This window comes from Petromyzon marinus, chromosome 2 (genome assembly GCF_048934315.1).
Source record: "Petromyzon marinus isolate PM22_M1 ecotype Great Lakes invasive population chromosome 2, UKy_Petmar_22M1.pri1.0, whole genome shotgun sequence".
NCBI lineage: Eukaryota > Metazoa > Chordata > Hyperoartia > Petromyzontiformes > Petromyzontidae > Petromyzon > Petromyzon marinus.
In genome coordinates, this window is record NC_133668.1 from 16258729 (window position 1) to 16317387 (window position 58659).

The 58659-nt window shown below is 41.9% G+C and overlaps 3 protein-coding genes across 9 annotated transcripts in view; 2 read left to right on the forward strand and 1 right to left on the reverse strand.

Annotated features, from left to right (window-relative positions):
• Positions 1-1617, reverse strand: part of LOC116946105 (NXPE family member 2-like) — a 15142-nt gene extending 13525 nt beyond the window's left edge. The window contains exon 1 of the mRNA XM_032960970.2: positions 1513-1617. Within this exon, the coding sequence (XP_032816861.1) occupies positions 1513-1561 (49 nt within the window). The 5' untranslated portion in view covers positions 1562-1617. The remainder of the gene's footprint in view (positions 1-1512) is intronic.
• Positions 1618-3618: 2001 nt separating this feature from the next.
• On the forward strand, positions 3619-37322 carry LOC116946120 (NXPE family member 4-like). 3 transcript variants are annotated; one of them, XM_032961019.2, is made up of 8 exons: positions 3619-3708; positions 7851-7968; positions 28441-28640; positions 29922-30036; positions 31244-31947; positions 32810-32868; positions 35087-35305; positions 35773-37322. In XM_032961019.2, exons 4-8 carry the CDS (start codon positions 29959-29961, stop codon positions 36303-36305), a joined length of 1593 nt encoding a protein of 530 aa, XP_032816910.1. In that variant the 5' UTR covers positions 3619-3708; positions 7851-7968; positions 28441-28640; positions 29922-29958; the 3' UTR covers positions 36306-37322. The 3 variants fall into 3 exon arrangements, with proteins under 3 accessions (XP_032816910.1, XP_032816893.1, XP_032816902.1); XM_032961002.2 differs by lacking the exon at positions 28441-28640; XM_032961011.2 differs by lacking the exons at positions 3619-3708; positions 7851-7968 and having other exon boundaries at positions 27153-28640.
• Positions 37323-40688: 3366 nt separating this feature from the next.
• On the forward strand, positions 40689-53479 carry LOC116946042 (NXPE family member 2-like). 5 transcript variants are annotated; one of them, XM_032960868.2, is made up of 7 exons: positions 40689-40977; positions 41563-41637; positions 42448-42560; positions 44370-45055; positions 45474-45532; positions 51497-51715; positions 52150-53479. In XM_032960868.2, the coding sequence occupies exons 2-7, from the start codon at positions 41625-41627 to the stop codon at positions 52680-52682; spliced, it is 1623 nt and encodes a 540-aa protein (XP_032816759.1). In that variant the 5' UTR covers positions 40689-40977; positions 41563-41624; the 3' UTR covers positions 52683-53479. The 5 variants fall into 5 exon arrangements, with proteins under 5 accessions (XP_032816759.1, XP_032816768.1, XP_032816785.1 ...); XM_032960877.2 differs by having other exon boundaries at positions 40689-40961; XM_032960886.2 differs by having other exon boundaries at positions 40690-40869.
• The last annotated feature ends 5180 nt before the right edge of the window (positions 53480-58659 follow it).

Genomic DNA, 58659 nt, shown 5'->3' on the forward strand with positions numbered 1-58659 from the left:
CTGTGGGTGATCACGATATAGTTTTCTCCGATACCAAGGTTCTCTGCAAACCCACGGGTTTTTATCAGAGATTTGTCCACGAGGCAATTCAGATTTACAAACACAGACACAATTTCAACCGAGAGGATGGTTTCAAATTAAGCAATCATTGGAAAGATGTTTTAAATCAAACCAAACATTAAACTAATTTTCAATGGTACAGTATATTTTTTCAAGTAGTGGTATCCCAAACTTTCACAGCAGCTTAGTTCCCTTCACACCAACATTATGTAAACTCCCCCCCCCCCCCCCCCACCGTGCCAGTCCAGTACATCATTTTATGCCAATTCCTTTGTCAAGGCGTTTTTTGATTCCTCCCACACAGCTTAAAGGACGCGACCTGGGCTTGGCTGTCTTCACTCCAACGCTGTCCTCTGGACAGTCCGGTCCCTTCACCTGATGAAGGCCACTTGTGTTGTGGCCGAAACGTCGTGATTTTTGTTATTTTACTTTTATCTACGTGACTTTACCGAATAGAACCAAAGAGAATGCATATATTATCATAGTATGTTTTTTGTTTGCATTTTGACTGCAGGTTATGTGGTTAATGCAGACATGAATCCTTGTAAAAAGGTTTCAGTTTTGTTGCCAGAAAAAAGGGGAAAAACCCTATTATTACATTTTGGTACTGGCAAAGGAGGTCTAATGATATAATTGAGTGTTTTTTTTTTATATAATGTAGTTAACGTCACCTTGTTTCGCAGCAGCCAGAGGATGACACTTGTGAAATGTTGTTCGGAATGTTAGCAATGTTTGGTTCAACGTGTTATAATGTTTTCAAGCGCAACCGAATAATAGCGTCTATTTAGTTTAACACGTATAGGATTTCGTTTTTTTGTTGGTGTTAGATCACGTAAATATAGATGTGTCGTGAAACCCGCCACCACCCGACACAGCCAATTAGTAAGGTTAGTCAAGTAAACAAAACATGCCAAATAGTTGCTAGTTCAGCACACCGGTGTGTTGAAGAGTAACCCCACAACATTTACAATTCGAGAACGACCTTTCGCCGGTAATTAGAAGCAGCCTCATCAGACAACAGACAGAAATCGAGCATGTTTTGTTTACGTGACAAACCTTACTTATTGGCTGTGTCGGATGGTGGCGGGATTAACCACACATTTATATTTACGCGATCTAACCCAACGATACCTATATTACTCTTTGTTTTTTTCGGTAAAGTCACGTAGAAATAATAAAAAAATAAAACTATATAATAGCATACGACGTTTCGATGCTATTATATAATTTTATTTTTTTATTATTTCTACGTGACTTTACCGAAAAAAACAAAGATTAATTCCTGCAGTCACGAAGGAGCCTAATCAAATACCTATATTATGGAGCATGTATTAATCTTACGACTGAGATTACTCAACATATCCGCAACCGCATATGCACCTCCGATAAGCACGGTTGGTAACGTACTGTGCGAAAGACGTTCAACATACATATAAAACATGCCACACCAACCTTGGTGAAGCGAGAACAATAATGCCCCACACAGCATCCACGCTCTCATCCAAGCTGCGCAAAGCCTCCGGTCCTTCACAGGCTTTTGTGGCGTTCCCTGTCTCTCTTACCTTGGTGTGCAGTCGAAAAGAAACCGGTTTGACTACTTTCAAAGATAACGCAGCCCACACATGTGCGCGAAAACAATCTCAAAACTGCACAGAGAGTAAAGAAAAATATGTACCCTGAAAATTAAGGAATTTTAAGTTTGTGACCTTTGCCTTGCCCGAGACGTAACCAAGACTGTCACCGAATTCTAATTGTAAAACTTGTGTGGTGTTTGACATCAACTACACGTTATTTAAACCGTTAAACAACAAAAAATAGCGAGTTCCGAGTCTTTTATTCAGAAAACTAAGAGCCAACGCAAACAACTCAACAGCAGGTGAAACCAGGAAATTTATCACTGCGGTCTCACTCGACAAGGTCAGTAGGCGCGTGGTTCAATTGTAAAATATTTAAAATCACGTATTTTTTATCATTAAAAAATTTAACAAAAGTGATCAATGTCTAAAATATACCAAAGTTTTGTAATACGACAGAACATTTTCAAACTGAAATCTTAACCCAAAGGTTTCCCACTTCATAACTAAGACGATCAATTGCTGCTCGAGATCAATGTTTTAAACCCTGGTGAAGTTGATTTGAAGTTCGATATTCACAACCATAACCACGTGACAACCACAGGGTTTGAGTCGCTCTACTACGGTGGACCAGGGATAATGTGACCACTAAAAGGGGTGCGTGTAAGAATTATAGCCGCAGCATTCTGAACATGTATGTTGAACGTCTTTCTCACCGAACGTAGCCAACCATACTAATCGGAGGTGCAGCCTGCAAAGCAACTTAGCTGGAACTCCTGATAGCAAGGGATTGCAATAATCAATCCGCGAGGAAACAAAAGCATGTATACGTTTCTGAGCATTAGACATTTAAATAATTCGACTTAGGCGAGAAATGGTTTAAGGTGAAATCATTAAATCTGAACAATGTTGTTGATATGTATGCATGTTGAACTTCTTTCGCACTGTACGTAGCCAACTGCGTTTATCGGAGGTGCGGGGGAGGAACAACAAACTAAACACGAAAAGCAGTTTTAAAGAAATGAATTTAAAATCTAGATGTAAAAGTGCATAGCTCCGGTGGCTTCGTAATATCGGAAGGAAGAGCTGTCCAGACGGCCGCAGGAGTGGACCTGAAAGCGCGCGATGCAGTGACCCAGCACCAAACGGAGAGGCGCGGTTACTCAAGGTATCGGCGGAAATCGCAAGGTAAGGGCACAGTAAATTCCTGGGAAGTGGACAAACGAGTGTCTGCAGCCGAACCCCACTGTCCTCCAGTGCACAGAATGAAGCCTAAAAAAACACACGAAGTTGATAAAAAAACAAAAATATCCTTACGGGAAATCGCCCTAAGCCCTTCGTGACAATATTTTTTAACTTTTTAAGCTCTCGATTACACGCTCATTAATATTTTCAATATCGTTGAATTGTTCTATTTGCTATTATTGTACAAAATTCATCATCATCTTACATAACCTAATATACAGGACATGCTCTTCCTCACCCATCTCCAGGATCATGATCTGATTACCTATACTCTCGCAATTGCCGCACGTGCCCACCTGTCCAGATATCAATTATCTCTCTAATTGGCAATTGGGAACGTGAGATCAGAAACAAAATCGGCAGGGGAGGGAAGGGTTTATTTTCGCTATATTATTTTTTTTACAGGTGTGGGCTGCAAGTAAGGATGGCACCGCCCTCCTCACCACCGCGTCTCTACCTTTTTTTCCGAGAGGCTGCGGAATAAGTCGGCACCCCCGTGAAGGGAGCGCGTCCCCCCCCCCCACCTCACCTCGTCCGCCAGCTGGTGTTAATCCCAAAGACTTCGCCCCCTCGCTCCTGGGGACGAACAATGCCGCCCCTGATGATGACATCCTTGGGACTTGGATCGTTCGCCTCCTCGTCCGTGCGCGCGCGGGCATCGCGTGGTTCGTGGTCGAGATGGGATAACGAGACGCCGATCGGCTGGGTCGGCTGCAGGGAGGTTTTGAGGGGTTGCAAAGGGGATGAGGATGACTTCTTGGGGCTTTGGTAATTTTCTGACTCGGAGGAGACGGAGCTTCCCAATTCATGTACTCCCACTTGGTACCAGGTAACTCCGATCGACGAACGGGTGGGCACCTCGTCGCGGTGATCGGGCCCTCTGCCCGTGCGCTCCCGGCCTGGATGCCCTTTACATAACGGGGTTTTACTGGTAGGAACGAAGTTGTAAACTGAGTGTACCAGCCTGCAATAGATTAATGTGTCCGTCCGTCCCCTTTCAATACTTTAACGAAGTGAAATCTCGTGCTGTTGGGTGTAAAATCAGCGACAGTGCAGAGACTTGTCCTACCAGCCCACCCTGCAGGGACCTGTTAAAACTCCTGCCACCAGCGGTGGAGCCTCTATAGTGGAGGGTGACACCCTTCCAGTGACACGCAACTAAAAAAAAGCTCCTCTTGCAACTACAATTACTAAAATCCAGGGTTTCTTTTAAACTACGGTCCTGGCCGTTTTAATTCGTGACATGCAGAGCGCTCCATGTGCACAGGCAAAGTCTAAGACCTACCTGTGGGGATTAGAGAGCACATTATATTGAGCTAATATATATTTAAAGATGTCTTTCACAGCGGGTCTCTGATTACGTCAGTTCCAAACCCCGCTGAACTGTATTTGAGGAATTGCTAGCACGGCATTGTGTAGTGTGAAAATCTAAAATTAAAATGACTTTTTTTCGATTTAAAGCTTTCGTGACTGCAAGGATTCATCTTCTTTGGTTCTTTCGGTAAGGTCACGTAGAATGAGAATAAAATAAAAAAAAATAAAACACAAAATTCTCACAATTTTATTGTGTTTTATTATTTTATTCTCATTCTACGTGACCTTACCGAAAGAACCAAAGAAGTTAAAATGACTTGCTATGGTGGCGTTGTATGTTCATGCACTTTTCTTTTGACGTGGCCTCCAAGGCAATTTCAAAATATTTGCCTTTTGGATATAAGGTAATAATAAAATTATAACGTATTTTAGTCCTCGTTGTTACTGATGGATATTTACGCTAACCATGTTTGCTGGAGTCGTATACGTCCAAACCAATTAAATAAGTGGTCATTAAGGTGTTGTCGTGCTGCTATAGCGAAGGAGCACAAGGTTCATAGCGATCTTGCGCCGGAGAGGCCTTCAACGAGCGATGGATAAATCCTGACCGATGATGCACCATCGCACTGTCTTTTTAATAGGCGTTAACTTGACGTTTTCAGTACTTCTCCATATATATAAAAGGCAAAGTTGTGATGATGTGTGTCTGTTCAAAATGTTTAGTGTACTTCCCGAAATGCAACAAACTTGAAATTTGCCATGTGGGTATTTCCAGACTGTACACCATGCAAAAATTATAAAAATACACTTTTTTTGGGGGGGGGGGGGGGGCTCAATAATGCATTTATTTTTTACACGGCAAGTGAGCTGTGCCGTCAAATCTGTCACGTGACCCGCGCATGTGGAAGCGTAACGCATTGTAGTGTAGCGGTTAGCGCGCTGTGTGTGTCTGTCTGTGTGTGGGGAGCAATAGTGTAGCGGTTCGCGCGACCCGGGTTCGATTCCCGCTCATGGCCAACACCAGTGACGATTATCTGAACCGGTCCCGGGCCTCCCCTAGGTCGACTCAGCCTCAAATGAGTACCTGGTGCGGTGTGTAACAATTGCCACTAGGGAGACAAAGGCGGTCGAGCGTGGTGCTGGCCACCCACCCCCTCGTGTACCGATCCGGCCTTCATAGGTGCTCGCTAACAGCACTTGCCCCTACAGTCTGTTAAGGCTTTACGGGGGATCTTTGTGGAAGCGTAACGCTGTGCGTGTCTGTGTGTGTGTCTGTGTGTCTGTGTGTCTGTGTGTCTGTGTGTGTGTGTGTCTGTGTGTGTGTGTCTGTGTGTGTGTGTCTGTGTGTGTGTGTCTGTGTGTGTGTGTCTGTGTGTGTGTGTCTGTGTGTGTGTGTCTGTGTGTGTGTGTCTGTGTGTGTGTGTCTGTGTGTGTGTGTCTGTGTGTGTGTGTCTGTGTGTGTGTGTCTGTGTGTGTGTGTCTGTGTGTGTGTGTCTGTGTGTGTGTCTGTGTGTGTGTGTCTGTGTGTGTGTGTCTGTGTGTGTGTGTGTGTCTGTGTGTGTGTGTCTGTGTGTGTGTGTCCGTGTGTGTGTGTCCGTGTGTGTGTGTCCGTGTGTGTGTGTCTGTGTGTGTGTGTCTGTGTGTGTGTGTCTGTGTGTGTGTGTCTGTGTGTGTGTGTCTGTGTGTGTGTGTCTGTGTGTGTGTGTGTGTGTGTCTGTGTGTATGTGTGTCTGTGTGTGTCTGTGTGTGTCTGTGTGTGTCTGTGTGTGTCTGTGTGTGTCTGTGTGTCTGTGTGTGTCTGTGTGTGTCTGTGTGTGTCTGTGTGTCTGTGTGTGTCTGTGTGTGTCTGTGTGTCTGTGTGTGTCTGTGGAAGCGTAACGCATTGTAGTGTAGTGGTAAGCACACTGTGTGTATGGGTGTCTGTGTCTGTCTGTGTGTGTGACTGGCTCCAGTTTAACAGCAGACGTCTCACTCCGAATCAGTCGAGCGGCAATATATTTTCATCGGTTGCGTAACGCTGTGCGGAAGCTACCTGGTCTGTCGCTCCGCACGAAGCTTCAGGTCTTCTCAGCCACGGTCATTCCCTCCATTCTCTACGCTTGCGAAACGTGAACCCCCCTAATGGAACATCTTCGCCGGTTAGAAACATTTAGGCTGGCCTGCTTACGATCCATCCTGGGTTTGACCAGGCTGGATTGTGTGAGGAGCTCACAAATCCTTGAAAGATCTGGGCAAGGTCCCATCGGTGAGCTCCTCCGGCGGGCAAGGCTGCGATGGCTGGGTCATGTAGCCTGCATGCCCAGCCACCGCCTGCCGAAACAGCTTTTGTTCGGCCGGATCGAGGGGGCTAAACGGGCGCGGCACGGGCTAGAGAAGAGATGGAGTGATGTGGTACAGGAGGACGTGGAGCTGAGTGGACTTGCCCATGACTGGTACCAGCGGTGTCAAGATCGGCCTCTGTGGAGGAGGCTCGTGAAGGATGCTACTGGGCAGTTGGAGGCAGTCGCCCTCCAACAACAACGGAGGGCGGAGGAGCGACGCTCACAACAACGAGCGGAGCGCCGGGTGGCTAAAGCACAGCAGGTTGGCACAGTAGGGGGCACAGGTGGTGCATCAGCCAGTCATCTCAGTCAGTCGACCCGTGGCACCTGGGTCTGCCCCGTGACCTCCTGCCAGCGGGCGTTCGACACTTCACGTGGCCTCAGGGTGCACATAGCCTGGCACAAGCGTCGTGGTGACGTCACCGCCACTTAGTGGCGAATGGCGGTTGTTGTGGAAGTGTAACGCATTGTAGTGTAGTGGTTAGCGCGCCGCGCTACGAACCCGAGTTTCGATTCCCGCTCACCACCTGTGACAATTATTTGAACCGGTCCTGGGCCTCCCCTAGGTCGACTCAGCCTCTAAACGATTAACTGGTGTGCTGTGTGAACATCGCCACTGGGGAGACAAAGGCGGCCGGGCGTGGTGAATCCAAGTCCCGGGCGAAGCCGGGTAGTAAAGCTAGTCGCCCATAAACTGGACGGATACGTATATCGGAGGCTGGTTCATAGCGATCTTGCGTCGTGACTACGAAACGAGTTATAAGATCTCCAATTTTTAAAACCCTTGCGTTAAAATGTTGGGAATGATAAATGTGATTTTAAATAACTTTACATGTTGTCACCACCTCAGCCACTCGTAATTTATCAGCGCACGCTTACAGAAATTGTAATTTCGCATCTTGTTCACACCAGATGTGTTGCACTTGCAGAATGGATTTAAAAAAAACTGCAATTGGCTCTGCAGAAGCCTGCCAAATGAGTTTTCTGGTCCATGCTGACTTCACAACATTACACACGTGCTGTTAAACCATGCTTAATGAGCGACTACTATGACCCATTCCTCTTGGAGTGCTTTCTTTTTAAACGCCACCTTAGTCTTAACGTGACGGCTTAATGTTATGTTACGGAGACCTGGCGATGTCTCGGGTGAAAGGCAAAGCCCCAAACTGTTATTTTTAATTTTAGCTTTTCCCAAATAAATTTTTAAGCTCCCTTGAAGCGGTCCGATTGATTTCTGGTTACGTATACATGGGTGAAAAAACAATATATAACTGTTTGAAAATTGTACACACTTTTTGTCGTCAAACCAGTTTCTTTTGTGTTGTATTTCCAAAAGGGTAAGACGCCACGGACCTCCCCCAGAAGGGCGGAGGAGGTTGTGCGCAGCTTGGACGAGACGGTGCTTGAGACATTTTATTGATCTCGCGTCAACAAGGCAACGTTACAGCAAGCAGGTTGGTGTGGAAATGTATTTCGCGAATATGTTGAGTAGCTGGGGTTTTTTTTTTACAAACCCCCAGGGACCAAGCCTAAAGTTGTGGTCAATCAAACTTCCGTCATGTATAGGCAACGGTTGTTGCGTCGTGGGATCGTGGGTCTGGCCCAACCTAAAGGTTTATTTTTTTTATGAATTCGGCAAAGTGTAACCAAAGCAGTGGCAATCGGACGGATGATTCCCCGGTAGCAAGGTTTGGGAGCCGTGACGCACGCGTAACGATGGTTGCTGTCACACTGGAGCGGGCAAGACATCCTTCATAATGGTCTCGTGTGTGTGTGTAGAGTACTCGACACCATTTGTCAAATAACACTGCCTTTTTAAAGGAGATTGAGGTGATGTGTTTGAGGCATTGACCACTTCAAATAGCACTTGGACGGAGTGGACGGAATCTTTATTTAGGCTGGAGGAATCCGATGAGCCATGAAGGTCTTTCACAGATGTCCAGTAGGTTAAAGACTGCGTGTGTACGCCATTGTTTGGGTGTGATGCCAATTATTATTTCCACCGAATATAATCAAACTTTAATATCAATGGGGTGCTTGGATACGGGCTACGTGTTCTCGTGTAGCAAGTTTTCTCCCTGGTCGTCACCAATGGCTGCACAGCATCACGGTTATGTGGTTCTTTAAATTGGCCCATTGACCAATACATGAAAACATGTAGACCGTTGAAAGGGAATAGCGACATATCGAATTGTGGAAACCGAACCCGAGGCTATGACCGGCAGGATTGTAACATTGCCTAATGCTTTGCGAGCGAAGAAAATAAGCGGCATTAGTTGTCAGACGAATACAGTCATGTACCGTGCGATATTTTTCAAGTCTTTACACTGAATACCAATGCATACAGTATCTTACTAAGACATACTGTACTCAAATGTTAATATGCTATATACATTTTGATTCATAATAAAGGTTTTTGGGTTAGATCGCGTTTATTTATAAATGTGTCGTAACCCTCCACCACCCGACACGGCCAATCAGCAAAGAAAAGTGTCACGTTGACAAAAGACAAATAATTCACTACTTCAGCCCACCGGTGTGTTGAAGAGTTAATCCACATTTACAGTTTGAGTACGACGTTTCGCTGGTAAATACTTCCAGCATCATCGGGCAATTCGCCAGAATGGTAAAGCCCTCGCTTGCTCCCGGTTTTATATAGAGCAGAAGAGTGACGTCATCACTTAACTCATCAGGTGCAGTGATTAGAGGCGGAGGGGGGGGTAATGTAATTATATAATCGATTAGTAATCAGTCATTGGTTATGATTAGTAATGAGTTGTAGATTAGTAATTCTTTAAATCAAAATGTAATGTGTATTATTTAATAATACGCTTCCAGGCCGCACTGAGCCGGTAGCTGTCAGAGCGATTAAAGTTATTCTTGTTCCTCTCAATTTCAATGGATTCTCTAATTAGTCTTTGCCAGTAATAATTAGTTTTACACACCACTGCAACATTGTCAAAATCAATTGAGTGTCCTTGTTGACAAGCATGTTCTGCCACTGCCGACAGTTGTGTTTGAGATAATTTAATATTTCTCTGATGTTCTTTTAGTCTTACGCTGATGTTACGTCCCGTCTGCCCAATGTAGCAGCTGCCACATGAACAATTAATCCGATATACACCTTCTGTTGATAGTTTAGGTAATGCGTCTTTAGTGCAAGATACTAGTTTTTGAATTTTGTGTACTGTACCAAATCTTACTGTAATGTTTTGCTTTTGCAAAACGCGGGCTAATTTGTCAGTTACTCCTGAGATATATGGAATTTTTTATTGTTTTAACAATCTGGTCGCTTTCAGTAGTATTGCTTTGCGATCGTGATTTGGCATTCAGTGCTCTGTTAATTTGAGCATTATTGTAGCCATTCTGTCGTAGTGCGTCTTTAACGTGTTTAATCTCTCTCACTAGACTCTCACCATCTGACACTGTTTTTGCCCGATGCACGAGCGTCTTAATAAGAGAGGATTTTTGAGCTGGATGATGATGTGATTCTGCATTCAGATAGGCATCAGTGTGCGTTTGCTTTCTGTAAACGCTGTGTGTTATTTTACTGTTTAGGCCATGTCCAAGCAAAATATCTAGGAATGGGAGTGTATTATTCACCTCCATTTCCATGGTGAACTGGATGGCCGGGTTTTGTGCATTGAGATGATTTAGAAAATCATTAAGTGTATCTTTACCATGTGGCCAGACAACCAAAGTGTCATCCACATACCTAAACCAAAAGGATGGTTTTAATGTGCTCGAGGCAAGTGCTCTTATTTCAAAGTTTTCCATGTACAAATTTGCTATAGCAGGGGATAAAGGAGAACCCATTGCTGCTCCTTCCTTTTGTTTAAAGAAATCCCCTCTCCATAAGAAGTAAGTGTTATTTAAGCAATGGCCAGCAAGTTTCGGAATATCTTTTTGTAAACCGGTATTCTTTACTAGTGTATCAAGTAATTTAAGCGATTCGTCCACTGGAACCTTAGTGAATAGAGAAATCACATCAAAGCTTACCAGAATATCATCAGGAGTAAGTTTAATATCTTTAATCACATTCACAAGATGTTCTGAATTTTTTATGAATGAAGATGTCTTACCGATGTAGGGCTGTATTTGTTTGGTTATATATTTTGCCAATTGATATGTGGCAGAGCCAATTGTACTGACTATGGGTCGTAATGGGATGCCGATTTTATGAATCTTTGGTAGCCCATAGAGTCTAGGTGGTTTTGAGGCCCTTGGCTTAATTAGGTATTGCTCATTTTTAGGGATTAATGAATTTGCAATTATTGCAGTGGTCTTACGTTCTAAAGTATTAGTTGGATCTCGTTTAATTTTAATGTAGGTACTTTCCTCTAGTAAATTTCTAATTTTATTATCATAATCGGCTCGTGACATCAGTACAGTAGTGCGGCCTTTATCAGCTGCTAGGATTTGGATATCCTTATTTACACGCAGCTCTCTTAAGGCTTTTGCCTCGTTAGAGCTAATATTTACTTTTGGAACTTTGCTATTCTCAATTATTTTAGCAACCTCATGTCTAGTCATCTCTGCCTCATTATGTGGAAGGAGTCTAACTGCTGATTCTACCTCAGCAATTATCTCATCCACTGGAATTGTGCATGGGGTAACGGCAAAGTTAAGGCCTTTAGAAAGGATAGAGACCATGTCACCGGTTAATACAGTGTTGGTCAAGTTCAGTACAGTTTTGTTTTTACATTTTTGGTTTTCAGTAGGGATTTGTTTATTATGTAGTCTAGAAAATTTATTAATTTGGTTAGTTTTTGTTAGTTTAAACACATTATCAGCCGATTGTTGTGTTATGTTATCGATTATATTCCAATAATGCATAGATACACTATTGCTTATATCTAAGTGTAACTGCTTTAGCGATTCCGAAATGTAAGATAATTCACTCCTATTGTGCTGTATTCTCTCTATTAATAATAATTCGCTAGCTTTGTGTAGTATTTGGTTAGCTTTAGAAGACTTTATGTGATGTGTTATTTTAACTGCGTTTGGTATTACCTTTGAATCTCTGCACCTTTTGAGGAACGCCAGTGAAGATATCAATTTCATCCGCTTAATGCGAAGCTTCTCCAATTTTCTGGTTTTAAGAAAAGTATCCTCCCCATAGAGGTTAGTCAGTTTAACACGTAGGCTTTCGCGACCAATATTATTCATAATAAAGGTTTTTGGGTTAGATCGCGTTTATTTATAAATGTGTCGTAACCCTCCACCACCCGACACGGCCAATCAGCAAAGAAAAGTGTCACGTTGACAAAAGACAAATAATTCACTACTTCAGCCCACCGGTGTGTTGAAGAGTTAATCCACATTTACAGTTTGAGTACGACGTTTCGCTGGTAAATACTTCCAGCATCATCGGGCAATTCGCCAGAATGGTAAAGCCCTCGCTTGCTCCCGGTTTTATATAGAGCAGAAGAGTGACGTCATCACTTAACTCATCAGGTGCAGTGATTAGAGGCGGAGGGGGGGGTAATGTAATTATATAATCGATTAGTAATCAGTCATTGGTTATGATTAGTAATGAGTTGTAGATTAGTAATTCTTTAAATCAAAATGTAATGTGTATTATTTAATAATACGCTTCCAGGCCGCACTGAGCCGGTAGCTGTCAGAGCGATTAAAGTTATTCTTGTTCCTCTCAATTTCAATGGATTCTCTAATTAGTCTTTGCCAGTAATAATTAGTTTTACACACCACTGCAACATTGTCAAAATCAATTGAGTGTCCTTGTTGACAAGCATGTTCTGCCACTGCCGACAGTTGTGTTTGAGATAATTTAATATTTCTCTGATGTTCTTTTAGTCTTACGCTGATGTTACGTCCCGTCTGCCCAATGTAGCAGCTGCCACATGAACAATTAATCCGATATACACCTTCTGTTGATAGTTTAGGTAATGCGTCTTTAGTGCAAGATACTAGTTTTTGAATTTTGTGTACTGTACCAAATCTTACTGTAATGTTTTGCTTTTGCAAAACGCGGGCTAATTTGTCAGTTACTCCTGAGATATATGGAATTTTTATTGTTTTAACAATCTGGTCGCTTTCAGTAGTATTGCTTTGCGATCGTGATTTGGCATTCAGTGCTCTGTTAATTTGAGCATTATTGTAGCCATTCTGTCGTAGTGCGTCTTTAACGTGTTTAATCTCTCTCACTAGACTCTCACCATCTGACACTGTTTTCGCCCGATGCACGAGCGTCTTAATAAGAGAGGATTTTTGAGCTGGATGATGATGTGATTCTGCATTCAGATAGGCATCAGTGTGCGTTTGCTTTCTGTAAACGCTGTGTGTTATTTTACCGTTTAGGCCATGTCCAAGCAAAATATCTAGGAATGGGAGTGTATTATTCACCTCCATTTCCATGGTGAACTGGATGGCCGGGTTTTGTGCATTGAGATGATTTAGAAAATCATTAAGTGTATCTTTACCATGTGGCCAGACAACCAAAGTGTCATCACTGCACCTGATGAGTTAAGTGATGACGTCACTCTTCTGCTCTATATAAAACCGGGAGCAAGCGAGGGCTTTACCATTCTGGCGAATTGCCCGATGATGCTGGAAGTATTTTCCAGCGAAACGTCGTACTCAAACTGTAAATGTGGATTAACTCTTCAACACACCGGTGGGCTGAAGTAGTGAAGTATTTGTCTTTTGTCAACGTGACACTTTTCTTTGCTGATTGGCCGTGTCAGGTGGTGGAGGGTTACGACACATTTATAAATAAACGCGATCTAACCCAAAAACCTTTATTATGAATAATATTGGTCGCGAAAGCCTACGTGTTAAACTGACTAACCTCTATGGGGAGGATACTTTTCTTAAAACCAGAAAATTGGAGAAGCTTCGCATTAAGCGGATGAAATTGATATCTTCACTGGCGTTCCTCAAAAGGTGCAGAGATTCAAAGGTAATACCAAACGCAGTTAAAATAACACATCACATAAAGTCTTCTAAAGCTAACCAAATACTACACAAAGCTAGCGAATTATTATTAATAGAGAGAATACAGCACAATAGGAGTGAATTATCTTACATTTCGGAATCGCTAAAGCAGTTACACTTAGATATAAGCAATAGTGTATCTATGCATTATTGGAATATAATCGATAACATAACACAACAATCGGCTGATAATGTGTTTAAACTAACAAAAACTAACCAAATTAATAAATTTTCTAGACTACATAATAAACAAATCCCTACTGAAAACCAAAAATGTAAAAACAAAACTGTACTGAACTTGACCAACACTGTATTAACCGGTGACATGGTCTCTATCCTTTCTAAAGGCCTTAACTTTGCCGTTACCCCACGCACAATTCCAGTGGATGAGATAATTGCTGAGGTAGAATCAGCAGTTAGACTCCTTCCACATAATGAGGCAGAGATGACTAGACATGAGGTTGCTAAAATAATTGAGAATAGCAAAGTTCCAAAAGTAAATATTAGCTCTAACGAGGCAAAAGCCTTAAGAGAGCTGCGTGTAAATAAGGATATCCAAATCCTAGCAGCTGATAAAGGCCGCACTACTGTACTGATGTCACGAGCCGATTATGATAATAAAATTAGAAATTTACTAGAGGAAAGTACCTACATTAAAATTAAACGAGATCCAACTAATACTTTAGAACGTAAGACCACTGCAATAATTGCAAATTCATTAATCCCTAAAAATGAGCAATACCTAATTAAGCCAAGGGCCTCAAAACCACCTAGACTCTATGGGCTACCAAAGATTCATAAAATCGGCATCCCATTACGACCCATAGTCAGTACAATTGGCTCTGCCACATATCAATTGGCAAAATATATAACCAAACAAATACAGCCCTACATCGGTAAGACATCTTCATTCATAAAAAATTCAGAACATCTTGTGAATGTGATTAAAGATATTAAACTTACTCCTGATGATATTCTGGTAAGCTTTGATGTGATTTCTCTATTCACTAAGGTTCCAGTGGACGAATCGCTTAAATTACTTGATACACTAGTAAAGAATACCGGTTTACAAAAAGATATTCCGAAACTTGCTGGCCATTGCTTAAATAACACTTACTTCTTATGGAGAGGGGATTTCTTTAAACAAAAGGAAGGAGCAGCAATGGGTTCTCCTTTATCCCCTGCTATAGCAAATTTGTACATGGAAAACTTTGAAATAAGAGCACTTGCCTCGAGCACATTAAAACCATCCTTTTGGTTTAGGTATGTGGATGACACTTTGGTTGTCTGGCCACATGGTAAAGATACACTTAATGATTTTCTAAATCATCTCAATGCACAAAACCCGGCCATCCAGTTCACCATGGAAATGGAGGTGAATAATACACTCCCATTCCTAGATATTTTGCTTGGACATGGCCTAAACGGTAAAATAACACACAGCGTTTACAGAAAGCAAACGCACACTGATGCCTATCTGAATGCAGAATCACATCATCATCCAGCTCAAAAATCCTCTCTTATTAAGACGCTCGTGCATCGGGCGAAAACAGTGTCAGATGGTGAGAGTCTAGTGAGAGAGATTAAACACGTTAAAGACGCACTACGACAGAATGGCTACAATAATGCTCAAATTAACAGAGCACTGAATACCAAATCACGATCGCAAAGCAATACTACTGAAAGCGACCAGATTGTTAAAACAATAAAAATTCCATATATCTCAGGAGTAACTGACAAATTAGCCCGCGTTTTGCAAAAGCAAAACATTACAGTAAGATTTGGTACAGTACACAAAATTCAAAAACTAGTATCTTGCACTAAAGACGCATTACCTAAACTATCAACAGAAGGTGTATATCGGATTAATTGTTCATGTGGCAGCTGCTACATTGGGCAGACGGGACGTAACATCAGCGTAAGACTAAAAGAACATCAGAGAAATATTAAATTATCTCAAACACAACTGTCGGCAGTGGCAGAACATGCTTGTCAACAAGGACACTCAATTGATTTTGACAATGTTGCAGTGGTGTGTAAAACTAATTATTACTGGCAAAGACTAATTAGAGAATCCATTGAAATTGAGAGGAACAAGAATAACTTTAATCGCTCTGACAGCTACCGGCTCAGTGCGGCCTGGAAGCGTATTATTAAATAATACACATTACATTTTGATTTAAAGAATTACTAATCTACAACTCATTACTAATCATAACCAATGACTGATTACTAATCGATTATATAATTACATTACCCCCCCCTCCGCCTCTAATCACTGCACCTGATGAGTTAAGTGATGACGTCCCTCTTCTGCTCTATATAAAACCGGGAGCAAGCGAGGGCTTTACCATTCTGGCGAATTGCCCGATGATGCTGGAAGTATTTACCAGCGAAACGTCGTACTCAAACTGTAAATGTGGATTAACTCTTCAACACACCGGTGGGCTGAAGTAGTGAATTATTTGTCTTTTGTCAACGTGACACTTTTCTTTGCTGATTGGCCGTGTCGGGTGGTGGAGGGTTACGACACATTTATAAATAAACGCGATCTAACCCAAAAACCTTTATTATGAATAATATTGGTTGCGAAAGCCTACGTGATATACATTTTGATTTAAAGCTTTCGTGACTGCAGTGATTCATATTCTTGGTTCTTTCGGTAAAGTCACGTTGAAGGGAAACAATAAAATATATTTTATTATTTTATTGTTTCCCTTTAACGTGACTTTACCGTGACTTTACCGAAAGAACCAATAATAAAATATATTTTATTGTTTCCCTTCAACGTGACTTTACCGAAAGAACCAAGAATATGCTATATACAGTGAGGGAAAAAAGTATTTGATCCCCTGCTGATTTTGTACGTTTGCCCACTGACAAATAAATGATCAGTCTATAATTTTAATGGTAGGTTTATTTGAACAGTGAGAGACAGAATAACAACAAAAATCCAGAAAAACGCATGTCAAAAATGTCTGTGTGTGTGTGAGATGTGTGCAAACCTGGTGGCCAACTACAAGAAACGTCTGACCTCTGTGATTGCCAACAAGGGTTTTGCCACCAAGTTCTAAGTCATGTTTTGCAGAGGGGTCAAATACTTATTTCCCTCATTAAAATGCAAATAAATTTATAACATTTTTGACATGCGTTTTTCTGGATTTTGTTGTTGTTATTCTGTCTCTCACAAATAAACATACCATTAAAATTATAGACTAATCATTTCTTTGTCAGTGGGCAAACGTACAAAATCAGCAGGGGATCAAATATTTTTTTCCCTCGCTGTATCAGACCTGTCTTTTTAATATCACCGTAGAGTTAAACGGTGATAGAGGGGCTGTCCATAAATGACGTCACGCGATTTTGGACGATTTTTGACCCCCCCTCATCACACGGCGTCACAAAAAGTCAGACCCCCCCCCCTCAAATATGACATCACAAAGCTCTACCCCCCCCCCCCCCCCAAATAAAACATGCTTCAAATCGCTTTAAACTATTGTCATCAGGTGGGACTCGAAATTCAATAAATCTAGGAGCAATCCTGGAAAAGCAGTTGCGAGTAGCAATATCGTCAATACCAGCTAACATCATCAATACCAGCTAACATCATCAATACCAGCTAACATCGTCAATACCAGCTAACATCATCAATACCAGCTAACATCATCAATACCAGCTAACATCATCAATACCAGCTAACATCGTCAATACCAGCTAATATCGTCAATACCAGCTAACATCATCAATACCAGCTAACATCGTCAATACCAGCTAACATCATCAATACCAGCTAACATCGTCAATACCAGCTAACATCATCAATGCCAGCTAACATCACCACACGCCTCACCAAAGAGAAGCAGTTCCAGCCATCGCATTCGGGTTGAGTTAATTAAATGTTTGACCAAATATAACAGGCTAATTTTTTAAGTTGATAATTTTGTATAGCCCGCGAATTATGTTATGAATATACAAATGGCCCTTGGCAGAAAAAAAGGTTCCTTAGCCCTGTTGTCGGAGAAAACATTTATTAAAAAGTCTATTTAATTCAGTAGAACGTGTTGTCTATATTTATTTAAAGTTGCGCATTTTGATGTGACGTCACATTTCGCAATCGACCCCTCCCTCGTCACACATTGTCACAAATGTCTGACCCCCACCCCACCCTAGGTGCGTGACGTCAATTATGGACGGCCGCCATAGAGACCATTCATTGCAAACACAACCATCGCACCACATGGCTTGGGTTCCTCCTAAAGGAACTGGAACCTTAAATCCACATGAACACAAACGGGCTGCTGCACTCTTAATATATAAACAGACAATTCAAGACAAGGCGACTGGCCATGTAACACAAACTATGGCCCATGCAGTGAACCAGTGTAGTCTGCACTCCTTCGATGGAGGAACGGCAAAACTACACCCAAGTTTCCTGAAACCCTCGTGGCAATCAAGCCTCAACATTGCCATTTGTCCCCCTGAACATTGCCACACGTAAGAATGCAATAATTTACCAATTATAATTCAATACGGAAGACGCACTGCTGCGTTAGCTTTTTGCTCTTCATATTTTCTTGAAAGGAAGTCATTTGTATGTACAGTATGAAATGGAAGGTTGGAAAAGCAAGCTTTTCTATTTATGCATCGCACTACGTAATCTTCCGTGAATATTTCTCAAATTGCAACATCAAAATAACTGAGTTACAGTATGATTGGCAAATCAATGTTTCCACAATGGTATGCTGTGAATCCATACTAGGGCTGAACGATTGATCGATTTCAATGGAAATCACAATTTGAAACAATGCGATTAACAAATCGCAAAAGCTGAGATTTTTTGCGTTTTGAAAAGTCCTATTACTTACTGGAATTATTTTATTATTTTAACTTTAATTATTTAACTTAACAATTGTTCTATGTTTGATTGTTCTATTTCAATTAAAACGTTATAATGAATACATATTGGAAGCAATTCATATCTTTTAAGTTCTCATCCTTGCATTAGAATATATAGAGCAGTTCATATGTTGATGGTATCACGTGGTAATGCTCCATCACACGTTTTACAGCTATTACACAGTGAATATTGAACTGAAGCTTGACTTAAAAAAAATAATAACAAGTCAAATAGCAATTGCAATATCTGTCAGAAAAATCGCAATTCGATATTTTCCCCAAATCGTTCAGCCCTAATCCATACAGCCTTCTGACTTAAATGCAACTGTTTTCAGACCATTTAAGGTATTGTTGAAAATGTAACGGCAACAAATCATACCGAAGGAAAGTGTGGTTGGACGTTTATTCATTGGTCATTTGCAACGAAAGCCCCTTCGTCACACCGTGCCAATTGGAACTGGATAGAAAGCCGTACATCTCGTGCCAAACGATTGCACAACGACACGAGTGTGCCAGCTGGTCAATCTTTAACGTCTTCTCATCCTCCCTCTCAGCGGCTTTTGGCTGCCAACCAAAAAAAACCGGTAACTGCATCGCGCGCTTTTCCGATGCGCTTCTGCGGCCGTCTAAGAATACTTCCGATATCATGAAGCTGCTGGAGCTATATGCACTTTTAAATCTAGATTGAAAACTTTTATTTTAAAACTGCTTTGTGTTTAGTTTACGTGCGAACGTTCAACATGCATCGTTTACAGATCGCTTAGCGCCGCTTTTGTCTGCGTTCGCGCGAGTTCTCCCGGCGTTTCAAAGGCGAGCTGGAACATACAAGTTACAACACGTGTGTTGTAACGTGTGGGAATGTGCCTCGCATTGTTAAGGGGGCTGTAGCGTGCAGTAGTTACCGTGCTGCGCTACGAACCCGGGGTGATTGCAAGGGTCCTGCTGGTAAATATTGCTTACACAATGCATTTCCCGTGCAACATTCAGTGGAAGGGTGATCACAATGCCACTTAAACAGAAATGCACCGAATTTCAATTAAAAGAGGAATAATTGCCCTTCTGGAAGCTCCGAACGGCATCTCAGATGACATGTTGAACATATCCCAAGACAAAGTAACATCTGCACGTACTAAAGACAGTCTTGGTGTTTAAATCCATCTACCTCAATGCTAATGCAAATGTAAGATGTAATCAGATATTAAAGTTTTAAAATCCAAGAATAAACGCGGCCCATTCTTTATATCAAAACTTCGAATAGAAACAATTCTTTAGACCTTTGCCAGTACCAAAATGTAATAATAGGGTTTTTCCCCTTTTTTCTGGCAACAAAACTGAAACCTTTTTACAAGGATTCATGTTACTGCATTAACCACAACACAAGGCCGTTTGTGTTGTGGCCGAAACGTCGTGATTTTTTGTTAATTTTTTTGTTATTTTATTTTCACCTACGTGACTTTACCCAATAGAACCAAAGAATATGGATCTTAGCAGTCACGAAAGCTTTAAATCTAGAATTAACCACAATACCTGCAAAGGAAAGCCATCCCTTGGTGTGGACCAATAAGTTTCAAGGACAATGCATATATTATCATAGTATGTTTCTTGTTTGCATTTTGACTGCAGGTTTTGTGGTTAATGCAGACATGAATCCTTGTAAAAAGGTTTCAGTTTTGTTGCCAGAAAAAAGGGGAAAACCCCTATTATTAGAAACACAATTGTTACTTAAAGAATACATTTTAAAACAACCACGAAATGTTTAAAAGTATTTTAGATACCATTTTATTGTGCTGGTGAAGTGGTGCCAGAGTTCACACTGGTATGAACCAAGTGACCTAACCGGATTCCCCCTTGCGCCGACCTGGTGGTCTAGCTGCCCTGTGCTCTCTGCCTATTGTCACAAATGTGCCTATTGTCAGCATTGCTCCTTTTGCCCTCTGATTTGGAGGGCAGCTGCCTCTAACTGCCCAGAAGCGTCCATAACAAGCCTCTGCCACAGTGACCAATCTTGACACTCCCTGGTACCGGTTGTTAGCATGTCCAGTCCCGGCTCCTTTAATGCGGGTTTCCCAATGCATCCTCGAACAATTCAAGATAAATCCAGTATGGATGATTGGCTTGCCTGTTGGCATACAGTGAGGGAAAAAGTATTTGATCCCCTGCTGATTTTGTACGTTTGCTCACTGACAAAGAAATGATCAGTCTATAATTTTAATCGTAGGTTTATTTGAACAGTGAGAGAGAGAATAACAACAATAAAAATCCAGAAAAACGCATGTCAAAAATGTTATGAATTGATTTGCATTTTAATGAGGGAAATAAGTATTTGACCCCCCCTCAATCAGAAAGATTTCTGGCTCCCAGGTGTATTTTATACAGGTAACGAGCTGAGATTAAGAGCACACTCTTAAAGGGAGTGCTCCTAATCTCAGCTTGTTACCTGTATAAAAGGCACCTGTCCACAGAAGCAATCAACCAATCATATTCCAAACTCTCCACCATGGCCAAGACCAAAGAGCTCTCCAAGGATGTCTGGGACAAGATTGTAGACCTACACAAGGCTGGAATGGGCTACAAGACCATTGTCAAGTAGCTTGGTGAGAAGGTGACAACAGTTGGTGCGATTATTCGCAAATGGAAGAAACACAAAATAACTGTCAGTCTCCCTCGGCCTGGGGCTCCATGCAAGTTCTCACCTCGTGGAGGTGCAATGATCATGATAACGGTGAGGGATCATCCCAGAACTACACGGGATGATCTTGTCAATGATCTCAAGGCAGCTGGGACCATAGTCACCAAGAAAACAATTGATAACACTACACCGTGAAGGACTGAAATCCTGCAGCGCCCGCAAGGTCCCCCTGCTCAGGAAAGCACATATACATGCCCGTCTGAAGTTTGCCAATGAACATCTGAATGATTCAGAGGACAACTGGGTGAAAGTGTTGTGGTCAGATGAGACCAAAATGGAGCTCTTTGGCATCAACTCAACTCGCCGTGTTTGGAGGAGGAGGAATGCTGCCTATGACCCCAAGAACACCATCGCCACCGTCAAACATGGAGGTGGAAACATGCTTTGGGCGTGTTTTTCTGCTAAGGGGACAGGACAACTTCACCGCATCAAAGGGAATATGGACGGGGCATGTACCGTCAAATCTTGGGTGAGAACCTCCTTCCCTCAGCCAGGGCATTGAAAATGGGTCGTTGATGGGTATTCCAGCATGACAATGACCCAAAACACACGCCCAAGGCAACAAAGGAGTGACTCAAGAAGAAGCACATTAAGGTCCTGGAGTGGCCTAGCCAGTCTCCAGACCTTAATCCCATAGAAAAATCTGTGGAGGGAGCTGAAGGTGCGAGTTGCCAAACGTCAGCCTCGGAACCTTAATGACTTGGAGAAGATCTGCAAAGAGGAGTGGGACAAAATCCCTCCTGAGATGTGTGCAAACCTGGTGGCCAACTACAAGAAACGTCTGACCTCTGTGATTGCCAACAAGGGTTTTGTCACCAAGTACTAAGTCATGTTTTGCAGAGGGGTCAAATACTTATTGTCCTCATTAAAATGCAAATCAATTTATAACATTTTTGATATGCGTTTTTCTGGATTTTGTTGTTATTCTGTCTCTCACTGTTCAAATAAACCTACCATTAGGTAAAAGTATAGACTGATCATTTCTGTGTCAGTGGGCAAACGTACAAAATCAGCAGGGGATCGATTACTTTTTTTCCCTCACTGTAGGTGCATGTTTTAAAGCTGACGCAGAGGCATTGCTATCGGGTATAGAAACAAATGAAGGCTAAATTATGTGCGGGTGCAGTCAACAGGTGTGTCCCGACAGGTTAACCATGTGTAGTGGCCCTATTGACGTCGGAGACTGTTCACTTGAGGCAACACGTATTTATTACAGACGCTTCAATTACAGTGGCGAATCTGATACTTGAAGAGGTAACGGCCTCTTCACCCGTACTTCTATAGAGGGAACGGTTCCCCGAGCTTTAGCCCACGCTAGCTCCCTGGTTCCCTCTATCCTGGTCCTCTCTCAGGAGGCTATCTGACCTGGCCCAGCTTCGGCGCAGGTCCCGATCACCAGCCACACGAGTCGGGCCCTCAGAAGGACATCGGGCCTCGCGGCTCTGGTGTCGCACCCTGGCTTGCTTTGCCCGGCCCTCAAAAGGGCAGCGAGTTGAAGGAGTTCCATGGTCTGGCGAGTCGATCTTCATTCTTCACTGACTCTTCATCTTGACTGAGTCGAACTAGCTCTCAGCTCCCCGGGTCCCACCTTTTATACTGTCCCTCACTGAGGGGTGGGGCTGGGAGGGATCACAGCGTCCCCCACAGCCCCCCAGGGTGGTGGCCGTAGCGGACGTGTAATGTGGCCACCGTTATACAACCGCGTGTCACCCTCCCGTAACACCTCTATACATGTACAGCGATGGAAAAAAGTATTTGATCCCCTGCTGATTTTGTACGTTTGCCCACTGACAAAAAAAATGATCAGTCTATAATTTTAATGGTAGGTTTATTTGAACAGTGAGAGACAGAATAACAACAAAAAAATCCAGAAAAACGCATGTCAAAAATGTTATAAATTGATTTGCATTTTAATGAGGGAAATAAGTATTTGACCCCTCTGCAAAAAACATGACTTGGTACTTGGTGGCAAACCCCTTGTTGGCAATCACAGAGGTCAGACGTTTCTTGTAGTTGGCCACCAGGTTTGCACATATCTCAGGAGGGATTTTGTCCCACTCCTCTTTGCAGATCTTCTCCAAGTCATTAAGATTTCGAGGCTGACGTTTGGCAACTCGAACCTTCAGCTCCGTCCACAGATTTTCTATGCGATTAAGGTCTGGAGACTGGCTAGGCCACTCCAGGACCTTAATGTGCTTCTTCTTGAGCCACTCCTTTGTTGCCTTGGCCGTGTGTTTTGGGTCATTGTCATGCTGGAATACCCATCCACGACCCATTTTCAATGCCCTGGCTGAGGGAAGGAGGTTCTCACCCAAGATTTGACGGTACATTGCCCTGTCCATCGTCCCTTTGATGCGGTGAAGTTGTCCTGTTCCCTTAGCAGAAAAACACCCCCAAAGCATAATGTTTCCCCCTCCCAGACTAAATATTTTCCGAAGTTCAGCCCCGGGCAGCTCCGATTGAACTTAAGCTTTGCCCCCCAGGCATTAGGGGGCAGTGTAGGCCTGGATCACATTGATTATATTGGTAAAAAGACAAAAATAAAAATTGGTTTTCTGTATCGACACAAGCACTGCTTCCCCCCAATGTTCCGTTTGGTATTGATAAAAGCTACCATACTGCCTCTACTCGACTACTGTGACATCGTGTATAAATCAGCCCCAAGTACTGTACTGAAGAAGCTTGATTCCATCTATCACTCGGCCTTAAGATTTACATTGAACTGCCCATATAGGACTCACCACTGTGATCTCTTCAAACTTAACATCTCTTAATGTTCGACGGCTTGTGCACCAGATCGTATTTATTCACGATGTACTTACAAAAAAATCCGCAGACTACCTGCTGGATCTCCTCTCTGTTTCAAAGAACAAATTTGACCTCAGGTTTTCGCTCATTTACCAGCTTCACATTCCCTATTGCCGTACAAAAACTGGAGGAAGGTCCTTTGCTATTGATGCCCCCAGGGTCTGGAAAGCTATTGCCAATAAACTGCAACTTGAATCGCTACCAATGAGATCTTCTCTCAAAACTGCTCTAGAGGAGTTGTACACCTCTAGCTGCCACTGCTATTCATTGGCGTAAAATAAAATGAAATGTTTCGCTCCGGATGACGCTGCAAAGTATTATCTGTATTTTGATTTAGCGTACTGTACTTAAAGGTGCATTGAAAATTTTGATACTCCGACTGATGCTTCTGTTGTTGTGGAGTAACTCATCCAGCCAGCTATGGCCCTAGGATTTGGTGTTACATGTTTTTTATGTAGTTTATTGTAAAAATTCGGTCACAGTCCCTATGGTCACTGTTACGTTGCAATTATGGCTTTATTTTTTGGTGATTTCGAAAAGTTTTTTGGTTTGGACATGTTTGTTTTGTTGTAGTACGGAGTTAGACTGATGGCCTTATTCTAAGTTTTCTTGTGGTTGTTGTTGTTTGACTTGCATCCCACTGGGATTTTTTTGCACACAGCGTTGGTGTACGGTGCTTTTTTCAGGAATATTTTCCTGTTTTTTTTTAAAATGGATTTTCTGTTTGCACAGTCACATAGTCACTTTAAGATGTTTTCTTGTTCGTGGTTTTGTTTTTTTATTGTTGTTGTTGCACCCGATTCAAGAGCCGAATGGCTCACAGGGCTATACCAAAATAAATAAATAAACTGAAACTGAATAAACTGGGTCATAGGCAGCATTCCTCCTCCTCCAAACACGGCGAGTTGAGTTGATGCCAAAGAACTCCATTTTGGTCTCATCTGACCACAACACTTTCACCCAGTTGTCCTCTGAATCATGCAGATGTTCATTGGCAAACTTCAGACGGGCATGTATATGTGCTTTCTTGAGCAGTGGGACCTTGCGGGCACTGCAGGATTTCAGTCCTTCACGGCGTAGTGTGTTACCAATTGTTTTCTTGGTGACTATGGTCCCAGCTGCCTTGAGATCATTGACAAGATCCTCCCGTGTAGTTCTAGGCTGATTCCTCACCGTTCTCATGATCATTGCAACTCCACGAGGTGAGATCTTGCATGGAGCCCCAGGTCGAGGGAGATTGACAGTCTTTTGTGTTTCTTCCATTTGTGAATAATCGTACCAACTGTTGTCACCTTCTCACCAAGCTGCTTGGGAATGGTCTTGTAGCCCATTCCAGCCTTGTGTAGGTCTACAATCTTGTCCCTGACATCCTTGGAGAGCTATTTGGTCTTGGCCATGGTGGAGAGTTTGGAATCTGATTGATTGATTGCTTCTGTGGACAGGTGTCTTTTACTGGTAGGAACGAAGTTGTAAACTGAGTGTACCAGCCTGCAATAGATTAATGTGTCCGTCCGTCCGTCCCCTTTCAATACTTTAACGAAGTGAAATCTCGTGCTGTTGGGTGTAAAATCAGCAATAGACAGCGCAGAGACTTGTCCTACCAGCCCACCCTGCAGGGACCTGTTATACAGGTAACAAGCGGAGATTAGGAGCACTCCCTTTAAGAGTGTGCTCCTAATCTCAGCTCGTTACCTGCATAAAAGACACCTGGGAGCCAGAAATCTTTCTGATTGAGAGGGGTAAAATACTTATTTCCCTCATTAAAATGCAAATCAATTTATAACATTTTTGACATGCGTTTTTCTGGATTTTGTTGTTATTCTGTCTCTCACTGTTCATGATCATTTCTTTGTCAGTGGGCAAACGTACAAAATCAGGAGGGGATCAAATACTTTTTTCCCTGACTGTATGCTAATGGCCTTTATAATTCACTGTAACATTTTTTTGGTTCCAGGGTAGTAAGTGTTATTTTCCAATTTCTTATTCCTCAAAAGTACAGAAAATGGCTATTATTCCCCACAAACTTTGCTTTTGTGACTAGAACACAAAAGCAAAGTTAATGATCTCCATTAATAACACTGTGTAACAAATTTATTATTTTGTGTTCCTGGGTAGTAAGTGTTATTTCCTAATTGCTTATGCCTCAAAAGTACAGAAAATGGCTATTATTCCCCAAAAACTTAGCTTTTGTGACCAGGACAGTGATATTTTGAAATGTACCTATTTTCAATTCGAAACGTGTGCATTTGTATCATTCCTTCACATAAGGTCCTGGTCATAAAAGCAAAGTTTGTGTGGAATAATAGCCATTTTATATACTTTTCAGGCATAAGCAATTAGAAAATAACACTACGCAGAACAAAAATCGTGTTGCATCATGTGCTCACTCTCGAGGGCGTTTGAAAAACTTTCTTAACCTGAAGCGTGGGGCCTTATGCTATTAGTCACTCACTATATTATACCTGAGTAGTATGTGTATAGAGGGGAGGAATTTTCTTAGCTGAACGATGTGCTCGCGGTCAATCTCTGATGTGGCAGCGAAAGTTCTTGGAAACCGCCTGACCTCTACTCTTTGGTTCTTTCAGTAAAGTCACGTAGGTACCTTGTCTTCAGTGACTTTACCGAAAGAACCAGAGTATAGATCCCTGCAGTCACGAAAACTTCAAATCTAGATTACGTGACCTCTGGCACAAACAAATACTCTCGATATTTCTGGCCATTGTCAAGCCATGCACATGTGCAGTACACACATACGGCAAAGGTCCACTCCTGATAACCTTGACAGACTTTTGGGGCAAGTGCTGTTAGCGAGCACCTAATGAAGGCTGGCACGGCACACGAGGTGGTGGGTGGCCAGCATATACTATACTGTTACAGTATATGGCACAAAGACCAAGATCACCCGGTTTAGCTTTAACAGAGGCAGGCGGCATATCATGCTGCCCACACAGTCTCCCCAGTGGTGATGTTCACACCGCACCAAGTACTTTAATTGAGGTGGAGTCGACCTAGGGGAGGCCCAGCACCGGTTCCAATAATCGTCACTGCTATTGGCCATGAGCGTGACTCGAACTCAGGTCGCCTGGTTCATAGCGTAGCAACCACTTGGCGAGCATCGACGTCCGATGCTCGCCACGAAGTGACGGTGACGTCACCACGGTGCAAGGCCAGGTGCACTTTGAGGCCACGCTGGCAGGAGATCTCGGGACAAACAGCAGGTGCCATGGGTTGGCTGAGCTGACTAGTAGATGCACACCAGTTGTACTCCCTTTTGTGCCAAATTGCTGCATTTTATCCGCCTGGCGGCTCGGCTCGTCGTTGTGAGCGTCGCTACTCTGCCCTCCGTTGTTGGTGGGCGACTGGCTCCAGCTGTCCAATAGTAGTAGCGTCCTTCACGAGCCTCCTCCAGAGAGGCCGATCTTGACACCGCTGGTAGCAGTCATTGGTAAGTCAACTCAGCTCCACATCCTCCCGTACCACATCAGTCCATCTCTTCAGCCCATGTGCCCGTTTAGCCCCCTCTGTGACTAATCAGAAGCTGCTTGGACATGCAGTAGCTGGGCATGCGGACGACATAACCCAGCCAACGCAGTCTTGCCTGCCGGTGGAGCTCACTCATGGGAATGTGTCCAGATCTTTCAAGGATTTGTGAGCTCCTCACACAATCCAGCCTGGTTAAACCCAGGATGGATTGGAGGCAGGCCAGCCTGAATGTTTCTAACTGGCGCAGATCGTCCATTTAGAGGGGTCCACTTTCACAAGTATAAAGGGAGGGCATGCTTGTGGTCGAGAAGACCTGAAGCTTGGTGCGGGGCGACAGACCAGATAGGAAGTGATTTTTATATTTGCATTTAATGCACTTATAGTCGAATAAAATAGTTTTTTTACATAGATAAATGAACGTTTGACACTTAAGCCCTTCCTCTCTATTGGCCTTTGGCCCCTCATAACCTTAATCCGCCCTTGTATATAGTTGAATACGCTTACTGTCAAATTTTGTACTATTACAGTACTTTTAACAATGTTACTGACATTACAACTCACAATGGGAATGATGATAATGCCGAGAAACCAGGTTATGATGCAGGGCACTATAGGCATATCCATCACAACAAGCACTTCAGCATCAGAAGTTTATTTCCCAAGTAAAGTCCATAGAGCTAAGAAGCTCGTCAATGGTGACTCAGCCGTCAGACATCAAAGCATTCTACAATTAAAAAAAGCAAACAAACGTAATAATAGAAAGTATGTTGTTTTAATAGTCTGTTTTAAATCATGACAGACTGGAGATGGCAAGAAATTAGGTGGTTCTAAAATTTTGTGGCAGCTACATTAAACGCGTTTGATCCTAATGTTGGCGTGCAAATTTAATAGACAATCAGACGCGTGTCGCAGATTTTTTTGTTGGGCTTGTCCAATGGTAATCACAGGTCGAGTCGACAACAGTATACGTCACAACAGGAGTCATAATGAAAGACGTTTAAATAATAGTTCGCCTCAATGTCCTTTATTGGTATGTTTGGCCAACTCTTATGCCAACGAATAATTAAGTGACCATGTGCTCTCTTGGTGCCAGGGGGAGAGCACTCGGGAAATCGAGTGTCGTCAGGGGGTGCTTCACAGCCGGAATTAACTTCAGTGAACCGCACAGGCTATAGACACTCAAACCCGTCTTACCATGCAGTGGATTTACCTCTGCTAAAATCTCTACAATACAGTGAACTCGGGGTAGGGAAAAGCCGCTGAACTTCCATTGATGTTCCTAACGCCGCCAAGGTCAGTAAATCCGTCTAGGATCATATAAGTTGCCACCACACAAAGACAAGACCGTGTTAATCAGATAGGGTTTCTATATTCCGTCCGTGCACATATGCCAGCATCATTTAATTATTTTGAACTGATCGCTTCACTTCAGGAACGACTTCATTCAGCTCTCATGAAAAATATCATTGATCAGCTATGAACTAGACATACATCATCAATAGATGCATTATCAAGGTGAAGTTAGCGTTTAGAATCGTATCCGATTTTTTGCAGCGAAATCCGTAAGCTGGTTGGGCAAATTGGACTGACAGAGATTGGATCCGAACGTCGGATGTCAGATATCTTGACAAAGCACGATTCGTCAGATTTCTACAAAATATTGTCCATGCTCGTCTGTGATTAAATTGTGGCTCTTGTTTTACAAAAAAACGTCTTAACTTAATATAAGGCTATGGGCATAGCAGCAAAAATATAGCCCTTGTCAAATTCAAATCCTGACCTCGGAGGAAATTGATGGGCTAAACATTAATGTAGCCTGGAGTAGTCATATTGTGCTCCTGCACTACAACACTCACGCTAGTAACTCCTTATATACTACATTAGTGCTACATGAGTGGTCCTCGGATTGAGGAGGTTTGGGAATGACTGCTACATGATACTAAGCATCGAATAAAGACGGTCACTGCATCGTGCACTTTCAGATTTGCTTCTGCAGCCGTCTGAAACGCTGTTCTTATATCAGGAAGCAACTGGAGCCATGCACTTTTAAAGCCAGATTGAAAACTAATTTCTTTAACTACGTTTAGCGTTTAGTTTGTATTTCCCCTGCACCTTCGATTATCACGGTTGGCTATGTACAGTGCGAAAGAAGTCCTATGGAGAGGTAGATTGTGTTAATCAGTAGAGCAAGTAAGTGATGATCACGACTGTGTGTGTACAGCTTTGAGTGCTCTTTACAGAAGCTCTTAATTTTTATGCAACATAACAATTGATTAAACATAGGCTTAACCCTTGCCTGCAATAATACAGGCGTTAAGATATTCAAACATTAAATAGACACCACTCGTAAGGCATCAAGTCTGCATTAAATTACGATCTGATTGGTTTGGCCGAATCTCACCCCTTTGGACCATTGCACAATGCCAAACTTTTCGATGAACTTTGTGAAAATACGAAAATTGTCACGTGTAAACAAGTACCCTCCAGTTCAGTAAGATTGTTTTCAATGCCTTTTTACATTCACAATCTGCAATTATCTTTTTAACATGCACTTGTATTTTATTTGTTTTACAGAAACGATTTAAAACCACATACATTTTGGAAGTAAAAAATGCCTTCTTTAAAAGCAAATCTTATAATAAGTTTTGTCATCTTTGTAATATTAACCAGTTGTTTTAAACTCTTTAAGGTAAGTTCTCACATGCACCATCATCAATATCAAGGGGTGGTTGTAATTATGGTTAATTTATCCCTACGTTGAAATAATATATGTTTTTTGTATGAAGTTTTATATTTAACGTATTACACCATCACAAGCATGACTTGGCCCAGTTGTAGCATGTTTGCGGATTGTTGCAAGAGTTTCATTGTTCGAACCTAGCAGGCAGCCCTGGTTATATACCTGGGGTATATTAACCATAAAATGCTACGTGCCGTCTGCTTTACAGTGTGTTACATATAGCTAACAATTCGAAACGAGAAGGCCACTGTGCCAACATCATGGTCTCATTTTTCCTAATTCAATAATTTACTTGCAAAATAGGTGCCACGAGGGGAGTCTTGTAAAATATGGTGAGATGCTTATCGTCTAAGTGCAAATTGTCTTGAGATGCCCCGGTGTAACTTTCTTTTTAAGCTCAATTTGCCTTTCAAATAAAAATAACAGCTAGTTATTTAATTATTTAAAGTGGTGATATCCATTTAATAATTTTGCTTCTTTAGGCATTTGAATGTTTTGCTGAGAGATACACTTTTTGAGCAATAGATATTTGATGTTAACGGTCTTATTTTTACCTGTAACCACCCACATGAGCAAGCTTGGATTAGGATTCATTTTTCTATCATCGACCTCGTACATGCTATCAAGCAGATATTTGGAAAATACTAATGAATACCAATTACTATGATGCTTATCTTTTGTAGACAATAAAAGGTAATTGACTGCTCTCACCAATCAATCCCCTAAATATAACGAGGAAGAACAATCAGGTGTATGCGTGGATTCTGCAATACTTTACAACACTCGTTTAATTAGCATTCGCAGCTGGCGTGCAGCAAGCGGTACATCCTTGGAGAAAAAAAATTAAGTGATTCCAATATATAATGAAAATAACTGGGATCGGTACTACTTATTTCATTACAAATACTGTAGAAACAAATCTAGTTTCCGTCATTCCAGAATGATAACATGGAATGTTGTGTGAATGCAATGTAATAATTTATGTTTAACCTCGACTCCCCTGCTTTGTTGGCTATGCAGTGAGATTGTTACATTAAACTACATCACATAATAATGCAGTTAAATGGATAAAGTATGATTTCAGAGTGTGCTTGATTAATGGCTTACTTTGTATTTTGGCGTTTTAGTAAATGTGAAATGAACCACTTCTTTTCAGACATCGAGCTTTAAAAATGTACCACCAAAACTTCACTACCAAAATAAGAAATTACCATTTCTCCCCAATAAAGATAAAATTAACAGCAGCACAACGACGTATATCCCTATAACAACAAAGCGCCCAATTCTCATTTCAACCAACATCACGTGTTCTACGTCTTTCGAGAACAGTCGAATCACAATACTAAACGGAGGAGAACCTCACACCGTTGGAGACACACTCCATGCTCAAGTGGAAATGTATGACTTTACGAACAGAAGGAAGCTCTACGGTGGGGATTTCCTCCTCGCTCGGATTTTCAGTCCACGCCTTGGGGCTGCGTCTTCTGGCGTGGTGACTGACCTTGGCAATGGTGTGTACGATGTGAGGTTCACGCTCTTCTGGCCAGGAGACAGCAGTCTGGCCTTCACGCTCGTGCACGCCAGTGAGGCCGTGAGCGTGCTGGACAGAGTCCGAGAAACCATTCCAGATAAAGTCACTTTCCTGGGGACATTTGTCAGTGGGAAGTCAAGCGAAGTAACCCAATGCCACACCTTTCTCAAAACAACGAAGCAGGTCTGTGATTATACGGACACGCATTTAAATGAATCATGGAAGTGTGAAAAGCCAAGTGAACTTCCTTGTTCAGCTCTTCTCACTATTAAGTCGTATAACAAGTACCAGAACGTATTTAATGAAGAGGAATCTAAGTTCTTTACAAGGTAAGCACGTGGCACGCACAACACTGAGTGGATCAATTTGCCTTGATTATCGTCAGTTTGTGTTTTAATAGGCACTTTTGCATTAAACATTTATCATGTAAAATGTAGTATTATGCTTACAATAACCGGGGCAGACGGTGGGTATAAGACGATGAAAACTTGCACTTTAATGATTAAATAAGCAGACAATACATCTTCATATTAGTGCCTCCACATAGAAACAAATGGAGCCCCCCCCCCTCCCCCAACCAGAGTTTGAACTCGCAAAGCCACTCGCTGCACCACTGAGCCACCTGGCTTAGATAACGCGATCACATCTTCCCACGTTGATAACGTTTCTTTTGGTGAGATCGCGTAAATGGAAATTTGTCGTAAACCCACGTCCACCCGACACAGCCGATTTAGTAAGGTTCATTACGTGAACAAAACGTGCCAATTGGTTACTATTTCAGTACTACCAGTATTTTGGTAGAGTAAACCCACAACTCATTTACAATTTACTAAGACACATCCTTAGTTAGAATATACGGCATATATCTATGAATGTAATGTGGAAATTGTGAAAATAGCACATTAGTTATTTACAGTTAACATGACAGTAGATATTGGATAATAGACTGTCCGTGCGTGTGTGACGTGGAATCCGTGTGTGACATGGAACGCTCCACGGTGTTGTGGCAGCGATTAAGCCTTTAATTATTTCCGTGCTGTGTAATGTTTTTGAGTCTATCAACATTCAGTGTAAACGTGGAATTACATCAATTAATACACGATAACAATTTACAGTAATAACAGATGCAAGGCTTGCTTAATAAATCATAAAATCAATGTTTAATTTCAAGTGATTTTTTTTCCATCACAGTGATCGCATATGGGTATCGAAACAACTTACGTACACTGTACGAGTTGCTCCAGCAAATGGTAAGTATATATTTTAGATGCAGCAATAATCTGTCATTATGAATGAATAAATACCATTATTTTCGTCAACTGGAGGTCTACCTCAATTACGTATTCCCATCCTAGAGCTTTCATCCAACGCCCCCTCCCCCACCCACCCCCCCCCCCCCCCCCCCCCCCCGTTTAAATACATTATGTCCGATACATTGAAATCATTACCATGGGTGATTAATGCACAGCCCGTGATCACTCCACATGGGAGTTGTTTGACCGTACAGGTTTGTGCAGGTTGATGAAGACAGGGAGCATATAAAGTCACACCAGGATCGGTCACGGTATTACTCACGAATTATATTAGCCGTGGCCCTGGAATAATAATAATAAAAAAACACAAAGTGCGCCACTGCTCCGCTCCACTCCGCTCTACTATGAATGTGAATTTAATGTAATGTATTGTTCATATTACTAACGTCATAACTGATAATGCTTGTAAAAAAAAATAACAATAACAATTACAGCAAAACTGTTATAAATTAACCATCTAAAATATCTACTTATAAATTAGCTGCAAAAACAATAGCAACAAAATAATAACAGAGATTATAATAAAAACAGCAAAAAAACAAGAGGCCTATATATTGTTTTTCCTGAATATCCTTTACATGATAAAGTTTGGTCGATTATGCGCGAGGAATATTAAAGGTTGTAAATGAGGAGCACTCGTGATCCACCAACCTCTGTAGGGGTCCTTCAGTGTTTCCCTCCACATTTAGAAATGTGCTTTTAAAGTATTTGGCTACTATAAATTTACACGTGAAAAGCCACTTCGTTGAGCTATCAGTTGTGGCCAGGTCGTTTCTGAAAAATAGCTATATAGCTAGGTGGCACTTACCGGGTAAAATCAAACATTTTAGTAATTAGTTTCGTATGAGAGTGCATGTCCGCACTCACAATCATGCCGCGTGTCAACAATAGCAACAACACAGTGCGTTACTATTCTATTCGTGCGAATGGCAACGTGTTCAGGAGCTCAGTTTCAATGTCTGCTGCCACGAAAGGACGTTAGAAAGTGTGTGTAGCTTTGCTGTGCCTCCATTAAAGGAGCGCAGGCTACAATGGTTTACTGCATGTGGTATTTACGTGTGATGTCAGCCCAGACAAATGCGCTACAGCATCACTATTTGCCAGTCCCAGGCTGCACTGAATGTTCACGTGGAAATTTTCTCCGAGGCCAATACTCTTTTGAGAATTTGATAGGGACCACCTCTTCACTTCAGAATTATGATATATTTATATTGGAGGAATCCGATGAGCTATAAAGCTCTTTTTCACAGATGTCCATTAGGAGCGGGTCAGAACGTTAAACTTATCACGCCCCTAGCCCCGCCTTACTCTTTTGGCTGCTGCAGGGTCCTATAGAGAACTTTGTAAGCTCTATCTACTTTTTAACATTGGTGAAAGCTTAACATTTCGCCAACATGTAAATCTAGTAATGACATTCGGCAAGAATTATTGGCTGTAATTCTAAAATGCCAGCGAAAATGGGGGCAGTATGATATGGCACAATCAGACTTGTATAAACGTGCATCATTATTCTTTTCAGAAATGATGCTACAACGGACTTTAGCGACAGGTCGCATTCATTCGCTTCTCAAATACAGAGTAACATTGGTCACAAAGACTATATAAAATAAATTACGTTTAACCAACGTTTATCGTGTAACCTTGCATTAAAGAACATTTTAAAACGTGTTGCACATTGAACCTTACAGTTTTTGCTTTTTCAATAATATATTTAGTAAATTAGACCTAGCAAATAATTTGAGCACAACATTTTTGATTTAAAGCTTTCGTGACTGCAGGAATTCAAAATAATATATTTTTATTTTAATGTTTCCCTTCTACGTGACTTTACCGAAAGAACCAAGAATATGAGCACATGTCTGTGGTAATGTGCTTGTGTAAACACCAGCACTGGGGAAATGAAGGCTGGTGGGCGTAGTATTGGCCACCCACCCCTCACGTGTTATGCCAGCCTTAATAGGTGCTCACTAACAGCACTTGCCCCAAACGGTATGTTAAAGACTTTACGGAGATCTTTGCCTTGACAAATACTTTTTCGCGTGTACAATACGTATATTTAAGCCCCAATTAAAGTGAATAATTAAGCATGATGTTCCACCTGAATTAAATTATTTTCAACATGTTTTTAATCATTGTTTTTTTTACTTCTTACAAGGTTCATTTGAAAGCAGTTTTGAAGATTGCGCTATGGGTTTTGGAAATCCAAACCCCAGTGGATATTACCTGAGAAATACGTGGCAATCTACGTATTGCAAAACGAAGCAGTTCAAGTCACCATTATCTGTTTTGAACTGCTTGAAAGGGAAAAACGTAATTCTACTTGGCGATTCTACCATAAGGCAGTGGTGGGAATATATAGTTAGTTTCATCAAAGGTAACGGCACTTAATATTATTTGTAGTTGTGTACATGTGGTTATTGATAAATGTAAATCATCACATTCATCTTAAAACTGAGGGCTAAACATATATGGTTCCCAGAAGCAGATTTTTCAGGAGTGGGCTTTGGTCACTACTCTGCTGATGAATCCTAAGAATAGCGAAACCGATCTACAGTTTTTCTGGCACTGCTGCTGTCACATTTGCTTCAATTTATTTCTATGGTCACCCAAGACGAGAAGACCACAATGCACTTCAGGAATTGCTCATGGTTTAATGCATAATGCACAAAGGCCAAGTTGATTTTACACATTTTGTGTGTGCGTTCGATATTATATATAAAAAATGCATTATATATTTATCCAATTGACTATTTTGATTGTGCTTATTAATGGAAACATTAAATATAGAAACAATTTAACTTAGTTTAATTTCAACGTACATGTGTCCTGTCTCTCGTACAGATTTACAAGTTATCGATCTTCACAAACCTGGAAAGCATCAACCAAAAAAAGCTGTCAATAAAAGCTACAACGTCACGTGGCAATGGTTTTGCCACAGCTACCCGTTTATTGCATCGGCAGACACTTATCCAGAAGACCTCAAATACGTAGCGAATCGAATTGATAACATCACCGGTGGGAGCGACACTGTCTTAGGAATCTGCCTCGGCGCCCATTACACGCCCTTCCCTCTGCACGTGTTTGAAAAGAGAATGTGCAACATTAAAGCGGCAGTGGAAAAACTCCTGATTCGAAGTCCTGAAACGAAGGTCATCGTTAAATTGGCGAACACACGAGAAAATTATGGCGTGGGAATATTAAACAACTGGGGCACATTTAGAATTAATCAGATCCTTTTGGAAGTGTTTAAAAACATGAACGTTGCATTTGTAGATGCGTGGGATATGACAGCTGTGCTTAATTCTGCTCAGGTTCACCCGAATCTTTCCATCGTGAAAAATCAAGTAAATGCTTTTTTGTCTTTTATTTGCTAATTCAGTGGGCTCACATGACATTGATTTCTCCAAAACCGACGTTCTCTGCAAGCCATCTGGCTACCATGAAAGACTCGTTAATGAGGCTATCCACATATACAAACACAGAGACAATTTCAACCAAGAAGATGGATTCTGGCTTAGCAATCATTGGAAGGATTTGATAAACCATTTCGGGTCTTAATTGATTGTGTTCACGCTTACAGTGACTTTCAGACCGCGTTCCATTCTCTTTCTAACTCCCCCCTCCTCCGTTCCGAGCATAGATGGACTTGTCCGTCTAAACAACCGCCAGTTACTGTCCGTGGTGCTAACATTAAGAAAAAAACGCCACTTTTTTCAAAATTTCTTGCTGTGATTTTCACACCTGATGATGATGGCTTGTGTTGCAATCGAAACGTCGTGAGAATTTTATTGTTTTATTTGTATTATTTTATTATTTTCCTTCTACGTGACTTTACCGAAAGAACCAAGAATATGAATCCCTGCAGTCACGAAAGCTTTCAATCGAAATGCAAATATATTGCATACAATGTTTAGATCATATGTAGCAAATTAGCATTACTTTAAATATGTATATTGTTCACTGCTCAAACCACTGTTTTGAATAACTTTTTGAGGTTTTGGTATCCATCCGGGTGTGTCTGTGGCAGAGTGCTTGACTAAGATGCAGGAGGATGGTTCAAATTACGTAAAAAAATGTTTACGACGGATGGACTTATCCCCCTATATGTCCAGTATCCTTAAATGGTGTAGTTGCCTCCTCGTTAGGTTGATGCTTGCTATCGCTACGTGGAAATTTGACAACTGACTCAGAGATGCCAATGCAGAAGAGCGCCACGGAATGTTTTTTTTCATGCTTTTTTAAAAATCTGTCTGTCTGTTGTTGTATCCTCAAATCTTGTAACTCAATTTTAACCCACTTCCCAATGTGGTATCGACTGCAAACTTGGTATACGTATGTCATACTCATGACAATGCTATATTCTATAAAAAAATAAAGAATATATTTTCAAACATGCTTTTTCATATGTTATGTTTCGGCTTGGGTCTAATTGTCCACGCTCAACTAACGTTGGCTGTAAATCATCACGGTCCCCTTACGTTGTGGCAAGCTTTGCGGCCACTTCCTGGAGTCGTGGAGTTCTGGCATTATGAGTACGGTACATTTCATGAAAGCGTGTTTAAATTTTTTTTTCAATATTACTTATTTTATCTTGGTGACGCTGACACTTAAGGTTGCGGACACAACATTCACTATGATGTATATAATCGTGGAATAACTTTTGTTCTGGTGGGTGTTCTAGTGCACGCGGCTATAATTAAATATTACGCATACATGTAGAATGTACTGCGATTATTATACGTGAAACAAAGAATGTGCATTGTCTTAAGTGAAACTTTCAATCTACACAAGAAACGGGAAATAGCATGTATTTGATTAATTATTCCAAGGTAACCTGCCAAACTCCCTTCAAGTATTTGAGACTAAAATGTCCGAAATCCAATGAACTTCAACTCAATACCATTCTGCTCCCTAAAATCCCAGCTATAAACCTTGGCGAGATGTTAAATACCTCGCCTGGTATACAGGAAGTCGTGGGTTCGATTCTGACCCTAACGCCTGTGTATCTTAAGTTTGCTTGTTCTCCCCGTGGTCGTGTGGATTTTTCTCCGGATGATAAGACACTTTGTTGAGCTATCATTTGTGGCCAGGTCGCTTCAGGAAATGAGCTATATAGCTCCGTGGACATTATCTGGTGAAGTAAAATAGTAAACCTTTGTAAACATCTCTTTGATTGGGGTAGACCTACTGCAGGTTACGGAGCCCTCTACTACATTAACATTAGCTGCCCCGCCCAACAGTCTGCCTCAGCAGCTTTCCCCCTCTTTTTTCACCTGATGACGATTGCTTGTGTTGTGAACGTCGTGACATTATTTTTTTTCTATCTACGTGGCTTTACCGAAAGACCTAAAGAATATGAATTAAAAAAAATAGTCAAACTAATGTCAACAAAGGAATAAACTGGAAATGCATTGAACTTGATAGCACTCAATTTTCTTCATGGTTTCCAAGACTCATTATTCACCCCCAGATCTAGAACAAGATTGTATATGTTAACATAGAATATAAGGAAATACTCGGCTGTAAAGTGGCCAAAGCCATGCATCTTTTGTTAAGCCTCCATCTCAAGAGGTAATGTTAATTAAACGAAAACTAATTATCCGCATGACTTATACATAATTACCGCCACAGTAACTGCATGTTGTGTTTCGTTTGTTGTCCTTCCCCGCACCTCTGAATAGCACGGTTGGCGACATACGGTGACAGGGATAATGAGAGGGGGGGATGGGTGAGGTGCCGTGGGGTTAAGAGTGGGCGTCGGCAGGATTTAAGGAAGGAGGGAGCCGTGTATGATGGAGATGTAAATAAAGAACTGGAAGCGTTACCCAAGGTGATTAGTGGTACTACTGTCCTATCATGCTGTTAATTAAAAATCAAGGTGTACTTGGTTGTGTGTGTACTCTAGTTTGACGTGACTAGTTCATGCCGAGGTGAGTCGTGGTTGGACGACTTGCGTTCATTGATTGGACAAGGTGAATTCATGTGATTAGAGTAAAATAATCCACGACCACACCATGGGATGGTTCTATCAGGTATCTTGAAGTCCCAATTTCCTGTGGGAAGAGAGCATCTCGAAGTCGCAATTTACTCAATCTGGGAAAGTGGATGTTCCTTGTGTGTGGCTATTGTATAAGCACAGGACATGCCGCCAAAGTCACCATCATGCTAAATCATTATCTTCATTTGCCAATATTTCCATTGCGTTAACAACCCAGGCAATGAGGTACCGTTTATATATATAAAAACTTTTTTTTTAACAAACCGCCGACCAAATGCACCATTCACGCAACACCCCAGTAGCGTCGCTGCGAACCACGCGGCGTCGACTGCTGCCTCATTGAGTTGATTTGAAACCAAAAAATATAAACAACTTGTCATACAGATATGTGCGCGTGAAGCAAACTTGAGTCATACGGCCAGCACTTGCTCCGGACGCACCTGACTCGTCTTTTAAGCCCGCAGCTGCTCGCGAATGCGGCAATAGGGCTCGGAATGCGACTCTGCTAGTGCCGGATTCAGCTAGTGCCGGGGGGGGGGGGGTTTGCGTGGATGGCGCATTCGGTCGGCGGTTTGATGGTTTGATGGTTTGGACCACAGGCGCAGTTCGGCGCTTCTCTGATTTAATAAAAACGTGTGGGAGGCGTGACGCGCATCTCCACGTTGCGTTCGAGCGCGGGTTTAGCGAGGTCCGCCGTCGTTATGGGAGAGTGAGAGAGAGAGAGCCCGGTGCTTCTAACAGTAGGGCCCTCCAATGAGGGTGTTTGCCACGTCTACAGCCGCCCAAGATTCCACCCAGGGAGTGGCCATGCAGCGTAGTAACTACATTCCTTTTTGTTAAAACGTCGAACCAAGGAATGCACTTGTTCGGGGGTAATTCACGCCTCGCCTTCACGAGAGCAAACCGTCACAATGCATTGGGCCAGCAACACTTTTTTCTCATTAAACGTTTCATATAGATGCGTTTACTTTGTAACATTGTTTTAAATGTTGAAGTTTCTGGTAATAAAACAAGTTATAGTAATAGGTTTTACCCTTTTAACTGGCACAAAAACTGGCACCTTTATTCAAGGCATCATGTTTGCAATAACCACAACACAAGCAGTCAAAATGCATTTTGCATTTTGACTGCTTGTGTTGTGGTTATTGCATTTTGCATTTTGACTGCTTGTGTTGTGGTTATTGCAAACATGATGCCTTGATTAAAGGTGTCAGTTTTTGTGCCAGTTAAAAGGGTAAAACCTATTACTATATCTTGTTACTGGCAAAGGAGGTCTCATAAAAATAAAACAAGTGTTAGGCACCTCGTCATATGCCTATAAACAGAAAAACTGATAATCAGAAAATACTAAAAAAAAATAATTCGCGTTCGCCCCCATGGTGTTAAGTGCAGTCTCCAATCCCTGTTGATGTTATCTCTCTATGATCGCTAATCATATGTGCTATGAAGAAGACCCAATTTAATCTAGATATATATATTTTTTATCCCATTGTATGATTGACCAATGTGTGGAGTATACATAGCTCGGGCGCATGAGCGAGATGATTTTGTTGTTGTTGTTGTTGCGGCAATCGGTAACGAGAGCGACGACGTCGGGAGTCCGACGAGCAGTGGATAGACCATGGCTGAACGTGGCGTTTACCGGGGCACGAGAATTCCGTGGCAAGGCCGTACGGTGGATCTTTGCTCTTGTGGGACATCACAAAGGCGGATGACGTCACGCGCGGGGATCGATGACGCGCAGCAAAGCACGCCGCGCCCATTGTTTGCCCCGAGTGAGAAGTCTCTTGCCGCGGCGGCCGTCACCTGCCACGATCACGTTGGCTGATGACTTCGATGATTTCGTTTTTTTTTAACTTTGCTGTCGAGCTCTGCATAACGTCTCCTTCCGCCGTTATCTCGATCTGGCTCCGTGCGATGTGAAAGAAGTTCAACGTACTGTACGTGTCCGCGAGTTACCGTTCCAACTCTCAACCGTAATTAGCTTGAAGCTTAACATGAAGATTAAATCAATCTGCTCAAGAAACTGAAGGTTAAAATATATTGGGGTACGTGCTTGTCATTATGTGAAATGACAGAGGGGTTAATAATATACTTGGGGCTGAGTGTTGTAACGCATGAACTTTGTATTGTTTGACGTGTATACGGATACACCCAGCGTAATTTTTATATAATTATATATATATGGGTGCAGTCTGTGCAGGCTGGGTCGAACACCATCCGCTTATAAAATAAAGTCATCTTTAGTTCAGGTTGTGGAGTTAAATATACTGTGGTTAAGGATCACCAGAAGAATAAACACGCACGTGAATGGTAAACATGTTTATACGTTTTGATGTAAAACTTTCGTGACTGCAGGGATTCATATTCTTGGTTCTTTCGGTAAAGTCACGTAGAAGGGAAACAATACAATAATAAAAATATAAAACAATATATTTGTATTATTTTATTGTTTCCCTTGTACGGGACTTTACCGAAAGATATAAAACAATATATTTGTATTATTTTATTGTTTCACTTCTACGTGACTTTACCGGAAGAACCAAGAATATGTTTATACGTGTAATACCGCATCGTGTAACACGGTAAGTTGTCGCAGTCGCTTACAACCCACGTGCGGTTGGTTGTCTTAGGCGGAGCCTCCGGTCGAGCATCAACTGCTGACAGTCCCAGCTGCAGCAGCAAGAGAGATGAGATGATCAACACAGGTGCGCTTCTGCGGCCGTCTGGAACGCTCTTCCTTCCGATATTAGGAAGCCACCGGAGCTATGCACTTTTAAATCCAGATTGAAAACTAATTTATTTAGAACTGTTTTTGTGTTTAGTTTGTTGTCCTTCCCCGTATCTCCGATTAGCACGGTTGGCTACGTACGGTGCGAAAGAAGTTCAACATACAGTACAAGTGACCATGATTATGGTCACTCATAGTCATAGAGAATGTAAGTAAAGTAACTCGATTAATAAGTAGACAACACGCCTGCTTCCCCTGCCTGCCCAAGCACTTTGTGTTGTGTATTAAATAGTTTGCGTCGAACTTGGACCCATATCTAACAGAGAGGGAGGTTACTTGCCTATCAACACCTGGTAGTTCACCAACATTGGTGCGATCAAGCAGCCTGACTCTACTCGTGAGACAATGGGTAACCAAACCGGTTCAGAGTTTTCTATTGTTCAACCAATGCTGCTGAAATGATGCGCTCCCAAAAGGCAGTGTGGTTGATGGGACGTGTCAAAAATACTGGTATTTGTTACGTGGAGGGACAGATATCGGATAGAGGTGTACAGTATATTGTCTAATTATTTATCTATAATTAATGACGTTTACGTTCATGATTTGTTTGTGACTTATAAAAACTGATGCTTAATTTCCCATGTACTTTTTCTGTTCGTTACAAGTTAATCAGAAATAAAAATCGAACATTGTAGAATTTGAGCATTTTGTTGTTGAGGTCATACACTGTGAACATTTTAAATGAAATTAGTATTCAAACGACAAATAATACACCTTTTTTTTGCAGGAAAAATGAATTTCAAGACATTTAGAAGTCATATTACGGTCTCCAATATAATCGTTTTTATCACATCACTTGCAGCCGCACTCCTCATATATTGTTCAAATGGATATTTCAAGGTAAGTTTTAAGCACTGCCACCCTTTGAAGTTGGAAGATGTGCGGAAGTCGAGCTATTATATATTTCATCATCCGTGCAACGCCTTTCTTATCAAGATACCGTAACTATTTGCAGATGATTTGTCATTATACGTCTACCATAGAAATGTACACGTCCTTTAAAAAAGTTAAACCATTGATACAATGAACACGTGGACTGTTAAATTTTGATTTAAAGCTTTCGTGACTGCAGTAATTCATATTCTTAGTTCTTTCGGTAAAGTCACGTTGAAGGGAAACAACACAATTATTTTGTTGTTTCCCTTCAACGTGACTTTACCGAAAGAACTAAGAATACGTGGACTGTTGTCAACGTTATGAATCTCATCAGCAGTCAGGCATGTTGCTAGGTTGCCTGAAATGTTATATTATTTAATTTGTACGTGTATAAACATACCGAATAATATAAAACTTACAATATTTTGTTTAAAGTTCCAAGCTATGCTACCGACACTCAAAGTTAAATGCAGTCCATTGTTTTGCCTGATCATTGAAATTCTGAGGAAAAAAACCAAGTAATTGAGGGCTTTAGAGTGGTGGTCAAATATCATCTAATTTGCACTAGTTGGCCTGTGGCCACATCTGCCACACGGAAGCTACGCTGCCTTCTGCACATGCTTTTATTCTATGCTTTTATTACACATTTTTACTCCTTTGGCCCCCACTCCTTCCTGATTAGGCGCCACCTTTATATCTTTCAGATCCGCGCCTTACCTATTTAGGCCCCGCCTATGATTCTTTCGTCCCCTCTTTCTCTTTAAGCCCCGTCTCGGTCACAGGGTTTGGCTGATAATATCGGTAGTGGTGGGGGTGGGTGTGGGCGCGTGGCAGTGGCATTGCTGGGCGGGGACAGTAGAGGTAGGGCGGCTTCACGACCACCAAAATCCCTCCGAGCATTGTGATATTCTAGATTTGAAGTTTTCGTGACTGCAAGGATCCATACTCTTTGGTTCTTTCGGTTAAGTCACGTAGGTGAAAAGAAAATAATAATGAAATAATTAATGAATAAAATAAAACTGCAAATAACTGAATTAAATCATACAAACATAGACATAACTTCAACCGAGAAGATGGATTCAAATTTAGCAATCATTGGAAGGATGTTATAAACCAAGTTAAACCTTAGCTACCTTATAGTTCATATTCATATCCACATCCCCAGTCTTTTACTCTCAGCCCTGTTCACTACCATCACTAGGAAATGTTACGTGCATTGTTTTGACTGTGTTCCCACCAGCCGTGTTTCAAAAGGATCAACAGGAGCTTCTCCCCCCCCTACTCCACACTGCCCGCCCCCTGCATCTCTCCTCCCTGTCTTGCAGTGTTTTGATTGTGTTTTCAGCAGCCGTATCTCAACAGGACCAACTGGACCCCCCCTTACTCCACACCCCCCCTGCACCTCTTCTCCCTGGCTCCTCTCCCCCTCTGACCTTACATAATCGCTTCACAAACAGCTATCTTTGCCAACTACAATAAAGCATTTTTTTGCCGTGGTTGTCCCACCTGATGACGGAAGCTTGTGTTGCTTCCGAAACGTCGTGCTTTAATTGAGTTATTTTCAGTTTTTATTATTATTTAGTTTTCACCTATGTGACTTTACCGAAATAACCAAAGAACATTGTAATATTATGCGTGGTGAAACAAAACCTTTTGTGATTTTCTTTGATACACAACCTTAACAATGTTGTAATTTACAACCTGTCATTCAGTGCTCTATATAAGTTATACGATACAGCTTTTTGTAAAATGCAAAAACACTTTTTTTTTCAGAACACATGGAACCTTAAATCATTACCACCAAAAGTTCACTACCAAAATGCATTATTACTTCAAACAAAATATACAATCAGTGATACAATGACATATCCTTCAACAAAACATAAAATACCAATTTCAACCAACATCACTTGTTCTACATCTGCCAAGAACAGTCGAATCACAATATTAAACGGAGTAGAACCTCACACCGTTGGAGACACACTCCATGCTCAAGTGGAAATGTATGACTTTGGGAACAGAAGGAAGCTCTACGGTGGAGATTTCCTCCTCGCTCGGATTTTCAGTCCACGCCTTGGGGCTGCGTCTTCTGGCGTGGTGACTGACCTTGGCAATGGTGTGTACGATGTGAGGTTCACGCTCTTCTGGCCAGGAGACAGCAGTCTGGCCTTCACGCTCGTGCACTCCAGTGAGGCCGTGAGAGTGCTGGACAGAGTCCGAGAAACCGTTCCAGATAAAGTCACTTTCATGGGGACTTTTGTCAGCGGGAAGTCAAAAGAAGTAACTCCATGCCACATTTTTCCAAACACTGCCAAGCAAGTCTGCGATTTCACCGATCCACATTTACTTGAACCGTGGATGTGTGAAAAACCAAGTACGCTTCCTTGTTCGTCTCTTCTCACTATCAAATCACGCAACAGGAACATATTTAGTCAAGAGGAAGGTCGTTTTTTTACAAGGTAAATAAACATCTGATAATTTCTTCACGACTATGGTGTTCCTAATAAAAACCTCATCGAGGGCCCCACCACTGCTCTGCACGGGTTTATTCTAAGAATGCTGCGCTCACTGTGCGCACCTCTTCCACACGTGGGAAATTAAAGATGACCCACGGCAGAGTGACTGCGGCCACCCGAACCACACAATGGACCATATTACAAACAAGTTAATTCTGTAGTGCTACTCCCAAAGCTATCACATGGCTCACAAACTTAAAACTGGACATATAATTTACACGTATTTGCCATAGGGTAGAAGAAAAGACTGCAATTGTTTCCTTTGACCTGGAATATTTACAATATTCTTGTATTTATTTCAAGACATTTCTAGAACCAAATGTTTCCAGATGTCATACATTGTTTGCACTTTCTCTTGCAGAGAAAAGATATGGAAGCCAATTCCATCCGCATACAAAATAGATGTTGCCCCAATAACTGGTAAGTATATATAATAACAAATATTTTAAATGTTTATAAATGTGAACAAACTGCTTGTATAGTGCAAAAAAAGCTGTTGGGCAGGAGGTGTTGGCATCTATTACACTATGTAACACAATTTTTGTTCCTGGGTAGTGTTATTTCCTAATTGCTTATGCCTAAAAAGTATAGAAAATGTCTATTATTCCCCACAAACTTTGCTTTTGTGACCAGGACAGTGATGTTTTGAAATGTCCCTATTTTCAATGAGAAAACAGGCCAATTGGTGTATTTTTGTTCACATAAAGTCAGAAAAAAACCAACATAGGAATCAAAATTGAAATGTATTTATACTAAAGTAATACAAAAATTACTACAAAAGATTTAGAAGTGAGTAGTTTTTCGAGATTTACGATTATACTGTCAATCACTTTCACGAATCAGCCCCCAAATGTCGTCTCCCATAATTTTCTCGTTATACTGTCCTTGCTTACTTGATAGCGGCGTTAAAAGTCCAGTAAATCCTGGTGGAAGCACTCGCCTTGTTCCCCTGAGTACGCTCCCATGCTCTTCTTTAATTTAGCAAGATGAGCATCAAGGATATGGACTTTGAGGGACATCCTACAGCCCATTGTGCTGTAGTTCTTCACCAGAGTCTCAACCAGCTCCACATAGTTTTCGACCTCGTGAGTGCACAGGAAGCCACGAACCACTGCGACAAAGCTCTTCCAAGCCGCTTTCTCCTTACGAGTGAGCTTCTTTGGGAATGCATTGCACTCCAGGATCTCCTTTATCTGTGGTCCGACGAAGACACCGGCTTTGACCTTTGCCTCAGACAGCTTAGGGAAGAAGTCTTGAAGGTACTTGAAGGCTGCCGACTCCTTATCTACAGCTCTGACATTGTTTCATAAGGCCTAATTTGATGTGCAGTGGTGGCATCAGCACCTTCCGGGGGTCCACCAGTGGCTCCCACTTGACATTGTTCCTCCTCACAGAGAACTCGGTCAGCTGTGGCCAGTCCCGCCTGTGGTAGTGCGCCTTGGTGCCCCTGCTGCCCCAAAGGCAAAGATAGCAGGGAAACTTGGTAAAACCACCTTGGAGACCCATCAGGAATGCCACCATTTTGAAGTCTCCGATGACCTCCCAGCCATACTCATCATACTTCAAGGCATCCAGCAAGGTCTAGATGCTGTTGTAATCCTCTTTGAGGTGCACCGAGTGAGCCAGGGGAAGAGACGGGTACTTGTTACCATTATGGAGCAGCACGGATTTGAGGCTCCTGGATAAGCTGTCAATAAAGAGGCGCCACTCATTCTGGTAACAGGCGATTCCGATTGCCTCGAACAGATGGTCACATTGTGGCAGAAGCAGAGCCCATCTTTACGGGCGAAGAAGCTGCAAAAAGGTTGATGACGCTTCCTCTGATCTGCGACTTGCACACTTTCATCCAACAAGTTCCACTGCTTGAGCCGAGACGTAAAAAGCTCGGCATTGGACTTGGTGAGACCAAGATCTCTGATCAAGTCGTTGAGGTTTTTTTGGTTGGGGTAGTATGCGTTTCTCTCCTCAGCTCCACATCTGAAATTGTCATCTGGATCTACAATGTCTTCCTCGCTCTCTGACTTGCTGCTCTCTTCTAAAAACGGCTGCTCTCTCTCTCTGGAGGAGTGAGTACGGGGAGCTCATGGCAGTGTGGCACAGGGGCGATGGATGAAGGAAGGTCCGGATACGTGATAGCAGGTGCATTCTTGGCAGTCCGACGTTTGAAAGGGTCCACCATGTAGAAGTAGCAGTTGCTTGAGTGGTCAGTGGGTTCCCGACAAATTATTGGGATAGTGAACATCATGGCTCTCTTTTCCCCTCTGTACCATCCTACAAAAATACATTTATTTCACCCATGACTAATGTGTAAGAGATTCTCGCAACATTTTTCATATATGATATCTTTTTTCAATAACATTGAACATTGTAAAACATTAAAATTAAAAAACTTTTACAATTTTAAAATTTTAACTAATTTTATTACGTAAAATTCCGAGCAACAATTGTCCATCTTACCTTCCAGAGTGTTTTTGCATTGCTAGCAGGTGCAATGAGGTGCCCAGGGTTTGTCTTGATCCCCGACAGGCATGCCAAAATACGCCTTGTAGGCCTCACACATCTTAGCAGATGCTTCCACAGACTACTTTTTTGCTCTTGTCTTGATAAATTGGCCGCAGACATAGCAAAATGCATCTGCCGGATGCTAGCAGCCTCTTGATGCCACCTCAGAAAAATGCAGATATGTATCCACTTAGGCAGCTGGAACTAAGCTGAACTGGTGAGCTTAAGGCCCCTGTATTTATACTCCTATTTATATTACTGGAAAGTTCTAGAATGTTCTAGAAGTTACTCCAAGTTTACTCAGCAATGAATCTCTCTGGAATCTTCTGGAAAATAGGTAAATTTCTAAATATCAGTGTCCTGGTTACAAAAGCAAAGTTTGTGGGGAATAATAGCCATTTTCTGTACTTTTGAGGCATAAGCAAATAGGAAATAGCACTTATTACCCAGGAACAAAAAAATTGTTACACAGTGTTACCAAACACTGCTTAAATTTCTTACTTGCCTTGTTTTACTTTATTCCTCTAAAGGCCCACTGAGATTCCTTTTCAAGTGAGACTTTGCATAGTTGCAATCATATAACAATTATTGTATGCACTCTATATTAAATGTGATTCGTGATCCCAGGATGAATATCTGAACACTTGGAGATATCTCAGAATTTTCCCCAAAGTTCACTAAAATTGCAAAATGAATACTAATATATACTTTTATAAGTTCGATTTAGTGTCTCAAGTACTGTAGTTATATTCTCCACGTTCTTGTCAGCTATTGATCATAAACTGTTTATTTACTAATACACATATATAGGGACCTCTGAATGTACTTTTGAAGTTCAATTTGTATGCGTTACAAATTTCATGAATGAAGAAATATATACTGGTATTTTTGCTGTTGCAAAGATACGATCAAAAACATTGTAAATATATAAACTATTTAGGGAATAGTAGAGAGCCATGCCAGTCAAAGCCTGACATCAACTTCTCAATGTAACTTGAATATAGTTAAACACTTATTTTAAACTTTAAAGGATATAAATATACAGTACTGGGAAATGTTAGGTTAGTATTTGGGGTAAAGATTTGTCGAGCTGTGCTCCTACACCTGTAACGTATGTATAAAATATTTTCGCATTACATTTAGTGTAATATTCATTTTTGGATTCTGATTCCAAACGGTTTGAATGTTATTGGCTGGCAGCATAATAAAATTGGAACCTAATTGTAAAACTATGTTAGACATCACTTTATACTGGTAGGAACGAAGTTGTAAACTGAGTGTACCAGCCTGCAATAGATTAATGTGTCCGTCCGTCCGTCCATCCGTCCGTCCCCTTTCAATACTTTAACGAAGTGAAATCTCGTGCTGTTGGGTGTAAAGTCAGCAATAGACAGCGCAGAGACTTGTCCTACCAGCCCACCCTGCAGGGACCTGTTTTCCAAAATAAGAAATACTAAAATGTATTTTAGTACCGTTTAACTGTACATTGATAAATACCCCATGTCAGTGTTTTTGGAAAGTTTACATTTACATTATATTAAAAACAGCATCCATTCCTCACTGGTGCTGCAGCACAGGTTGGGTACTCATGCTTTCATAGAAAAGGTATGACGATTCCATGTGTTTACTGCCTTAAATCAACAGGGAAGTTCAATCTCTGTAAGCTCTACCCCTTCCTCTGTAGGACCCGGCCCTTCTGATTTAGGCCCCACCGCCTTTCTCTTTATTCCCCGCCCCTTTACATCTTATTCAGGCCCCGTCGTTTCCTCGTTCAGGCTCTGCACCTTTCACTTTTAAGTCCCGCCCCGTCTTATTTAGGCCCCACCTCTTTCTGTTTAGGCCGTGCCCCTTCCTCCAGACAGGATTGGGCTGGTTTAGTTTAACACATAGGGTTTCGCGACTAATATCCATAATACAGGTTTTTTTGGGTTAGATTGCATAAATATAAATGTGTCGTTAAACCCGCCACCACCCGACACAGCCAATTAGTAAGGTTTGTCACGTCAGCAGAACATGCCAATTCGTTACTAGTACAGCACATCAGTGTGTTGGTGAGCAAAGCCACAACATTTACAATCTGATTACAACGTTTTGCCAGTAATTACAACTAGCTTCATCGGGCGACAGACAGATTTGTGGAGAAATCCTCCTGTTTTGTTCCTTAAATAGCGTGGTAGATGTGATGACAGCATTTGTGAGCACTTATTCTTGCGCAAAGCGGGAGGGGGGGATTTATGAATGTGTATAAATGACATTGGGTATCTATTGCCGGTTGGGTTATTTATATGGTAATCGGCGTACATCATGCATGCACATTATGCAAGCCCATTGTTCTTTTACCTCCTGTCGATTATGTGCAGTAAAATAGCCGTACTTATTATTGTTCAATGGTAATCCCTATTGAAGTATGGTGACCTGTATAGGCATGCATGTAAACATTGTATTACTTGATGATTAGCTTCCAAGCAGCACTAAGTCTGTAGCTATCCGAATGGTTAAAAGAATTTTTATTTCTCAATTTCGATAGATTCTCTAATTAGTCTTGGCCAGTAGTAACTCGTTTTGCACAGAACTTAAACATGATCAAAATCAATTGATTGTCCTTGTTGGCAGGCGTGTTCTGCCACTCCCGATAGTTGTATTCAGGAGTATTTAATATTTATTTGATGTTCTTTTACTCTCGTGGTGATCATTCGTCCCTTGTTCCCAACAGAGCATTTTCCACACGTGCAATTAGTCCGGTACACACCTTCTGTTGATAGCTTCGGTAATACATCTTTTGTAGCAGATATAAGTTTCTGTATTTTATGTACTGTGCCAAATCTGACTCGGATGTTTTGCTTTTCCAAACATCTGGCTAGTTTATCAGTTACGCCCGCAATGTAGGATATTTTGATAGTTTAATTACTTCGTCAGTTTCAACGGTCGTGTTATTTTATTTGGTTTTGGCATTCAGTGCCCTGTTGGTTTTGGTAGTGGTGGGGGTTGTGGAGGTGGTTGGGGGGGGGGGGTCATCAGCAGCAGTGGGTTGGGACAGTCAGGGAAGTGGTGGGCTGCTACAATAGGTAGGGGTGGGAAGGATAAACGATTACCAAAATCCCTCACAGAGCAATATAATAGATAATGTAACATTACTAACTTTAACTGCATTGTATTTACAAACGGCTGTAAATGTACAAATCATAATACAGTAAAACTTTGGATTGCGAGCATAATTAGTTCCGGAAACGTGTTTGTAATCCAAAGCACTCGTATATCAAAGCACTCGTATATTAGTTGTGATCACGGGATGCTCTGCAGCCAAAGCGTATACGTACTACTACTCGTATTGCAAGACCTTGCTTATTTATTAAATTTATTTCAATTTTTTGCTCGTCTTGCAAAACACTCGCAGACCAAGTTACTCGCAATCCAAGGTTTTACTGTAAAGGTTTTTGGTTAGATTGTGTATGTATAACTAACATGTACCAATATATGGATAAAAGGGCTTCTGCAATGTTGCATTAAAGGCTGCTTCTTTAATAAGATACACCCGCAATCCCCCTGCTTGTTTTGATCGAAGTTGTCCCGGATTTTAGACTGTGTTTTTTTCTATATGCAATGGGCTTCACATTCTATGTGAAGTAGTCTGCCCAGTGGCAAGTCTTGAGCTATCCGATTGCGAGTGTTCTTCTCCATTTCCTTACACGGACACCCTTCCTTTAAGTTGTCAAGTAGCATTTCATTTTTTTTTTTGCTTCTTGGCCTCTTTGCCAACATCCATAACCCCTATGAGAATGGTGTACAAACACCATCTCATGCCAATCAACAATGCTTTAAATAGGTGATCTTTTATTCATTATACACGTAATAATAAACAAATGCGGTATGTTCTTGTTATAGACTTGTTGGAAAGCAGCCTGCCCAATTGCAGCATGGGAATGGGGAATCCAAGTCCAAGCGGATATTACGTCAAAAATGCATGGTGTTCGTCATATTGCAAAATGAAGAATTTCTCTTCGCCATCATTGGTTCTGGGCTGTTTGAAGGGGAAAAACGTATTTCTCCTTGGTGATTCGACAATAGGACAGTGGTTCAGTTATCTTGTTCATTTCACCAATGGTAAGGAATGACGATACTCATTCATTTGTATTCATGAACCACTGCTCTTAACAGTAAATCTCTCAAACATTTTTCTGATTGAAATGCATGCAAATGCATTCATGCATGATGCACTGAATGTGCACACTTTTATGCCGATGCACAGCTTAAAGCATTGTGTGTACGTTTTCTAGAGGCACATGAAAACCATCACAGATTGTTCGTTTTTCAACATTGAGTTATAAAGCATCTATTATTTAGTGGTGACATTTTCATGCCATTTTCTACAAATATAACATTGTCATCTACAGATTGGTCCTCATGGTAAATACCATAAAATTCTAGAAAAAGTTTTCATTATAAAAAATCTAACAACTGCATAACTTCTTAATAATATATATCTGTACCGTTGCAGAACAATAATAGTGTGTGTGTGTGTGTTGCCCTTTCTGCAGGTTTCAGAATTGTAGATCGTTACATTCCTGGAAAACATATGCCAAATGTTGCCATTAATGAAGACAACAACATTACATTGAATTGGTATTGTCACAACTATCCTTTTATTGCCACGAAAGGAACTTACACAAAAGACTTCAGATACGTAGCGAATCGAATTGATAACATCACCGGTGGGAGCGATACGATCGTAGCAATCTCCCTCGGCGCTCATTTCACGCCCTTCCCTCTGCACGTGTTTCAAACGAGAATGCACAACATTAAAGCGGCAGTGGAGAAACTCCTGATTCGGAGCCCTGAAACGAAGGTCATCGTTAAATTATCCAACGTGAGAGAAAACAGCGGAGTGGCGATCTTTAATAACTGGAACACATTTAAGCTTAACCAAGTCCTCTTGGAAGTGTTTAAAACCATGAATGTGGCATTCGTTGATGCGTGGGATATGACTGCTGTACTGAACTCTGCTAAAATTCACCCGAATGAGCATATTGTAAAAAACCAAATTGATTCATTCTTATCTTTTGTTTGCTAGCGTTATTTTCACTCCATATGCAATGGCAGTTAACTGTGGGAACCAGAAAGTTACAGTACTTATTGCTTTACTTGGGAAATACTGTACTGTTTCATCCATCTGTTAATATAAAGTCATACTTTATGAAAGTATATATATTGAATGAAATTTCTAAAACCCCTGAAACAAATGCTATGAACCTGAATGATATCGCTGTTAGGCAGTTATATGTTTCATTGAAATGGTCATTGGGCCCAAGAATGCACTGCAAGGTGCATTGCGCATTGTTATCAAAAGAACAAACCTTTCCGCAATAGATTGTTCCGGCAACATTATCATTTAACTTTTAATATATATATCCGTTTATTTACGAATACTTTTGATTATTGAAGGGTTTGTCCAGTGTTCAATATTTTACAAATTAACAACACTCCATGGTGTTAAGTGCAGACTCCAACCTTGATTAACTCTATCTGTCTGGCCTCTAAGTGCTTATAATGAAGGGTCATTTCCAGAAGGGTCACTCATGACAGTAAACAGCGTATATAAACCTTTTTTCATTTAAGGCCACTGTCATTGACGAATATGTTGCGTTTAGAAGGGTCACTTATGACAGTATACAGTGTATATAAACCTTTTTTTCATTTAAGGCCACTGTCATTGACGAATATGTTGCGTTTTTGTTAATTGTGCTTGTACAACACTGGATACGCAGCATCACCAAATAATACACTGCAGTATGTGCATTGTTTATCGACAAGAATGACAATGTATTTGCATGAACATGTAATTAGAACGAACATGTAATTTGAACTCGAGTGTGTGGCTGTTAGCAGACATCTTTGGCGTGTGTCTGTGTCGACGATTCCATGTGTCTGTGCTCCCAATTATTTGTACAAAAGCCCGTAGCAAAATGTAGGCTGCCTCTCCCTTACTGGGTTGGCTTGTAGGATTGTTTTAAATTGATATGAAAATATTCATGGGTCTTTCGGTAAAGTCACGTAGATAGTTTCAAAGAAAATAACAAAAAATAACAATTTGTGATAATTTATTTTTTTGTTCTTTTCTTTGAACCTATATACGTGACTTTACCGAAAGACCCAATAATATGAATTCCTGCAGTCACGAAAGCTTTAAGTCATGATATGAAAATGTAAAGTGCATGTTATCATTTTTTTAAGTTGCTGGTGTTGGTTTTACGCCACGTGTAATTTTTTGCTTATGACGCAGCGGAGGAGCTTACAGTGCGTGTGTGTGTGTTGGGCAATTTGCACATTAAAAGTGCACCTTGCCTAGCACAGGCGCCGGGGTCTTCGTCACCGCCACTTAGTAGCGAACTGCGGCTGTTGTTGGTGGTGGGCGGGGTGCGTGTGTGTGAAATAATCGCGTTCCACTCGTTTACTAGCGTGTAACGAGAGCCAATAAATCATCTATTGAACTAACTAATAACGCAGTAACGATTTTACGCAAACGTGCGCGGATAACCGCACTTAAACCGACACAGCCTTGCAAGGCAGTAAGCACGTTAACTCTGTCACTGGGCCAAACTTAGATACCAGCCCCGAACCAGCAAAAGCAATTTGTCTCGGTGTGCATGCAAAACATCGTGTGCTTCTTCTGCTGGAAGCTGTCGCAGCCGCAAGTCTGTCGCAAAGGAGCCTTCGACGTGACAGCTGTCACCCCGATGAGCGGTCAGGAGAGGACGCCCCATGGTCCCCTTTGCACGGCCTGGGTCCACCCAGCAAGCGGAGTCGGCGGCCCCCCGGAGTGGACACGAACAGAATCGCCCCCCCCCACCTCCTCCCCACGCACGGCTCGTGGCTCAGCCTCACGACCCCGTCCAGTCCGCGAAGTACCCGAACGACCTATCACCTCCCCACACACGATCCGGCAGTGGCGATCAATATCACGAAAACGTTATATTTGTAAGGTGCATTTTCATCCGGAGATCCCAATGCACCGTGTACGGAAAGCAGGGAATTATTAGAACGATAGTATTTCTTTTCCACATACAGCTGTCTACAAATATTATACGTGGCCTCAAATATTAATGAAACAATGAGCCAGAGACACTGAGGTGTCGGGCACAAATATTGTATCTTCAGAATCCTCAAGGTCGATACGTCTGGTAATTTATATCTTGGACTTTAACACTGAGCTGTAAAGATGAGGATGCTACCTCGTGTGACTGTGGACAGTTGGGTATTTTTGTTTGTTAGCAGATGAGTGCTGGTCACGTCAATCCGTTATCTGAAATGCGCATGTTACGTGAGTATTTCAGATAACGCGTTAAAGGCGCCGCCCTGCAATAGCCCGCCTGCGTCCTCTACTCGAGGGAGATCTAGAGGGCGTCTGTTCTATACTTCTCCACGATGTCCAGGCGTGTTGAAAGAAGCGGGCCGACCCACACTTTGCCTCAACCACACGAACGCTGCGCATCGACTATAGCTGTGGAATTATCATCATCATCGTCGTTGGTGTATACTGCTGGGCGGACAGAGGTCGCGGAGATTAATGCGCTTGTCCCATGGAGACTCAATCCAACCGAGACCTCTGGATTGAAGGTCGAGTGCGCTAACCATTTACAGACCGTTGGGGGCAAGTGCTATTAGGGGTCGTCCATAAATGACGTCACGCACCTGGGGCGGGGGGGGGGGTCAGACATTTGTGACGATGTGTGACGAAGGGGGGGGGGGGTTTGAGAAATGTGACATCACGTCAAAATGCGCAACTTTAAACAAATATAGACAACACGTTCTACTTAATTAAATATACTTTTTAATAAATGTTTTCTCCTACAACATCAGAGTGCTGCGCCACATTTAATAAGCACTACAATGACAACAATAGTTTAAAGCGATTTGAAGCATGTTTTATTTGGAGGGTGTGGGGTCTGACCCCACACCCTCCACGTACTTTGTGACGTCATATTTGAAGGGGGGGTCTGACTTTTTGTGACGCCGTGTGACTAAGGGGGGGGGTCAAAAAAGTCCAACATCGCGTGACGTCATTTATGGACGGCCCCAATCAATAAGATTCTCTTAAACCTAATTCTACTACTGATAAACCATCTTTGTCTTTGACAATAACCTTTGCACTTCACGCTTCGAATTTGACTTTAATCCTAAGTTTTATGTCTATCTATACCATCCACTTATATCGGTAACTTACACCCATTATCTGTACTCTATGTGTACATTATACGTACTGTATTTGTCACCATTGTACAACTTACATGTGTTCTATTCTCAGTAGCATTACAAGTAGTCATACTCTGGGTGCATGGGCATGTTATATAATAAACAGTATTAGGGTTAGATCATTAAGAATTACAAGTATTAACTACACAGTGCTAAAACCGCTCCAATTGAATATATCACAAACTAACAATTCAAAGCCAAGCTTAAAGTCTAGAACAAGTCGAGAACAAGTCTAGAACATTTCTAGAACGATCAAAAACAACCTTTGGGTCCTTTACCTGTAAAATGCAACAGCACGTGGTGTCACACAGCAATTTTCAACTGTGTCGCCATTAACCACGTGACTGGTGTACACGTCCGGTTAATCAATAACCCTGCCAGCCCCCCACAGGCCCAACTCAGTCATCACATGCTGGTGGTCACCCGTGCATTGATGTACTGCACAGCACATAAGGACTTATTAAAAGAGTGGTCCATTCCTAATGTGCCACAGTACCACCCGAGGTGGCAAAGTCTAGCAATGATTTTTGTAATCCTCCATGTGTGTGGGACATATTCTGATATGATAACCTTTGCGGAGTGGCAGCTTAGTTGTAGTTACCATGATTATTATGTCCATACCCGATGATAGGCGTCCGGAACGATGAAATGGGCATTATTACTGAAAAACTACCTAGACCAAAGCCAGTTAGGTCACAAACTGGTCTTTATTGGTTTAAATACACAATGGAAACACAGGATAATTAGGAATACCATAGTGAGGTAAGGAACTAATTGAAAATGCTAAACATTGAAATTCGCATATACTTAGTCAATGATACATGTAATCCCATATATATCGTTAGTGATGGGTATATGTGAAGAAGGTTACATTATTGTTATAAAGCTCTGTGTGTACTTAGATGGTGTTAACAAGGGTAACCAAGTCCAGAATCACCACACTGTGCATCAATGTACACTACTACTACCACAGTAATACAATCAGAATCACCATCCTCTGTCACTCATCAAACTGCTCGTTTATCTCGTCATCTGTCTCCCCGAGTTCAAAGTCAGGTTCTGGATTTTCTTGCAGTTTTTGGTTACTGCAGGTCTGCAACCGGCACATGTCTGTGCATGTCAGTCCATTTGACAGGCACGTGCAGCTTGGCATTTTACATGAATGCACACACTTGCATGCTAGCAATTCCAAGACCACATCTGGTGCGGGTGGGGAGCGCATCCAGTAAATGGCCAGCTTGCCATCATCGTCTGTCCATCCATACTCAGTAGGGCTTGGCACCACAGGGTTAGCCTGCAGACAGCACTTCCATATTACTGCCTGATAGTTGGCTCGTTGAACATGCATGAAGAGAGACAGTCTCTACATGGTGGCAGCTGGCTGGACTCGACTTCTCTTTTGGTGCAGAGTTCGTTCACCTCATAAGTGCTGCTATTAGCAACATACATGCGACAGTTGAACTGCTCAATTTTTTAGAACAGCTCATCACACTCACATTCCATAACTGCCCCAGTCAACTAAAAGTCTCTTGGCAGGACATGTCATTTCTCACCATCTTTAGGGCATTCAGCTTCCCTCGACCGTCGATTGCACTGACAGTGTCGCAGCCTGTGAAGGCGTGTAAGCCAATTAGGCTGTCACAGATGCTGTCTCCAAGTGACCTTGCCAGTTTGCTGATATCAACAAAGCGTGTGCGGTTCTGTCCCACACTTCTGGTAGATGGGACAGGTGGTGTCCTTCTGGAAGCCAAAACAAAGCACCATGACATCGGTGTCCTCAGCTGTGATGATAACTGCCTTTGAGCCCACAATTGCTGCATGTAATGCATGCAGGAGCAGACGGGTGTCAGCTTCTTCATGCATGGAGTGCAGCTCTGCTAGTTCCTCACACTCATCTTTTGTCAAGCTGTAGCAGGTTTCCTAACAGGTCATGTACAACACCTTGCCATGCAGCATCTCTCTGTATCGTGGGAGTTTGCACTCTTCCACCAGCAACTTGATGAGACTGGTCTTGTTGGAGGGACTGCACAGGAATTTTCTCCACTGCTGGATGTGGTGTCCCCCTGCAAGGTTCTTGTACTGGAGAGTGGTGTCTGCACCCCGTTTCAGTCGTTCAGCATCTGTGATCGAAGTCTGTCGGTAGACATCAAAGACAACATCAATCCTCTCACTCTGTGCCCCCTCGTGGAGGACCTGGGTCAAGGCTGACTCTGCCACCTGTGCAAAGGTTTTGTTGTTGCCATTCATTTTTTGGACTAGGCTCATCCCATCAATGATGGAAGTAGATGGGGTTGGAATGTCTTCTGCAGGAGACATTCTTTTCAAGCTCTCTGGCAAGTGCAGCCTTGTTTGTTTGTTTGTTTTTCGTAGCGACCCATCAGCATTCGCCAGTGCCCATGGCAGTGGGCCCAGTGGGTGGACAATGACATCCTTCATATTCATCTTCCTGCTTTCAGCAACCAGGATCATGTGGCTGAACAGGTTTCAATCTGCCTACAAAACTACATCCTGTGCTTTCTTTCCATGTGCTGTTTTGTGCTGATATTGGAGAATGTCTTCAGACTTTGCTTGGTCATCTTGTCGTGGAATTTCACAGATGGTGGGTCCTCAGCTAACCTTGTTTGCTTGAATACCTGGTAGGCCTCTTCTCCTATCTCAAGAGCTCTCAAAAGATCCCTGCTCACATCAGGTGAAGCCATGGTGGCAGTGGAGAGGCTAATTAGATCAGTCTCATCAGGTGACATAGGATTGATCCAGTTATTCTCCATAAGGTCAATTAGAGACTGAATATCTGCTTC

Excerpts from the sequence above, each read along its gene's own strand:
- LOC116946042 (XM_032960868.2), top strand. Across the intron at positions 45,056-45,473 it reads GAAGGTCGTTTTTTTACAAG|AGAAAAGATATGGAAGCCAA; the intron begins GTAAATAAACAT and ends TTTCTCTTGCAG. Across the intron at positions 51,716-52,149 it reads TCTTGTTCATTTCACCAATG|GTTTCAGAATTGTAGATCGT; the intron begins GTAAGGAATGAC and ends CCCTTTCTGCAG.
- LOC116946120 (XM_032961019.2), top strand. The coding sequence starts at position 29,959 with ATGCCTTCTTTAAAAGCAAATCTTATAATAAGTTTTGTCATCTTTGTA. Across the intron at positions 30,037-31,243 it reads GTTGTTTTAAACTCTTTAAG|ACATCGAGCTTTAAAAATGT; the intron begins GTAAGTTCTCAC and ends ACTTCTTTTCAG. Across the intron at positions 31,948-32,809 it reads GAATCTAAGTTCTTTACAAG|TGATCGCATATGGGTATCGA; the intron begins GTAAGCACGTGG and ends TTTCCATCACAG.